Source organism: Bufo bufo, chromosome 4, assembly GCF_905171765.1.
Source record: "Bufo bufo chromosome 4, aBufBuf1.1, whole genome shotgun sequence".
NCBI lineage: Eukaryota > Metazoa > Chordata > Amphibia > Anura > Bufonidae > Bufo > Bufo bufo.
The window spans coordinates 467,498,084-467,570,172 of NC_053392.1; positions in this window are offsets into that span (position 1 = coordinate 467,498,084).

Below are 72,089 nucleotides of genomic sequence, written 5' to 3' on the forward strand. Positions count from 1 at the left end.
GCCTTTCATCAGCCTCCTAGCCTCTTATCAGTCCCCTAACCTCTTATCTGCCCCATAGCCTCTTATCTGCCTCATAGCCTTTTATCAGCCCCCTAGTCTCTTCTAAGCCCCCTAGCCTCTTGACTGCCCTCATGCCTGGTAACACAGGAGCAGGCAGTGTGAAGACTTAGAGGGGGAGCAGGCATGTGTGGCAGGAAAGCCTGCTCAGCCCCTCATTTGCCTGCCTACCATTCTCACTGCAACTCTGCCGGCCGTTCCCTGTCAACCAGAACCAGACAGGGCCGGCCGGTCTCTTACCCTACACCAGCTACAGTAGACCTGACACGCCGTGGCCGGTCCCCATCAGGAAGCGTACGCTGCGGCCGCCATGCTTTCCCTCTTCCGGTAACTAAGTATAAAGACAAACAAAACCGACCAAGTAAATGCACACCAAGGTAGTGCGGCTATATAAACAGACTCCCCAATATACATGTAACTGGAAGAGCTCATTAAACAAGGAAAAAACTGAGAGAACTGAAGCTCATAGACATCCAATTATGAAAAAAATTATATATACTTTATTGTTACATAATAGTTAATATATTACCGTTAAAAAGGAAGATAAGGAGCAAAAAACACCATCCCGGCAACACAGATCATTGACTCCAAGTACATAGGTATAAGATCAAGACTACATTAAAAGCATACATAATAATCATTTATAAAAGGCGAGTCCTAGTAAATAGCATAAAGAAGAAAAACACCAGATGGTAATACTGCCCATGATGCAAACAGTGCTCAATTGGAGCACTGTATAGTATAACGCATCTTAAAGCTACAGTATATAACTTCTGGATCATGCAAATATACAATAACCTAGTGTCCTGACTATATGTGAAAGACACTGTGCACTGTAAGTGCCAAAGACTCACCGATGAATGTTGGAGACCTGAGTGCCTGGGATGGCGTTACCCCGACGCGCGTTTCGGCATGCCTTCGTCCGGGGGTAACGCCATCACTGTGGGAACTACTATTTAACCTGCTTCTAGCCAATGGGAGCTCTAATAATTTGTGATTTACCTCACCAGGACATGTTTGGCCGCACCGAGTGCGGCGGCTGAAGCTCCGTAGTCCCGCACCAAGGCGTTATGCCATCACACGGTGAATCACATGACAATGGTCACGTGACACATCCGGTTGGCATGGAGACGTCTGGAGGAGGGACACAGAGCACGGCCCCGGATCAGCATTTTGATTCACATTAAATTTTTGGGTGTTTTTTCAATAACAGTCCCACATTTTGTCCCATATATTTTTATATAATATTTTTTATTGATGTTATAAATATTTGGGATATTTATGAATTGTTATTCATTATATATATATATATATATATATATATATGTTTATGGAATTTTGCACATTAATTGGCCCATCAATTCACTTACACTTATGAATATAATTATCATTCATCTGCATTCTTATTATTTTTATTATTTTTTATTTTTCAATTTATTGTATTCATGTGTTATATCTAAATATGTGACAGTGTTATATCTCATGATATTGAAAATGCATTGTATTTGATTTATGTATAATACGTCATTACGATTATTTATGTATCTGTTTTGTCATGCATCGCATTATGGCATATGATATACCCGTTCACAACCAGGTTATGAACTCTCGGTCTAGATTTCCTTGCCTGACATGGCACGCGCGGTGTCGCGGGGCCGTGCTCTGTGTCCCTCCTCCAGACGTCTCCATACCAATCGGATGCGTCACGTGACCATTGTCATGTGATTCACCGGGTCATGGCATGACGCCTTGGGGCGGGGCTACGGAGATTCGGCCGCCGCGCTCGGCGTGACCAAACATGTCCAGGTGAGGTAAATCACAAATTATTAGAGCTCCCATTGGCTAGAGGCAGGTTAAATAGTAGTTCCCACCGGTAGTTACCCCCGGACGAAGGCACGCCGAAACGCCATCCCAGGCACTCAGGTCTCCAACATTCATCGGTGAGTCTTTGGCACTTACATAGTGCACAGTGTCTTTCACATATAGTCAGGACACTAGGTTATTGTATATTTGCATGATCCAGAAGTTATATACTGTAGCTTTAAGATGCGTTATACTATACAGTGCTCCAATTGAGCACTGTTTGCATCATGGGCAGTATTACCATCTGGTGTTTTTCTTCTTTATGCTATTTACTAGGACTCGCCTTTTTTAAATGATTATTATGTATGCTATTGATGTAGTCTTGATCTTATACCTATGTACTTGGAGTCAATAATCTGTGTTGCCGGGATGGTGTTTTTTGCTCCTTATCTTCCTTTTTAACGGTAATATATTAACTATTTTTTATGCAACAATAAAGTATATATAAATTTTTTCAGAATCGGTAACTAAGTATGTGCGTCGCATTGCTTATGCTCAGACATCGCAGACTGCGCTGCATAGGAACAGCAGCCTGCGATGTACCGAGCATAAGCAATGCGCCGCACATTTTATATTTCTTTGCCCTGTATTCACCCTATAAGACGCACTAGCGTTTTCCCCCATTTTATGGGGGAAAAGTGCGTCTTATGGGGCGAAGAATACGGTACATATGCACTGTACTGTAGCAACATGGACTATTTTATCAGGTCCATTACACATTGTAATGGAACAAAACAGGAAGAATGTAACAGCGGCTGCCGCTATTCCCCTGCTTACCACCGCAGTCCCAGGTGCCGTGCTCAGGGGTGATCTGTGGCCAGAGCTTCCCATTCACTGCTGCAGCTCTAGCCTCTGTCTGTGTAGGTGCTGTGGTTCTGAGGATCCGCTCTACAGTTTCATCTCAGCCCTGGCCACAGCATGCTTGCTGCTGGTTTTTTGCAGCACTTTCTTAAGGGCCTGCGCGCGTCACTTCCTGGGTTTTATGACCAATGTCAGCCCTCATGCACATATATAAGTGGCTCAGCCTCCTTCCCAGATGCCTCAGTGTCAAGGTCCTTGTGCTCTGCTTAGGTTCCTGATAACCACTTGTGTTCCTGTGTTCCTGACTCGTACCTGTGTTCCTGGATTCTTTTACTCGTCTGATCCCTGCTAGCTTGCCTTGACTCTCCTGTTGCCGATCCAGATTGCCTGAACTGTACCTGTGCCGCCTGACCTGACTTTTTTCCTGTCTGACTACGCCTCTGCCTCATCCTTTTGGTCCTGCACTGTTGCCTGCCTGACTCTGCCTGTACTTCTGGTACCTTTCTGAGGTACCTCCTGGTCTGCCTGGACCAGCTGCCTCGTGTACCTATCATCCTCAAGAGGTAGCGACCTGGCGTTCCCCTCGTGAAAGTCTATCCCCACCATCAGGGGTATTGTGCAGAATCGAGGGGTTCACTTAGACAACACCCTTAGAGGAGGTAGGACACGTGACTCAGTGGAGTCACACCCACTGGTTTGTGACAAAGAACACCAATGGGGATGAATACTTTCACAAGTCACTATCAATCCTGGCACATGCTCCTCTCCCAGGAATTGCTTTTATTTAGTGCATCAACATATAGTAATAAGACTTACTTCAGCCCATCCTAACTGAAAAACGTCCTATTCCTGTATATTGATAGGCTAACCAATTAATTGCAAAGGAGAATATGGTGGGATTTTTCAGCCCATCTGTGCCCCTTTTTGGGGCAGAGTACACAAGTTTGTGCATCATTAACTAGGACACATTTGAGAGGCAGTACATAACAGCTTAAAAGATACTGGTTATCATCCTCAGATAAGTTTACTCCATGTTTTATGCATATGAATAGAAATGCTAACTTTTTTTTATTCATATACCACATTAGTGTAATGTTTACCGCCTTACCAAAGTAAGGGGGGGCAACTCATCCAGACATTCATGAACATTCAATCTATTTTAGGGGTAAACAGGAAATCTAAAATAAATCATAAAGATAATAAGTAACATATGTCTATAGATTCAAACAAACTGTAGAAAGATGACTTTCCTGTAGTGTTGAGTGAACTTGTGCTTTAAGTTCGGCGTCTAAAGTTCGAGTTCAGGTTATCGAAGTATCCCGTTATGGTCCATGGTAGCGGAATCCATAACGGGATACTTTGATAACCCGAACCCAAGCTTTAGACGCCGAACTTAAAACACAAGTTCGCTCAACTCTACTTCCCTGTACATGCATCAACACACATGCTAGAGAAAATACTCCTACTTGTAAGGACAGTCTGTGAATTTATAGACCTTGCCTCTCATATGTACAAGAAAAGGACATTGCTAATTTCTTTACATTACTGGGGATAAGCGGAGCCAAGAGGTAGCGCTCCTCACATTCATCTTAGTTCAGTTTCTGATAGATTGTGTTGCCTAGGTCTCAATCACAATGGTTATATGTGTCAAAGCGGTAAGGTTTGTAATTCATTTTATAGATTCCTGGCAACATGGGAGTCATATTTTTCTTTACACTGCTTCTTTTTCAGAGGAAGAGAGACATCAGTGAAATGATCTTGGCATGCATTGTGATTTGGGATGTTCTTCCATGGAGGCCATGTTTGATCAAGTTCCTTGAGATAGCTGAAGTTATATTCCAGATGACACAGATCCCAATTCACATTAGTGCTCCAGATAATTATTACTGATTCCAGTGACAGATTCGCTGATGTAGATGTGGGCTTATTTGGACACTGATTCCCAAATCTTCCCAACCAACCCGAGTCATGTATAGATATCTATATTGCAGATGATTTGCAATTCCACATCCGTGTTTACTTTACACAGATGACAATTTGCCCTTTTTCTTAGTGACGTTAGATACCATTGAGAAAACTTGCTGCAGCCTTAGCCAATACAAGACTTCGAGCCAGAAACTGCTGTTTCGTTTGATGAAAGTTTTTTTTGATGTTTGTATCTTCAATTAAAATATGTTAAATTTGGTTCTTGCATTTATTCTTGACTAGCTGAAGGACCCGGCTTTGCTCGGGTATATTTAATCTATTTCATTTAATGTTTGTATGTGTCGTTAAAAGATATCAACACTATCCACTATAACATTGACATCTACAGCACCCTGCTCCCAAAACAGTGACCCCCCCCACAGTGCCCATCCTTTAAAATTGGACCTCCACAGCAGCCCACCCCCCTAACTTTGACATTTACAGCAGCCTTCCCCTTTAACAGTGACTTTCACAGCATACCACCCCCTTGACAGTGACCTCCACAGGGGCCCGCCCCCTTAACAGTGGCCTTTACTGGATTGGGAGTGTGTCCTTTTGAACAGCTCACTCAAATACAGCAGCACTGTATTGTCTGAGTGTGAGCTGCACGGAGAAAGTCACCCCCCCTCCCACCCCTGCAGCTGACAGAAGTTGATTTTTGCCTTCATTTTTTCAATCCAGTCAGCTGAGGAGTGGCAGGGGCGTGGCCTAGACTGATCAGGGGCGGGGCTTAGCGGGACCTAGAAGTTGATTTTTAACTTCATTTTTTCGATCTCAGTCGGCTGAGTGGGAGGGGGCATTGCCTAACCAGTTCGGGGGCGTGTCCTTTTGAACAGCTCACTCTAAGACAGCAGCACTGTGCTGTCTGAGTGTGAGCTACAGGGAGAAAGTCACCCTCCCTCCCACCCCTGCAGCTGACAGAAGTTGATTTTTACCTTCATTTTTTCAATCCCCGTAGGGTTAGGAGTGAGAGGGGGCATGGCCTAACCAGATCTGGTGTGGCTTAGTGGGACCTAGAAGTTGATTTTTAACTTCATTTTTTCGATCTAAGTCGGCTGAGTGGGAGGGGGCATTGCCTAACCAGTTCAGGGGCGTGTCCTTTTGAACAGCTCACTCTAAGACAGCAGCACTGTGCTGTCTGAGTGTGAGCTACAGGGAGAAAGTCACCCTCCCTCCCACCCCTGCAGCTGACAGAAGGTGATTTCTTACCTTCATTTTTTCAATCCCTGTTGGCTCAGGAGTGGGAGGGCCTAACCAGATCAGGGGAGTGGCTTAGCGCGACCTGGGTCGGGGTTTTAAGTCTTTTGAGGGTGGACACATTGTGGCAGGGGGCAAGTCTGGGCTCCATCCTGAAAGAGTGACGCCCCACTGGGCACCTTACTGACTCATTTGCATACCAAATAAACTGGATTTTCAGAGGATAAAAACATCTATTGCTGGAACCAAGGCATATCTTGAAATAAGGTTCTAAGTGCTATTAGGCTATAGCTTTACTGCAATAGTGATTATCCTGGTGACAGATTTCCTTAAAGCTCTCCTACAGCAGTGAAGATAAATGGCTGGGTTGTTATGGAAACCTGGAGTAAAACTGTGTATGTGGAGACTGGAGGACCTGCAAGCTTCTATTGGCTGATAAGGGTCATGTGACCAAGCTTCTATTGGCAAATTTTTTGGGACTATCTCAGGAACGGTATGTCCTAGAGAGCTGAGACTGTTCTAAAACCTTCCCGGACACCTGATGTACCTGTGTGCCAAATTTCATGATTGTAAATGCGATGGTGCGGATTCCATTAGCGGACATACACACACATACACTCAGCTTTATATATTAGATTTCTTTTACTAAACCTTACATTTCGAAACATACCTACCACACCTCATTGCACCCCTTAGTGAAGAAACGTTGTAATTATAAGAGACCATTATAGTATAGCTTGCATAAACCCCAATTTTGATCCTTTGCAGCTATAACAAAATGGATACGCTTTAAAACACAAATTGTTATTATTATTTTATTTTACTTTACTATTTTATCATTTTGTATGGAAAGCACAACACTTTTATCACTATAAGTGTGAACAAGTATTATGTATTGCATGGTTCAAGCAAGTATTGCCAGTGTATTTTTTTTTTTACATGGCATACAGGTGGTTGCTGCAATGGCAGAAATTTGCCAGAGCTTGTTGGTGGGTGATAAGTAGAGTTTGGGTTCTGGGGGAACCTAAACAGCTGAGAAACACAATGTATTCTGATTTCCCATGAGGTTGTATTGTGGCAATAGAAGGATGGGCCTTAAGAAAAAAGCAACAAGGTAATTTACTTCCTTATAATAACACATCACTTTATTGAAATGGGCATGGTACAAACAAATTCACAGTGCCTTGTCCAATTTTACATTTCTCTCAAGAGGTAATAGTATACTGGGCATGTCTGGGTTAACTTTATGAGGACCAGACTCAGTCCACCTCATACATATTGCGCTTGATGTGTAGGAGAAAGAGAAAATCAGTGCATAGTTCACAGTGCAAGTATTCATATCCTAACAAGCCATAGAACATTACTTCCATTTTTTCCTCTGTTGCCATTTGTGCAAAATGGCTTATTTATTGCCTATAATAAAACTTAACATTCCGCTTTACTCCAGTCTGCCCCTTCATAATACAATCTCAGAAAAAATAATAATATATATTCCATGGTGTCTGAATGTAGGTAGTGATTGGTCTAATTATGTATGAGCTGTAAAAAGACAAAAGACACTGGCTTGCACTGTTAGTGGGGCACAGAAACAGGGGCACTGTGACCGCCACTCTTACAAAGGCACATTAAATGGTGATGCATTGTTATTTATGCACTTAATGGCACTAGTAAGTCACTTTGAGCCATTCTTTTTAGAGGGCACTATGACAATATTTAGGACCACTGTGGGTAGCAGAGTTAAGAATTCTTTTTTTTTTAAGTGAATTTTTCATTAGGGCCTTTATCAAGAATTTCTGGGAACTACTGTATGCAGCTATGGAGGGCCAGGGTAGAGACAGGAGGCAAGGAGAAAAACTAGGTAGCATGGTTCTGGAAAGGAGAGAGGGCTCAGGAGAAAAAAACAAAAACAAAGGAAAACATCGGGGTATACAACTCTCAGGAGCTCTATAAATAGGTTGAGGGGAGTAAAACATGTTTGTGGCCTCTGTGATGATGTAGGGGCAGCATTAAATAGTCATTGCACTAACGTTGCTTCCTGCACAGAGCAAAATCATAAACCAGGATGTACCAGCAGACTGTAGGAGCTCCCACAGGCACTGAACATCTAGCTGAAGTTTCCTCTTCCTCCTCTTACACACCACTTATGTCACCTGTGTAGTTCTTGATTCAATATCAAGTCCGACTACAATCCAGACCCCTAAATTAATCCAGACCCAACCAGACCCCTAAATAAATATAAACCTCAACCAGATTAAAAAATTACTTTAGACACCTAAACAGACCTCCCCAAATATTCAGACACATGACGAAACACGGCACACCAGAATGTACTTGAAAATTCTTCTTTGTCTCATGAGTGTAAATGTACAAAAAGCTTCAAACTCCAGGTCACTTAGCTCTCTAACTAAGCTGGGTGGTACAACTCAAAAAGCCACTCCAACGGTGTAGATTTGATTGCAAACTGGCCACAAGCAGCTTTATTATCTCTTGTCACAGCCAGGCAGTGAACTTTCCACAGCAATTAGTGTACATTTCTAACACAGGATAAAAAACAAATCCTAGGCCGTCTGGCCACTAACTACACATCATTTTGTCCTTCACTAAAAGGAACAGGGTCTACCACCCACTTTCCCTGAACTCAAGTCACAGTTCATACCATATGTGTGGTGCTGAGGCTTTCGCAGGCCTTTGCACTGCATGTCTCTTCTCCAGACTGGGAGCCCTGTTAGAAGATTTCAGCCCATATTTACTTGAGCTCTTTAGCTCTTTAAGCCTCATTAACAGACCAGCTGTCTGATCAACAGAGGGAAAACCCCAATTTTCTCATACTTCCTCATCCATTTCCCCCTAGGTGAGACTCACCATCCTAATGGCCCCAGTATGCCTCTCTGGTAGCTACATTGCCATTGGATAGAATAAAAAGGTAAAAATGTCATACACACAGATAAAGATACCACAAGATCTGTCAGATGTAGTATTACATAGCACTATATAGCAGATGTACATCAAGGAAATATCTTCTCCAAATACCGTACAGTACATGCACTTAATGTTAGATAACTCTAAAAGGAATATAAATCTCCTACACTTGTTTTACCCTTGCTTCTTCTGGAGCACACATTCTCTACTCCACCATTGGTATTTAAACTCAATATTCAATGGGCAAGAGCCTACCAAGCATGGAGTCCAAAAAGCAAACACTCTGGACTGTGCTACCAGGAATGCTCAGGTAAAAGTAGTGTAGAGGGTTATCGTGTGACCACCACATGAATGGAAAAGAGGTTGAAACCAGAAATAACATATCCTAAAAGAAGTCTCTTCGATATGTTAAAATACACTTTCAACTTGGAAGTTCCTCACTGGAGGTGTTGAGATAATAATTAGTCCTGACCGAAGTGAAGCATTTAAAGCAGAATTTGGTCTAAAATTTATGAAAACATCGATTTAGGACGAATCAGATTTTCCTTGCGCTTTGTGGTAACAAATCAGTTTTCCTAAAATGGCTTCATGTGGAACATTAAATCCCCCATAATGCCATGCAGCCAGCCAGTCCACAGGTATCCACCTCCCTGTGATGTCACAGCTAGGCAGAGTCCTATAAAACCCTGACCTCTCGCGGTCACTGCCATTTTCCTGTGAGCTGAACATACGGAGAGACGTGACAAGACGCTCACGCACTAGGGACAGTGTTGCTGCAAACTGTTAACAGAGAGTGTAGGACAATATTGGAGAGGGAGAGTGCGGGAGAGTGTATTCAGAGTGGAGGGAGAACGTAGGAGACTGCTGAACTACAGACTCTACAATTTATCCACAATATGCTACAATTTATCATTGTGTACATAACGTTGCAGTGCACAAAGAGTGATAGTTAATCCATTCTGTTAGCTGTAGAGTTACTGTGCTGTCAATGTTACAGGCTGGTCTAATTTATCGCTGTGTACATAAGTGTGCAGTGCGCCAATATTCACAGTGCACCAAGAGTGATAGCTAATCCGTTTAGTTAGCTGTAGAGTTACTGCCCGTCAGTATTACAGGCCACTGTTATTTTTAGGCAGTTTGGCCTTGGTATACCTAATTTATAGAAATTTGTGATGAATTAATTCGTAACAAATCAAATTTCTTGTTGAACTTTGGCGAAGCTGCCAAATCGAATTTTTCAAAACTTCACTCATCTCTATTAGAGATGAGCAAATTTCCGCTTATGAAATTCGTTCACACTTCGTTTGTCGGTAAAAGGTGAATTGCATTATGGATTAAGTTACCACGGACCATAACGCAATTCTATGACGGAATGCCTTTAGAAGTCTATGGGCTGCAAAACGGATCCGTCCCGTTTTCGTTATGCAGGGAAGTCCTTTACTGCATAACGGAAACGGGGCGGATCTGTTTTGCAGCCCATAGACTTCTATTATGACGGAATGCCTCTAAAGGCATTTCGTTATGTATTCCGTCATAGAATTGGTCCGAAGTAACGAAATCCATAACGCAATTCATCTTTTTCCAACAAAACGAAGTGTGAACGAATTTCAAAATATGAAATTCGTTCATCTCTAATCTCTATAATACATAAATCATTTCATGTCCAGATTTAGCTATGCAGCAGCAAATTTCTATTTCGAATACACAGTGTTCAGGCAGAGAACTTGGCACAGGGCTGCTATGGTTACACTTACACTAAATCCAGTTCAGCAGCGTACTGATCATCTCTAATAGATTGAAACTTAGAGCATTGAGAAGCTACCACAAAGCAGGATGCCACCCATGAACTATCTCTCTGTATGACTGTGCACATCTCACAGGGCTTAATCAGTGGTTCAAGGTTCAATGCACATATATGAAAACTAATGCCTGGTCATGTAGTCACCTGCTGCGTTAATGAATTGTAAAATTTCCTGTCTTCATATTTTTTTGTAAGCAAATCATTTCCATGAAATTAAGTCAGAAAAATAAAATGTCTGCAAAAAGAGCTGAAGATCCTTATCTTTATACTAGTGTCCTGATTTAATTTGATTTCTTTGTATGCAAATGTCTTCCTTTCCCTTTAGCTTTGCATGAATTTGCTTGTATAAAACGCAAAGAATCGTAAATGAATACATTCTGCATGTCAACAGTCCATTACCCGTTATCTATAATCTGAATTAGGTTAAAAAAAAAAAAGAATATTGTTTCCATCTGAATACAACCTTTATAAATTAAATACAAATTGAAATGTCAGCAAGCTTAGTGATTCAATTTTAGCAAATCATATTAGTAAAATGTGCTTCAATACAGACTGAAAGGTGGATAGCAAATAGTCTCTACAGGGAGTGCAGAATTATTAGGCAAGTTGTATTTTTGAGGATTAATTTTATTATTGAACAACAACCATGTTCTAAATGAACCCAAAAAACTCATTAATATCAAAGCTGAATATTTTTGGAAGTAGTTTTTAGTTTGTTTTTAGTTTTAGCTATTTTAGGGGGATATCTGTGTGTGCAGGTGACTATTACTGTGCATAATTATTAGGCAACTTAACAAAAAACAAATATATACCCATTTCAATTATTTATTTTTACCAGTGAAACCAATATAACATCTCAACATTCACAAATATACATTTCTGACATTCAAAAACAAAACAAAAACAAATCAGTGACCAATATAGCCACCTTTCTTTGCAAGGACACTCAAAAGCCTGCCATCCATGGATTCTGTCAGTGTTTTGATCTGTTCACCATCAACATTGCGTGCAGCAGCAACCACAGCCTCCCAGACACTGTTCAGAGAGGTGTACTGTTTTCCCTCCTTGTAAATCTCACATTTGATGATGGACCACAGGTTCTCAATGGGGTTCAGATCAGGTGAACAAGGAGGCCATGTCATTAGATTTTCTTCTTTTATACCCTTTCTTGCCAGCCACGCTGTGGAGTACTTGGACGCGTGTGATGGAGCATTGTCCTGCATGAAAATCATGTTTTTCTTGAAGGATGCAGACTTCTTCCTGTACCACTGCTTGAAGAAGGTGTCTTCCAGAAACTGGCAGTAGGACTGGGAGTTGAGCTTGACTCCATCCTCAACCCGAAAAGGCCCCACAAGCTCATCTTTGATGATACCAGCCCAAACCAGTACTCCACCTCCACCTTGCTGGCGTCTGAGTCAGACTGGAGCTCTCTGCCCTTTACCAATCCAGCCACGGGCCCATCCATCTGGCCCATCAAGACTCACTCTCATTTCATCAGTCCATAAAACCTTAGAAAAATCAGTCTTGAGATATTTCTTGGCCCAGTCTTGACGTTTCAGCTTGTGTGTCTTGTTCAGTGGTGGTCGTCTTTCAGCCTTTCTTACCTTGGCCATGTCTCTGAGTATTGCACACCTTGTGCTTTTGGGCACTCCAGTGATGTTGCAGCTCTGAAATATGGCCAAACTGGTGGCAAGTGGCATCTTGGCAGCTGCACGCTTGACTTTTCTCAGTTCATGGGCAGTTATTTTGCGCCTTGGTTTTTCCACATGCTTCTTGCGACCCTGTTGACTATTTTGAATGAAACGCTTGATTGTTCGATGATCACGCTTCAGAAGCTTTGCAATTTTAAGAGTGCTGCATCCCTCTGCAAGATATCTCACTATTTTTGACTTTTCTGAGCCTGTCAAGTCCTTCTTTTGACCCATTTTGCCAAAGGAAAGGAAGTTGCCTAATAATTATGCACACCTGATATAGGGTGTTGATGTCATTAGACCACACCCCTTCTCATTACAGAGATGCACATCACCTAATATGCTTAATTGGTAGTAGGCTTTCGAGCCTATACAGCTTGGAGTAAGACAACATGCATAAAGAGGATGATGTGGTCAAAATACTCATTTGCCTAATAATTCTGTACACAGTGTATATCAGGGATACCCAACCTTCGGCCCTCCAGCAGTTGGAAAACTACCACTCCCAGCATGCCTGGAGAGCCTGCAGCTATTAGGGAATGCTGTGAGTTGTAGTTCTGCAACAGCTGGAGGGTCACAGGTTGAGCATCCCTGCTCAATATCTACTCTAGCCAAAATATCGAAATGTCTGTAAGTGCTCATGCACGCAACCGCATGTATTTAATGGTGTGAATTCCGTATTTTACGGAACAGCTGGCCCCTAATAGAACAGTCCTATCCTTGTCCGTAATGCGGACAATAATAGGACATGTTCTATTTTTTTGCGAAATGGACATATGGAATGCACACTGAGTCATTTTTGTTTTTTGGCAGCTCCATTGAAGGCAATGGTTCTGCATATGGGCCGCAAAAAAAACCAAAAAACAATATGGACACGGAAACAAAATATGGTCGTGTGAACGAGTCCTAACTGTATATTCATTCAAAATTCAGACCAAGCATATAAAGTGCTCACTATTTGTGAATATCAGATTAGCAGTGAAGATTTATCTGTTTTTGACAATCAACAAATTTCAGTTACCCTATAATGAAGCTCAAAGCACAAATATACAATGAAACACACACATTTAATTGTATTAATTGGAAAATTATTCCATACTTTACCATAATGACGATTTGAAACTGTTGCACCCATTTTTTTGCCATTTCAAAATGTGTTTCAGGTAAATGCATAGCAATTCTCAAATATGGTAGCCTTTGAGTTCCTTCCTTCACAAGAAGCTGTGATGCTATCAATAGTTTATTACCTGTAATTGCTCTGACAGATTTTATGGTTCACATGCTCTTAGCATGCATGGCACGTTAAAAGGCACGTTAAATGGCACGTTTCACTGTCATACAATACATCACTAGTGCAAAACATCTGCATTTCAGATAGTAGAGCTTGTGTAGCTGCCACCTAGGGTATTCAGCTTTCTGTTGGTGCCAGGTTTCTGTTTGCAGTGGTAAATAGTCATGAGCGATCCCGGACCGCCACATTCAGGACCCTACCAGACAATTTGCTGTCCGTGTACCAAACCCAGAATTTTGCGCCAAAGTCTGTGTCCGGGTTGTTGTTCATACTTTAAATAAAGCTTGTTGAAAGGCTGCAGCGCAGCAAATCAACCAGTGTTTAAAGGGTTTCTGTCACCTGAAAAATGGGTATTAACCCCTTAGGGACCCATGACGTACCAGTACGGCATGGTTCCCGAGTCCTTAAGGACCCCTGACGTACCGGTACGTCATGTGTTGTTCCGATCACCGCTGCCCGGCGGGCGGCGATTGGAACAAGGTGCCTGCTCAAATCATTGAGCAGGCACCTCAGCTAAATGCGCGGGAAGGGTCCTGCGGGGGGGTCCTGCGGTTTGCGGCTTTTACCTGGTGTGGCGGCGGTGGTGCCATCGAGTCCCCATGGGGCTGTGGGGGGGACCCGATGGCATGGAAGGCAGCGCGATGTGCAGTATATGAAAAAAATAAAATAATTTAACAACAGAAACCTAATAGCCGTATTTGTGGCCTAAAAGTGACAGTCACCTATGCACGTGTAAGCACAGATGTGCAGTATATTAGAGGGTTTTTTCACCCTAACCAAAAAGCTGTATTTCTGTCCTAAATGTAACAGTCACTTATGCACGTGTAATCCCAGATGTGCAGTATATGAGAGGCTTTTTTCACCCCAGTATGCCGAAGCCGTATTTATGGCCTAAATGTGACAGTCACTTATGCATGTGTAATCCCAGATGTGCAGTATATTAGAGGTTTTTTTTACCCTAACCAAAAAGCTGTATTTCTGTCCTAAATGTGACAGTCACTTATGCACGTGTAATCCCAGATGTGCAGTTTATTAGAGGCTTTTTTCACCCCAGTATGCCAAAGCCGTATTTATGGCCTAAATGTGACAGTCACTTATGCACGTGTAATCCCAGATGTGCAGTATATGAGAGGCTTTTTTCACCCCAGTATGCCAAAGCCGTATTTATGGCCTAAATGTGACACTCACTTATGCATGTGTAATCCCTGATGTGCAATATATTAGAGGCTTTTTTCACCCCAGTACGCCAAAGCCGTATTTATGGCCTAAATGTGACACTCACTTATGCATGTGTAATCCCTGATGTGCAATATATTAGAGGCTTTTTTCACCCTAACCAAAAAGCTGTATTTCTGTCCTAAATGTGACAGTAACTTATGCTTGTCTATTCCCAGATGTGCAGTATATTAGAGGGTTTTTTCACCCTAACCAAAAAGCTGTATTTCTGTCCTAAATGTGACAGTCACTTATGGTTGTCTAATCCCAGATGTGCAGTATATTAGAGGGTTTTTTCACCCTTACCAAAAAGCTGTATTTCTGTCCTAAATGTGACAGTCACTTATGCACGTGTAAACCCAGATGTGCAGTATATTAAAGGCTTTTTTCACCCCAGTATGCCAAAGCCGTATTTATGGCCTAAATGTGACAGTCACTTATGCACGTGTAATCCCAGATGTGCAGTATATGAGAGACTTTTTTCACCCCAGTAACCAAAAAGCCGTATTTATGACCAAAATGTGATAGTCACTTATGCTTGTCTAATCCCAGATGTGCATTATATTAGAGGTTTTTTTCACCCTAACTAAAAAGATGTATTTCTGTCCTAAATGTGACAGTCACTTATGCTTGTCTAATCCCAGATGTGCAGTATATTAGAGGGTTTTTTCACCCTAACCAAAAAGCTGTATTTCTGTCCTAAATGTGACAGTCACATATGCACGTGTAATCCCAGATATGCAGTATATTAGAGGCTTTTTTCCCCCCAGTATGCCAAAGCCATATTTATGGCCTAAATGTGACAGTCACTTATGCTTGTCTAATCCCAGATGTGCAGTATATTAGAGGGTTTTTTCACCCTAACTAAAAATATGTATTTCTGTCCTAAATGTGACAGTGATTTATGCACGTGTAATCCCAGATGTGCAGTATATCAGAGGGATTTTTCACCACAGTATCCTAAAAGCCTTATTTGTGGCCTAAATGTGACAGTCACCTATGCACGTGTAATCACAGATGTGCAGTATATGAAAAAAAGGTTTTTTTAACAACAGTAACCTAATAGCCGTATTTGTGGCCTAAATGTGACAGTCACCTATGCAAGTGTAATCCCAGATGTGCAGTATATCAGAGGGATTTTCACCACAGTATCCTAAAAGCCTTATTTGTGGCCTAAATGTGACAGTCACCTATGCATTTGTAATCACAGATGTGCAGTATATGAAAAAAAATAAAAAAATGAACAACAGAAACCTAATAGCCGTATTTGTGGCCTAAATGTTACAGTCACCTATGCACGTGTAAGCACAGATGTGCAGTATATTAGAGGGTTTTTTCACCCTACTCAAAAAGCTGTATTTCTGTCCTAAATGTGACAGTCACTTATGCATGTGTAATCCCAGATGTGCAGTATATGAGAGGCTTTTTTCACCCCAGTATGCCGAAGCCGAATTTATGGCCTAAATGTCACAGTCACTTATGCATGTGTAATCCCAGATGTGCAATATATTAAAGGTTTTTTTCACCCTAACCAAAAAGCTGTATTTCTGTCCTAAATGTGACAGTCACATATGCACGTGTAATCCCAGATGTGCAGTTTATTAGAGGCTTTTTTCACCCCAGTATGCCAAAGCCGTATTTATGGCCTAAATGTGACAGTCACTTATGCACGTGTAATCCCAGATGTGCAGTATATGAGAGGCTTTTTTCACCCCAGTATGCCAAAGCCGTATTTATGGCCTAAATGTGACACTCACTTATGCACGTGTAATCCCATATGTGCAATATATTAGAGGCTTTTTTCACCCCAGTACGCCAAAGCCGTATTTATGGCCTAAATGTGACACTCACTTATGCATGTGTAATCCCTGATGTGCAATATATTAGAGGCTTTTTTCACCCTAACCAAAAAGTTGTATTTCTGTCCTAAATGTGACAGTCACTTATGCTTGTCTATTCCCAGATGTGCAGTATATTAGAGGGTTTTTTCACCCTAATCAAAAAGCTGTATTTGTGTCCTAAATGTGACAGTCACTTATGTTTGTCTAATCCCAGATGTGCAGTATATTAGAGGTTTTTTTTCACCTTAACCAAAAAGCTGTATTTCTGTCCTAAATGTGACAGTCACTTATGCTTGTCTAATCCCAGATGTGCAGTATATTAGAGGGTTTTTTCACCCTTACCAAAAAGCTGTATTTCTGTCCTAAATGTGACAGTCACTTATGCACGTGTAAACCCAGATGTGCAGTATATTAAAGGCTTTTTTCACCCCAGTATGCCAAAGCCGTATTTATGGCCTAAATGTAAGTCACTTATGCACGTGTAATCCCAGATGTGCAGTATATGAGAGGCTTTTTTCACCCCAGTATGCCAAAGCCGTATTTATGGCCTAAATGTGACAGTCACTTATGCATGTGTAATCCCAGATGTGCAATATAATAGAGGCTTTTTTCACCCCAGTAACCAAAAAGCCGTATTTATGACCTAAATGTGATAGTCACTTATGCTTGTCTAATCCCAGATATGCATTATATAAGAGGGTTTTTTCACCCTAACTAAAAAGATGTATTTCTGTCCTAAATGTGACAGTCACTTATGCACGTGTAATCCCAGATGTGCAGTATATTAGAGGGTTTTGTTCACCCTAACGAAAAAGCTGTATTTCTGTCCTAAATGTGGCAGTCACATATGCACGTGTAATCCCAGATATGCAGTATATTAGAGGCTTTTTTCACCCCAGTATGCCAAAGCCGTATTTATGGCCTAAATGTGACAGTCGCTTATGCTTGTCTAATCCCAGATGTGCAGTATATTAGAGGGTTTTTTCACCCTAACTAAAAATATGTATTTCTGTCCTAAATGTGACAGTGACTTATGCACGTGTAATCCCAGATGTGCAGTATATGAGAGGCTTTTTTCACCCCAGTATGCCAAAGCCGTATTTATGGCCTAAATGTGACACTCACTTATGCATGTGTAATCCCAGATGTGCAATATATTAGAGGCTTTTTTTACCCCAGTAGCAAAAAGCCGTATTTATGGCCTAAATGTGACAGTCACTTATGCTTGTCTAATCTCAGATGTGCAGTATATTAGAGGTTTTTTTCACCCTAACTAAAAAGATGTATTTCTTTCCTAAATGTGACAGTCACTTATGCTTGTCTATTCCCAGATGTGCAGTATATTAGAGGGTTTTTTCACCCTAACCAAAAAGCTGTATTTCTGTCCTAAATGTGACAGTCACTTATGCCCGTGTAATCCCAGATGTGTAGTATATGAGAGGCTTTTTTCACCCCAGTATTTCAAAGCCATATTTCTGTCCTAAATGTGACAGTCACTTATGCATGTGTAATCCCAGATGTGCAGTATATGAGAGGCTTTTTTCACCCCAGTATGCCAAAGCCGTATTTATGGCCTAAATGTGACAATCACTTATGCACGTGTAATCACAGATATGCAGTATATTAGAGTTTTTTTTTACCCTAACCAAATAGCTGTATTTCTGTCCTAAATGTGACAGTCACTTATGCTTGTCTAATCCCAGATGTGCAGTATATCAGAGGCTTTTTTCACCCCAGTATGCCAAAGCTGTATTTCTGGACTTGCAGATAGCCTGAGCTGGTGCACTATCGTTGCATAAAATGGCTGCCGATCATGTATTGATATTGACTAACTGAAGAAAAAATAGTTCGTTTTCAGCAGTAGTTGGCTCATGGCAGGCTTAAAAAAATTGTGCACTGCACCCACAAACACTTTTGCTTTAGATCGCTGAGTACAAAAAACTGTTCTTGATAAGTTTTCTCCCTGATCTCTCCCTCATGTGAACGTATTATTAGGTATTTAGAATTAATGTTGAAATTGTTATGTGGTACAACAGTGCCACCTAGAGGTAGATGGATAATAGTATGTCATTTTCACCAGTATTTTAGGGGGTTAAAATGACATCATTATTATCTGCATACGAATACACCCACCTTGTCTGATTGGAGATCCCTAATCTAGAAGGGGAAGAAAAAAAGAAATCCGCAGCACATCCAAGGGGTCAGAAAGTAAAAAGAAGCTTTATTCACCAAGCATGCAACGTTTCAATCCTCTCAATGGGATTTTTCTCAAGCAGTGACATAGTGGGCAGTGCAAAGTACATATTTAAACATATTGACACAATTAAACAATCACTGAGTAAATTACAGACATTTAAAGAAATATCATAAAAAGTATAGCAAATAGCAAAGTTGTCCTTGAAAAAAAGACATTTCATAACATTACAAGCAGTGTTACAATACAACCAATATCTGTATCAGATCCAGTATACAGTGCATAGACAAAACATTATAATAACAATCATTACTAATTCAGGTGCAAATCATAATAATAATCAAACTGTGCAGGTGTACCTCAGTGAAATGATGAATTTAGATCACGGGGGTGTGCGATGTAGACAGAACACATGGGTCGCGGCGTCTCAAGTATGTCAATGCGCATGTCTCGAGGACCTTCCTGGGACTTCCGATCACATGATCACCCATTCTGGTCATTCGTTGTAATGCGCATGTCACAGGACCTGTGAGCATGTGACCACAGCATGTGATCATTCCTCCGGTCATGTGTATAAGTAAATCGTCCGGTCATGTGCTTCAGTGTGTCACATGATCGGAATGGACGAGCACCAGAGATACAAACGTTCAATGGTGGTCAAACCACATAAGAAAGTATGATTTAGCAATTCTATTTCCAACAATCGTTATGGGGGACATATATATATCACCAAAAATAAGTAACATATATGCAAAATATGACGCAATGCATCTTCCTAAAAACATAAGATTATGTAAATAGGCATATGGAATAGTGGAACATATATGGCTGTGAGGGTGCCAAATAGCGGATCAAAGCTGCCTCAGGCGCATCGAATCTCAAGGGCAGTACCATCCATGAGATCCCAGTCAATGAGGGAGAGAAATATATATAACCGTATTCAACCGGAGGTACCGTTGTTGTATACAGGAAAGCTATAAGTAGTAGGCGGGTATACCGCCGCCTTCCTAGTTGTGTAAGAACTTAATTTATACGTTGTTGACTCACTCCCTAGTCCAAACGAGGAGATCAGTATGTGCGACTTATGTGGTTATCACAAAGTCCCAACCTGACTTGTCCCCCCTGTCTGTTGGATACCATCCCTGGAAATCCAACACGGCAGACCCGGGACCAACCTCTGGATTCCGGGGGTACATAGAGCAATATCTATAAAATGTTTAAATCCTATCCCCAAGGCTGATGGCTCAAAAGGTCTGTCCAAATGTGAATACGAGCGCCTGAGTGCAGCAGCCGAGTCACGCCAGGCAATCCAGCATCACCCACTCATAGTCAACCATCTGTATGCGAATTGAAAAAAAAGAGAAAGTATACAGGAAATCAATATATCAGCGCACACGGGCAAAAAAATCAGATGTAATGCAAAGCATAAGACCCGACCGCATAGCCCACTGTGCGCAGAGACATGATCCCGCACAACTTGTTGTAAAAATTATTTCATACTGATGAAAAAACAATTGAAAAATGTATCTAAAGAAATAAGTGGTGTATATATATATAGGTCCCAATATGATCCAATGAATACGTCTTCTAGCGTTCACCCTTTATTGTGGGTACACACAATATTCACCAATATCCTGAGGATAATAAAAACAAAATATAAGAACACCTTGTTATATAAACAAGGGGCACAACCACTTAGAACTCAACATAAGAGGAGGAGAGCAGAATTATGGGCGCAATCACCTAGGACAATAACCAGGGCCTATAATCGACATTTAATCCCTCTGGTTTTAAGGAGTTAAGTTTAGCAATCCATCTCATCTCACATTTTTTGAGAAGGGCAAGCCTATTCCCACCCCTCCGTGGTATAGGGATATGATCTATCAACATACATTTGAGGTCCCGTTCCTTGTGGTCCATGTCAGTAAAATGTTTCGGGACTGGAAGATCCATCCGTTTTTTACGGATGGTGTATCGATGTTGATTGATTCTACTTTTAAAGTCCAGTGAAGTTTCCCCAATATATAATAGCTGACATGGACACCAAAGGATATATATAACAAAAGAGGATTCACATGTTAAAAAGTGCTTAATGTGGTACTTCTTCTGCGTACGTGGATGCAGAAAGAAGCTACCTTTTTGCATGTATCGACAGTTAATGCAATTTAAGCATGGAAAGCTACCCAATTTAGGGCTACGCAAGAAAGTTTGGCCTACCTCCTTTTGTGTACCTATATCAGTAAGGATCAATTTAAGAGTGTCAGATAAATCGTTCTCATTACTGACTATCCGTTTGGCGCGGTAAAACTGACTCAAGGGAAGGGATTTGACCATTGCCCTAGGGTGTGCACTGTTGTACCTCAATAATGGGTTGCGATCGGTGGGCTTAGAATACAAGCCCGTCGATAGCACACAATCATGTAAGGTCACCACAGTGTCCAAAAAGTGTAATTTCTCACATGAATGTTCCAGCGTAAATTTAATATCAGAATCGATAGTATTCAGAAATTGAAAAAACTCCATGAGAGTCTCCTCTGTCCCTGTCCAAATCAAAAAAATGTCATCTATGTATCGCCACCACTTCAGAACATGTCGGAAGTGGGGCGATACATAGATGTGTGTCTCCTCGAGGAAGGAGACCGCCATGTTGGCATAAGTCGGGGCCACATTGGACCCCATGGCGGTCCCCTTCCTCTGGAGATAAAAATGGTCCCCAAACAAAAAATAATTGCAAGTCAGCACCAAATATAGAAGTTGTATTAGAAAATCTTGACATTCAGTTGAGAAGGTAGACTGGGATAATGCCTTAGTAACTACCTCAATCCCAAAGGTGTGTCTGATTGAGGTGTACAGGCTAGTGATATCTAGCGATGCATTGTCAGCCCAGTCTTATATTCAAGACACTTCGGATTTTTTGAATAAATTGGCTGAGGTTACTAAGGCATTATCCCAGTCTACCTTCTCAACTGAATGTCAAGATTTTCTAATACAACTTCTATATTTGGTGCTGACTTGCAATTATTTTTTGTTTGGGGACCATTTTTATCTCCAGAGGAAGGGGACCGCCATGGGGTCCAATGTGGCCCCGACTTATGCCAACATGGCGGTCTCCTTCCTCGAGGAGACACACATCTATGTATCGCCCCACTTCCGACATGTTCTGAAGTGGTGGCGATACATAGATGACATTTTTTTGATTTGGACAGGGACAGAGGAGACTCTCATGGAGTTTTTTCAATTTCTGAATACTATCGATTCTGATATTAAATTTACGCTGGAACATTCATGTGAGAAATTACACTTTTTGGACACTGTGGTGACCTTACATGATTGTGTGCTATCGACGGGCTTGTATTCTAAGCCCACCGATCGCAACCCATTATTGAGGTACAACAGTGCACACCCTAGGGCAATGGTCAAATCCCTTCCCTTGAGTCAGTTTTACCGCGCCAAACGGATAGTCAGTAATGAGAACGATTTATCTGACACTCTTAAATTGATCCTTACTGATATAGGTACACAAAAGGAGGTAGGCCAAACTTTCTTGCGTAGCCCTAAATTGGGTAGCTTTCCATGCTTAAATTGCATTAACTGTCGATACATGCAAAAAGGTAGCTTCTTTCTGCATCCACGTACGCAGAAGAAGTACCACATTAAGCACTTTTTAACATGTGAATCCTCTTTTGTTATATATATCCTTTGGTGTCCATGTCAGCTATTATATATTGGGGAAACTTCACTGGACTTTAAAAGTAGAATCAATCAACATCGATACACCATCCGTAAAAAACGGATGGATCTTCCAGTCCCGAAACATTTTACTGACATGGACCACAAGGAACGGGACCTTAAATGTATGTTGATAGATCATATCCCTATACCACGGAGGGGTGGGAATAGGCTTGCCCTTCTCAAAAAATGTGAGATGAGATGGATTGCTAAACTTAACTCCTTAAAACCAGAGGGATTAAATGTCGATTATAGGCCCTGGTTATTGTCCTAGGTGATTGCGCCCATAATTCTGCTCTCCTCCTCTTATGTTGAGTTCTAAGTGGTTGTGCCCCTTGTTTATATAACAAGGTGTTCTTATATTTTGTTTTTATTATCCTCAGGATATTGGTGAATATTGTGTGTACCCACAATAAAGGGTGAACGCTGGAAGACGTATTCATTGGATCATATTGGGACCTATATATATATACACCACTTATTTCTTTAGATACATTTTTCAATTGTTTTTTCATCAGTATGAAATAATTTTTACAACAAGTTGTGCGGGATCATGTCTCTGCGCACAGTGGGCTATGCGGTCGGGTCTTATGCTTTGCATTACATCTGATTTTTTTGCCCGTGTGCGCTGATATATTGATTTCCTGTATACTTTCTCTTTTTTTTCAATTCGCATACAGATGGTTGACTATGAGTGGGTGATGCTGGATTGCCTGGCGTGACTCGGCTGCTGCACTCAGGCGCTCGTATTCACATTTGGACAGACCTTTTGAGCCATCAGCCTTGGGGATAGGATTTAAACATTTTATAGATATTGCTCTATGTACCCCCGGAATCCAGAGGTTGGTCCCGGGTCTGCCATGTTGGATTTCCAGGGATGGTATCCAACAGACAGGGGGGACAAGTCAGGTTGGGACTTTGTGATAACCACATAAGTCACACATACTGATCTCCTCGTTTGGACTAGGGAGTGAGTCAACAACGTATAAATTAAGTTCTTACACAACTAGGAAGGCGGCGGTATACCCGCCTACTACTTATAGCTTTCCTGTATACAACAACGGTACCTCCGGTTGAATACGGTTATATATATTTCTCTCCCTCATTGACTGGGATCTCATGGATGGTACTGCCCTTGAGATTCGATGCGCCTGAGGCAGCTTTGATCCGCTATTTGGCACCCTCACAGCCATATATGTTCCACTATTCCATATGCCTATTTACATAATCTTATGTTTTTAGGAAGATGCATTGCGTCATATTTTGCATATATGTTACTTATTTTTGGTGATATATATATGTCCCCCATAACGATTGTTGGAAAAAGAATTGCTAAATCATATTTTCTTATGTGGTTTGACCACCATTGAACGTTTGTATCTCTGGTGCTCGTCCATTCCGATCATGTGACACACTGAAGCACATGACCGGATGATTTACTTATACACATGACCGGAGGAATGATCACATGCTGTGGTCACATGCTCACAGGTCCTGTGACATGCGCATTACAACGAATGACCAGAATGGGTGATCATGTGATCGGAAGTCCCAGGAAGGTCCTCGAGACATGCGCATTGACATACTTGAGACGCCACGACCCATGTGTTCTGTCTACATCGCACACCCCCGTGATCTAAATTCATCATTTCACTGAGGTACACCTGCACAGTTTGATTATTATTATGATTTGCACCTGAATTAGTCATGATTGTTATTATAATGTTTTGTCTATGCACTGTATACTGGATCTGATACAGATATTGGTTGTATTGTAACACTGCTTGTAATGTTATGAAATGTCTTTTTTTCAAGGACAACCTTGCTATTTGCTATACTTTTTATGATATTTCTTTAAATGTCTGTAATTTACTCAGTGATTGTTTAATTGTGTCAATATGTTTAAATATGTACTTTGCACTGCCCACTATGTCACTGCTTGAGAAAAATCCCATTGAGAGGATTGAAACGTCGCATGCTTGGTGAATAAAGCTTCTTTTTACTTTCTGACCCCTTGGATGTGCTGCGGATTTCATTTTTTCTATATCATTTGGAGGTGGATCGCCTACTCAGCCGCTGGCACTCCGTTTGTACTATTCTGACAGTGGTGCTGCCCACATTTCTTCTATTTTATTAATCTAGAAGGGGATGAGTTCTTAGATAACATGGGGAATAAAGTATGCATGTAAAAAGTTAGACAGGAGCTCTACTCTTCAACTGAAACAACTGCAACTAACAACTTACTTCAACTACAAAAAGAAACTTGGATCAATTTTTGCCTACTGGAAGAGTTTTGAGAACTGATCACACCCAAAACCCTGCTCATCCTTGACCCGGTAATGTATATTTGTATTTACTGATTTTGGTATTAATAAGATATTCCTCTCGGCATATAGTCAAGAGTCCCCATACTGAGGGAACATTTAGTATTAAACACCTCCCTAATGCTAGTTGTCCTCTTAGCAAAGATGCATATTGATAATGGGAGATTGGACATTATCTGAGTAGAGGAAAAACCTGTGGGAAATTATATTTCCATGGTATGATTGCCGAGTGGGATATAATATCATATTAATATCATATATATATTTTTGATTGGTCATAAGGAGACAGTGGATCAGTTATGCTTCCAGTATTAATCCGTGTTTATCCTTTTTATATTCAATTGTGTATGATATATATTTCATTAGTCTTCGGATAATTTGATGCTGGTGAGAAAGCAATAGTGGGTTACACCACCATCTAGTGGTGGTTTGTTAGTACTGCATCAATTTGTCTATCCATTGATCTTATGTCTGTTTTATATTGGATTTTTACTCATTTATAAATAAATTATTACATATATTTTTGCATAATTGATTGCCCCTTTGTTTTCATTAATTGCATAAATGAAATTTAGAGTCTCAAGATAAAAGAAAAGGTGTTTTTATGTCCGCCTAGTGGATTTCCTGACTGATTTCCATATTTTATTAACATTTTATCTCTTTATCTATTTATATTTTATATAAAAGACATAGTTTGACAATGTGAGCATGCATACAGTAAATGCTGAATCACATGGTGCGCCGCCATTCTGCTCTAACTAGTGTAGGGACAGGACGCTGCTGCAGGCAGGGAGAGTGTTAGGCTTTTATTAGTTTTAAAAAGTGTGCTGGTTACCAGTGATACAGAAATGCACCAGTGATACAGAAATACCATACTTAATCGTGATGTTCAGTCTGAGGGTGCTTTTTTTTTTTCGGTGTGGCCTACCTTTTTTTTGTTTAAAAAACACTGTCTTGCTACCGACACAGGGATATGTAATAGTTATTCAGCCGGTTCATTGGGTCGGTCTTCCACCCCCTTGAACATCAGCCATGCAGTCTTAGCCCCAAGTCATGCAGCAGTCACTTATGCTTTTTGATGACTTTGGGGAATGAGTTGGCGAAACATGTCGGGGGGCAGCTTGTGAAATGTTTTTAATCAGCGAGCGCACCTCTGATCTAGCTGCACTGTATTAATAGCATAGTCCAGAAGGGTTCTGGTTAAAAGAGATATGGACATATACTACGCTTCAGCATCATTGCTATTGAATGCACTGTGAACAAACAGTGTTAGCATTGGTTATAGGGCAAACAGCAGTCAGTTCGGCGGTACCGCTGAGAGTTTTAAACCACACTTAAGTTAGAGTAAAGGATTTTATTATAGGAAATAAATGTTACGTTTTAGGAAGTAATACTGGTAGCACATGTAACTAAGAGACAATTTTTGGTCCCAAGGACCATTTGTAAATAACAATTGTCAAAGTGTCTCAACATGTGTGAATGGGTCAGTTTGATAAAGTATATTATGCGCCAAGAGGTATCTAATTTTTGTACTGTTTCTGGTACCTATCCCCCCACTGAATCTCACATCACTTCTCTGGAGAAACGGCCACTCCACTTGCGAGGATTGAGAGGTACCGGCAGCACCGACCCACCGCTCTCACCAGTGTTGTGCCTTTTGATGCATAACATTAAAAGGTGAGCACAATCATTGGCACCTTTTCTTTCTAAATACCATCTTATTTTCATACTACCCTATGGGTGCCTCTCCCTTTCTTGCCACACGTACCAATCAAGAGAAGAAGGCGTGAAATAAGGTGGGAAAACAGAGCGTCTAGGAGCAGGTGCAACGCCCCCCTGCTCCTAGAGGATAATTAGCATATTATAAAAGTTTGTTTTTCTCAATAAAGGCTTCAGGCAGTGAGATGGAACTAATATAGTTATGTTTAGCTGACATTAGCACATCGCTAATGTCAGCCAGCTTAATACCCATTTTTTAGGTGACAGAAACCATTTAGTCTGTGGGCACTTGGAAGCTATCACATGCCTAATGGTGCGCCGCCATTCTGCTCTAACTAGTGTGGGGACAGGACGCTGCTGCAGGCAGGGAGAGTGTTAGGCTTTTATTAGTTTTAAAAAGTGTGCTGGTTACCTGTAGGCATTATTGATGGGTGCAATAGAGCTCCTTTGCACCAGTAAAACAGAAATACTATATTTAATCGTGCTGTTCAGTCTGAGGGTGACCTGTTGGAATTTTTTTAATGCAATCCTACTCCTTTGCACCAGTGACAAGGAAATATAATAGTTAATTGTGTTGGAGACATACCTATTTTTTTGGGTACAAAAACCTTTGCTTGCCAACATCACAGGAATATATAATAGTTATTCAGACGGTTAATTGGGTCAGTGTGGCCTACCTTTTTTTTTTTTGTTTAAAAAACACTGTACTTGCTACCGACACAGGGATATGTAATAGTTATTCAGCCGCTTCATTGGGTCGGTATGACCAACCTATTTTAATGATTGAAAGAACACTTTACTTGGCACGGTCAAAGGAATATATCATAGTTATCCAGCCGGATAATTGGGTTGGTCAGACCTACCTATTTTTTTTGTGCTAAACACCTGTTTTACAATTGTTCGTCTGTCAGGAAATTTTGTGGGTGACTGTAACAAAATGAGGAGAGCATCAACTAGGGGACTTGGCCGTGGTCGTAGTGTTGCTGGTGTTGGCGTTGGTGTAGGTCCTACTGCAGGGAGAGGACATTATTAATCTGTGCCAGCTACGTGCCCAATTGAAGCACCTTCCTCTGGTGCACACAGGCGACAGGATGTTCTGCAACATTTTGAAGGCCCAAATACTGCTCTAGAATGGTGAGGCCAAAACAAGTAGAGCAGGGCAGGCCAACCTGCGGCTCTCCAGCTGTTGCAAAACTACAACTCCCAGCATGCCCAGACAGCCTACAACTATCAGCCTACAGCAGGGCACGGTGGGAATTGTAGTTTTACAACAGCTGGAGAGCCACAGGTTGGCCAGCCCTGAAGTAGAGGATGTAGTAGATTAGATGGCTGAGAGTGCCTCCAGTTCCTTCACATTGTCTCCCACCCAGTCCATTGCTGAAAGTGCAGAGTTGGCACCGGCAGCCCATGTGTATCCGTCTTCCACCTCAACCCCTTGCACATCAGCCATACAGTCTGAGCCCCAAGTCATGCCCCAGAAGTGACAGAGATTGAGTGCACTGATGCCCAACCACTTATGTTTGAAAATGAGGACGTGGGAGAAGCACCGCAGCACGTCTCTGATGACAATGACGAAACACAGGTGGCAACTGCTGGGGCTTTCTGCAGTGTGCAGACCAGCCAGGAGGACAGGGTTGAGGAGTAGGTGGAAGATGATCAGGGAGGATGTTGAGGTCCTAGACCTCACATGGCATCCAGGTCATGCCAGTGATGTGTGCAGTTTGGAGGAAGAGGACGGGGCCACGCAGAGCCAGCTACACAGCAAAAGATGGAGCAGGGTGCAAAAGCAGAGCGACCGTCCCCCAGCCAGTACGCCTGCTACAGCCCAATGCAACAAAAGACATAGCACACCAAAGCCGGCACAAAAGAGTTCCCTGGCGTGGCATTTCTTCAGGCAGTGTGCTGACGACAGGACACGAGGGGTTTGCAGCTGTGCAGTAGAGCCTGAAGCGAGGCATAAATGTTCTCAACCTGAGCACCATCTGCATGATCCGGCACTTAACCACAAAGCACGAGCTGCAGTGGAGTCGACACCTCAAGAATCACAAAAGATCATAGGCTCCTCCTGCTCCCTCTTTTGCTGTGGTCTCGGCCTCTTCCCCTGGCAAACAGAGGATGTAGAAGCCACACCACCGTCACCGTCATAGTAACATAGTTTATAAGGCCAAAAAAAGACATCTGTCCATCCAGTTCGGCCTGTTATCCTGCAAGTTGATCCAGAGGAAGGCAAAAAAACTCCTGTGAGGTAGAAGACAATTTTCCCCAATTAAGGGGAAAAAATTCCTTCCCGACTCCAATCAGGCAATCATAATAACTCCCTGTATCATTGACCCATCTCTAGTAGCTATAGCCATCACCCAACATCTCCACATTGTCCCATGGAAGTATTCAGCTGTAGAGATGTCCCGAACTATATGCGATGTTCGGTCCGCCCCCTATACGTCATCATTGAGCAAACTTTGACCCTGTAGCTCACAGTCAGCAGACACATTCCAGCCAATCAGCAGCATACCCTCCCTCCCAGACCCTCCCACCTCCTATCAAAAAGCAAGGACAGCATCCATCTTAGATTCATTCTGAAGCTGCAGTGTTAGTGAGAGCAGGGAGAGCAGGGAGAGTGCTGCTGCTGCGGAATTAATAGGGAGATCGATAGCTAGGCCACTCCAGTCCTCAAAGACTCATCTGATCTGCTGTAAGGACAGCGTCCTGACAGCACCCCAAAAAGCCCTTTTTAGGGCTAGTACATCAGTCTGTTTTTTTATATTTTTATATATATATATATACATATATATTGCAGTTGCCTGCCAGTGTGTGTCAGGCCCACAGAGTGTACTGTGCCCACTGTCAGTGCCCACCACTCATATCTGGTGGCACAGTAGCTTGCAGATAAAAAAGTTATACAATTTTTTCTCTGTAATATAATTGCAGTTGCCTGCCAGTGTGTGTCAGGCCCACATACTGTACTGTGCCCACTGCCAGTGCCCACCACTCATATCTGGTGGCACAGTAGCTTGCAGATAAAAAAAGTAATACAATTTTTTCTCTGTAATATAATTGCAGTTGCCTGCCAGTGTGTGTCAGGCCCACAGACTATACTGTGCCCACTGCCCACCACTCCTATCGGGTGGCACAGTACCTTGCACGCATAGTACCACTAATCGAAAAAAAAATGACAGGCAGAGGCAGGCCACCCCACAGGGGCCGTCGTGGTCGTGGTGCTGTGATTTCCTTTGGCCCTAGAATAATGCCCAGTGTTCAGAGGCCACGTACCCTGAACTCGAAAAGTTCTGAGGACATAGTTGACTGGCTAACACAGGACACCCAATCTTCTACAGCTTCCGCTCGGAACCTTGACGCACCATCCTCCTCCAGCTCAGCTTCAGGCACCTCTCAAGTTACCACTCGCCCGCCTGCCGCCACCACCAACACTAGCACCACAGCCGCTTCACTTGATCTGTCAGAGGAGTTATTTACACATCAGTTGGAAGAAATGAGTGATGCGCAACCATTATTGCCAGAGGCTGTAGATAACAGGGATATATCTCAGTCAGGCAGCATTACACACATGGACGTACGGTGTGATGATGATGATGTTGTACCCGCTGCTGCCTTTGTTGAGTTGTCAGATACAAGTGAAGCGGTTGATGATGACGATGTGCCCGTGGATGTCACGTGGGTGCCCGCTCGAAGAGAAGAAGAACGGGGGGAAAGTTCAGATGGGGAGACAGAGAGGAGGAGAAGACGAGTTGGAAGCAGGGGGAGGTCGTCGCAAGGAGCTAGTGGCATAGTCAGACAGCATGTATCGGCACCTGGGGTCAGCCAGACAGCACGCCAATCAACGCATGCTGTTGCCACCACCAGAATGCCGTCATTGCAAAGCTCAGCAGTGTGGCATTTTTTGTGTGTGTCTGCCTCTGATTACAGCGATGCCATTTGCAATCTGTGCCAAAAGAAACTGAGTCGTGGGAAGTCCAACACCCACCTATGCATTTAAAAAAAATTAAAAAAAAATTCACTGTAATATAATTGCAGTTGCCTGCAAGCGTGTGTGTCAGGCCCACAGCGTGTACTGTGCCCACTACTGCCAGTGCCCAGTTGCACCACTTATATCTGGTGTCACGGTAGCTTGCATTTAAAAAAAAAATAAAATAAAATCACTGCAATATAATTGCAGTTGCCTGCAAGCGTGTGTGTCAGGCCCACAGCGTGTACTGTGGCCACTACTGCCAGTGCCCAGTTGCACCACTCATATCTGGTGTCACAGTAGCTTGCATTTAAAAAAAATAATAATATTATTTCACTGTAATATAATTGCAGTTGCCTGCAAGCGTGTGTGTCAGGCCCACAGCGTGTACTGTGGCCACTACTGCCAGTGCCCAGTTGCACCACTCATATCTGGTGTCACAGTAGCTTGCATTTAAAAAAAATATATATATTATTTCACTGTAATATAATTGCAGTTGCCTGCAAGCGTGTGTGTCAGGCCCACAGCATGTACTTTGCCCACTTCTGCCAGTGCCCAGTTGCACCACTCATATCTGGTGTCACAGTAGCTTGCATTTAAAAAAAAACAACAATTTTTTCACTGTAATATAATTGCAGTTGCCTGCAAGCGTTTGTGTCAGGCCCACAGCGTGTACTGTGCACACTACTGCCAGTGCCCAGTTGCACCACTCATATCTGGTGTCACAGTAGCTTGCACGCATAGTACAACTTATTGAAAAAAAAATGACAGGCAGAGGCAGGCCACCCTGCAGGGGACGTCGTGGTCGTGGTGCTGTGATTTCCTGCCGCTACCACCAACACTAGCACCATAGCTGCTTCACTTGATCTGTCAGAGGAGTTATTTACACAGCAGTTGGAAGAAATGAGTGATGCGCAACCATTATTGCCAGAGGATGTAGATAACAGGGATATGTCTCAGTCAGGCAGCATTACACACATGGACGTACGGTGTGATGATGATGATGTTGTACCCGCTGCTGCTTCCTTTGCTGAGTTGTCAGATACAAGTGAAGCGGTTGATGATGACGATGTGTCCGTGGATGTCACGTGGGTGCACGCTCGAAGAGAAGAAGAACAGGGGGAAAGTTCAGATGGGGAGACAGAGAGGAGGAGAAGACGAGTTGGAAGCAGGGGGAGGTCGTCGCAAGGAGCTAGTGGCACAGTCAGACAGCATGTATCGGCACCCGGGGTCAGCCAGACAGCACGCCAATCAGCGCACGTCTGACAGCTGGCTTGTCGGAACTCTTAGCCCGCCAGCTTTTACCATACAAGCTGGTGGAGTATGAGGCCTTCAAAAAATTTGTAGCTATTGGGACACCGCAGTGGAAGGTACCCGGCCGAATTTTATTTTCACAAAAGGCAATCCCCAACCTGTACTCTATTGTGGAAAAGGAAGTCATGGCATGTCTGGCATACAGTGTTGGGGCAAGGGTCCATCTGACCACTGATACCTGGTCTGCAAAGCACGGTCAGGGCAGGTATATCACGTACACTACGCATTGGGTAAACCTGCTGACGGCTGACAAGCATGGAATGCGTGGCTCTGCAGAGGAGTTGGTGACACTGCCACGACTTGAAGGCAGGCCTGCTGCCACCTCCTCTACTCCTCCTACTCCATCCTCTTCGCTAACCTCCTCGGCTGAGTCCTCTTCTGCTGCTGCGTCTTGCTCCACATCAACTGCACCCCCCCCAGCTCCCCAGGGGCTATTCCACATCCCGGATACGACAGTGTCACGCCCTCTTGGGGTTGACTTGCCTGAAAGCAGAGAGTCACACCGGACCAGCACTCCTGTCCGCCCTGAACGCACAGGTGGATCAGTGGCTGACTCCGCACCAACTGGAGATCGGCAAAGTGGTGTGTGAGAACGGAAGCAATTTGTTGGCGGCATTGAATTTGGGCAAGTTGACACGTGTCGTGCATGGCACATGTGTTGAATCTGATCGTACAACGCTTTGTGCATAAGTACCCAGGCTTACAGGATGTCCTCAAGCAGGCCAGGAAGGTGTGTGGCCATTTCAGGCATTCCTACATGGCCATGGCGCACTTTTACGATATTCATCGGCGAAACAACATGCCAGTGAGGTGCTTGATTTGCGACAGCCCGACACATTGGAATTCAACACTCCTAATGTTCGACCGCCTGCTCCAACAAGATAAAGCCGTCAACGAGTATTTGTATGACCGGGGTGCTAGGACAGCCTCTGCGGAGCTGGGTATTTTTTGCCACGTTACTGGACGCTCATGCACAATGCCTGTAGGCTGATGCGTCCATTTGAGGAGGTGACAAACCTAGTCAGTCGCACCGAAGGCACCATCAGCGACATCATCCCATTTGTTTTCTTCCTGGAGCGTGCCCTGCGAAGAGGGCTGGATCAGGCCGTAGATGAGCGTGAAGAGGAAGAGTTGTGGTCACCATCACCACCAGAAACAGCCTTATCAGCATCGCTTGCTGGACCTGCGGCAACGCTGGAAGAGGAATCTGAGGAAGAGGAGTCAGAGGATGAATGTGGCTTTGAGGAGGAGGAAGACCAACCACAGCAGGCATCCCATGGTGCTTGTTGTCACCTATCTGGTACCCGTGGTGTTGTACATGGCTGGGGGGAAGAACAGACCTTCAATGAGATCAGTGAGGACGAGGAACGGGACATGAGTAGCTCGGCATCCAACCTTGTGCAAATGGGGTCTTTCATACTGTCATGCTTGTTGAGGGACCCTCGTATAAAAAGGCTGAAGGATAACGACCTGTACTGGGTGGCCACGCTACTAGACCCCCGGTATAAGCAGAAAGTGCCTGAAATGTTACTGAATTACCGGAACTCGGAAAGGATGCAGCAGTTCCAAAACAAGTTAAAAAGCATGCTTTACACAGCGTATAAGGGTGATGTCACAGCACAACGGGAATCTAACAGGGGAAGAGGTGAAAGTAATCGTCCTCCTACCACGACCACGCCAGCAAGGACAGGACGCTTTACAGACGCCACAGCCCTTCGGGGTCCACCCTCAGAGAACGACTCGACCGACAGGTAGCAGACTATCTCGCCTTAACTGCAGATATCGACACTCTGAGGAGCGATAAACCCCTTGACTACTGGCTGTGCAGGCTTGACCTGTGGCCTGAGCTATCCCAATTTGCGATAGAACTTCTGGCCTGCCCCGGTTTAAGTGTCCTGTCAGAAAGGACCTTCAGCGCAGCAGAAGGTATTGTCACTGAGAAGAGAAGTCGCCTAGGTCAAAAAAGTCTAGATTACCTCATCTTTATTAAGATGAATGAGGCATGGATCCCGAAGGGACTGACAGTGGGGGATGCATTTGACTAAAAAAGGCCTGATAAAAATGGTCCACACGCTGCTGTATTTAATCTCTGCATGCCGGATGACTTACGTGACTTCTCCGCCACCAACTAGGGTTCAAGCCGCAATGTTTTAGTGCACTTTCTGCCTGGAAAACATAAATTTTTCTGGCCGCTGCTACAGCATTGGCAGCGACAATACCTAATTTTTCAGGCATGTGTACATGCCTAATTTTTCTGGCCTCTGGTGCTGCACTGTGGCTGCAAAAAACAAAACAAAAAAAAGGCACATACATGTGTCAATTCCCCTTCGTGATCGTTACCTTGTTGTGGTGAAGGGGCTTGCGTATTACAATGAAGCGATCACCTCTGAGTGTGTTGGCAATGGGAATGTTGGCACACCCCAGATGATAAGGTCGTTGCTTCATTGTGAACAGACCAAAAGCGATCGGCTGGATAATTTTGCATAGAAAAAACATTAATTTTCTTTGTGATCATCTAAGGTGATCATTAAAGCTTACTAGGACAACAATGGGCCCACACTGCAGAATCATTGTTTTCTGGGTCACTTAACTGTCACTGAACTACCTCAGCACGACCATAGGCTTTGAAAAACCGGCATCGCCTGCAATCTCCCAAACGTGCGCACGAGCATAGTCATCACTACACCAAGATTGACGCATAGAGGAATAAAATTTATGTCATGAGTGTGTCAACTTTTGAGAACTCTTTGCGGTTGTCTAAAATCTATTAGATACACGTCTCCTGATAGGGGACGTAACAGGGATTAAACTGATAAGAATAGTACTACTTAACACACCACTCATATAGGGTGGCAAAGTACATTGCACGGCGCACGCGCAGTACCCCAAATTGGAAGTAAGAGGACCGACCAAGCATCTTTTTCCATCTCCCGGTTCCTAAAATCTATTCCATACACCGGCCCCTGATAGGGGACATAACAGGGATTAAACTGATAGGAATAGTACTACTTAACACACCACTCATATAGGGTGGCACAGTACATTGCACGGCGCACGCGCAGTGCCCCAAATTGGAAGTAAGAGGACCGACCAACCATCTTTTTCCATCTCCTGGTTCCTAAAATCTATTCCATACACCGGTCCTTGATAGAGGACAAAACAGAGATTAAACTGGTAAGAACAGATTTTTTTAATTTAAAAAAAAAAGAGGACAGCCTCTGCGGGTATTTTTTGGCCGCGTTACTGAACGCTCATGTACAATGGCTGTAGGCTCATGCGTCCTTTTGCGGAGGTGACAAACCTGGTCAGTCAAACCCAAGGCAACATCATTGACCTCATCCCATATGCGTTTTTTCTGGAGCGTGCCCTGCGAAGAGTGCTGGATCAGGCCGTAGATGAGCATGAAGAGGAAGAGTTGTGGTCACCGTCACCACCAGAAGCAGCCTTGTCGTCGTCGATTGCTGGACCTGTGGCAACGCAGAGAAAGGAGTCTGAAGAAGAGGAGTCAGAGGAGGAAGGTGGCTTTGAGGAGGTGGAAGACCAACCACAGCAGGCGTCCCAGGGGGCTTGTTGTCACCTTTCGGGGACCCTTGGTGTTGTACGTGGCTGGGTGGAGGAAGAGACCTTCAATGACGTCAGTGAGGACAATGAACGGGACATGGCTAGCTTGGTATCCAACCTTGTGCAAATGGGGAGTTTGCGGTTGTGTAAATGGACTGTTTGCGGTTGTTTGCGGTGCGTTAAACGGGGAGTTTGGTCTGTCAGAGTTTGGTCTGTCACTGTGAAGCGGGCGTAACCCTTACACTACCTGATCTATACAACATCATACCTGATGTTTTAAAGCACGTTATTCCAAACAATTTAGGAATGTTACGTGATTTATGCCCTTTATGGATTAAAACCCGACTCTGCGTCAACTACGTAATTTTCCATGGGAGTTTTGCCATGGATCCCCCTCCGGCATGCCACAGTCCAGGTGGTAGTCCCCTTGAAACAACTTTTCCATCACTATTGTGGCCAGAAAGAGTCCATGTGGGTTTTAAAATTCGCCTGCCTATTGAAGTCTATGGCGGTTTGCTCGTTTCGCGAACATTTGTGAAAATTCGTGCTCGCCGTCCGCGAACGGAAAATTTTATGTTCGCGACATCTCTATTCAGCTGTCTATCCCACAAACACTGGAGAGAAAGAGGAAGTACCCCCCTACCCACCCGCGAGCCCTTGCCCTAAATGCCAGCATTTCAAAATTGCTGGCCTCTGAAATGCTGCCATTCCGTCTGGTGGAGACTGGCTGTTTTAAAAATTTAATGATGGCATCTGTCCCACGGTAAATGGTTCCCAGCCACCACTACTTTTCCAGGTGTGCTATCCCTGCCCTGCTTGAACAAATGGAGGAAAAAATCTGTTGTGCGCTGCACAATGCCATCAGTATCAAGGTCCACATAATCACCGACACATGGACCAGTAAGTACGGGCAGTGGTTAGTGGTGGCTGGGCCTGAGGTGGACAGCGGTTTGGAACATGTCCATTCTTGGCGCCTCCTGTTGCCTCCTCCTCCACTACCTTCTCTGGTTCCTCCTCTACCACCTCCTTATCACGTCAGCACAACACCTGAAGCACCAACTTCAGCACAGCCAGGGGGAAATGACAGCAAGCTGTTCTGAAACTCATATGTTTGTGGGAAAGACCCCACACTGCACAGGAGCTGTGGGCAGGCATGGAAGAATAGACGAATGAGTGGTTGGTGCCGCTGAGCCCGGCCTGGTGGTGTGCGTCAACGGGCAAAATCTCGTAGATTTTCAGGGGCTAGCTGGTTTGACACACATTCCTTGCTTGGCGCATGTGCTGAACTTGGTGGTACAGAGGTTTCTGGAGAATTATCCCGATATGTAAGAGCTGCTGCAGAAAGTTAGGCCGTCTGTGCGCGCTTTTAGCATTCTCACCCTGCTGCTACTCGCCCGTCTGTGCTGCAGAGTAACTTTGGCCTTCCCGCTCACAGCCTCTTATGCGACTTACCCACTACATGCTGCAGTGCCTGCACGATGACCGCCGAGTTGCCCACATTCTGAACGGTACTACTTACTGGGTGGCCATCCTGCTGGATCCCCGCTACAAGGACAACGTGCTGTCCTTACTTCCTTCACTGGAGCGTGAACGGAAGATGCGTGAGTACAAGCGAACACTGGTAGATGCGCTACTGATGGAGTTCCCACCTGACAGCGGGGGCTCAGTGGAAGCATGAGGCGGAGACAGAGGAGGAAGTCGTCAATGCAACAGGGGCAAAGTCAGCAACTTAGAAGGGTGGGTTAGCATTGCCAAAATGGGGAAAAGCTTTGTCTGCATGCCACAATATACAGCACCACCATCTGATATGGACTGTCTTAGCAGGAGGCAGCGTTTCAGCAACATGGTGGAACAGTACGTGTCCACACGTCTGCACTTACTGACTGATGGGTCTGCCCCATTTAACTTCTGGGTATCCAAATTGGACACATGGCCTGAGCTTGCCCTTTACGCCTTGGAGGTGGTGGCCTGCCCTGTGGCAAATGTATTGTCCGAATGTGTGTTTAGCACGGCAGGGGGTTGATCACGGACAGGCGCATCCACCGTGGACAAGCTCACATTCATTAAAATGAACCAGGCACGGGGGCGTTGCCAGCCACGGATCAGGGAGGACGTCTTTTACCACAGGTCCATCCAGCGAAGTGAATCCAAGCCCATCTGGCCCGTTATGATCCCAGCCTAACTCTCTGCACTTGAAATTTGGCTCTACACCCTGCCAGCATCAAAAAGACCCCACTTTGGAGTTCCTGGACGGCCGGAGGCCTGAGATTAATCTGCGGCCTAGCCAGCCGGGTGAATCCATTTCCGGCCGGGACGCAGCACTCGCGTAGGAGCAGGTCTCTCACTATCAACGGAGGCCTTCCACCCTCACACTGGATATCGGCCCGACATTTAGAAGCTCCGGAAGCTGCCAGGGGACCTGAGGGAGACAAGAGACAAGCCCAGAGGATTAACTAGACTTACCACCACCTTGGAGTCCCACCCCCAGCGCTGGAGAGAAGCGCCATCTTAAGCGCCAAGCTCAGAGGGAGGAAGGCACAGGAATACTGAGGCGCAACCAGAACAATAAACTCTGATACCAGAACAGGTCGGGGTACAACACCATCATACCTCTACTTAATTATAAATCCACCTAACCTCCCTACCACTTATAATTATCGACATAAAGCCAAATTGGCAGAAAGGTCCCCAAATCCCTACTCCACTAGACGGCTTCTTTAAACTCCTTTCAGCACCAAATAGAGGCCTGGGGCATAGCCGTTTTATAGCCGATCCCTTCTGAGCCGATTAAAGCACAAGGGAAAGCGAGTGACCCACAAAAATGGCAAAAGGCTAGAGGAGCCTGCTGGAAAGGGAAAAAATACATTTCAGAAGGTAGCAGCGCAAGGCTCTAGCAAAATAAGGAGCCAGATCAATAGACAAGACCATAGATACGATTAACACAGCTTGAATTTAAAGGTCTTCAAGACCATAACACAGAAATATCATCACAACCTCACTTATGTGTTAATTAAGAGTATGTGAGAGAGAGCTTTTCAGCTTAATAGGGTTCAAGGTCAAGCACCTATGGTGAAGATTGGCAAATACAAAGGATCAGAGCCTGATCCCCTCAAACAGCATCACTCATCTTCTATGTCACAAATGGACTTAGACAAATACATAATGAAAAACCACAAGCTGCAGCCAATTCACCAGCACTGTTTGCTAAAGTAACATCCAACCCCTAAATGTCAAATCAAACAGACAGAGAAAGTGACATTGATGAGGCTATGGATACTTCTAATGATCTTTCCATATCAAGATCTTTCATATCTTACGCACTATCAAAGGCATTAAATCCAGTATTGGAGGAGCTTGCTGAGATAAAAAAAGAAGTAAGGCAAATAGGTCAAAGAGTGGATAATCTGGAATCAACCCATTCAGTTATTGTAGATTACACTAAAAAGAATACAGACACTCTCTCAGCCTACCAACAACACCTCAATTACCTGTACGAACATCTTGAAGATCAAGACAATATGGGAAGAAGAAACAACATACACTTCAGAGGGATACCGGAATCAGTAGCCCCAGATGCAATCCATAAAGCAGTAACAGAAATTTGTGAATCATTACCAGGTGAAGATAATACAGAACCTATAATAATTGAACAGGCACATAGAGCTCTACGCCCTAAGCCAAAGCCAACAGACCCACCAAGAGACACCATATGCAAGTTCCTTAAATACACTCAAAAGAAATTAATAATGAAGAAAGCTAGAGAAAGCACTAACATTGAGTACGAAGGATCAAAAATTTTGCTATTCCAAGACCTGGCCCCAGCAACTTTAAACAAGAGACGTATCCTAAAACCACTCACAGATCACTTAAGATATAAACACATTGCCTTTAGATGTCTCTTTCCCTTTGGGTTAATGATTTCTTGGAAGGACAAAAAGCTAGTCATCAGAACCCACAAAGATCTCCAAGAGGCAATAGCTGTCTTGGAAATAGAAGATCTGGCTATACCAGAATGGTCCTCAACTAATGACATCTGCATACCTCCAGAAATAACACCTCCTACCCCTTGGGAGGTGGTCAACTACGGGAAAGCACAGAGGCAAAAGAAGAAACAAGGGAAGCTGACACCCCGTCGTATCATAACAGAAGGAGAATGAAGGACGCTTAATAATGGGGTTAATGTATTTTTCTTCTAGAGCAGCCGAGAATTTAGATACTGTGATCTCATTCATCCAATGTTTTTTTCCCGCCCTCACGACCACCCCAGCCCTCTATTGAAGAATTTGCCGCTATGTAGAGACAAAGGCCACACATAATTCACTAGACTGGAGGTGGGGGGGGGGGGGTCGCGTGGTTGGGAAATCTGGAGAAATAACTTTTGTTTGGAGTACTTCACCCTTTAGGTGGCGAATTAGATTTCATAGAAACATAGATATAGTCTGCCCAATATACTGAATACTATGGATAGCCCCTGGCCCTATCTTATATGAAGGATGGCCTTATGCCTATCCCATGCATGCTTAAACTCCTTCACTGTATTTGCAGCTACCACTTCTGCAGGAAGGCTATTCCATGCATCCACTACTCTCTCAGCAAAGTAATACTTCCTGATATTACTTTTAAACCTTTGCCCCTCTAATTTAAAACTATGTCCTCTTGTAGCAGTTTTTCTTCTTTTAAATATTCTCTCCTCTTTTACCTTGTTGATTCTCTTTATGTATTTAAAAGTTTCTATCATATCCCCTCTGTCTCGTCTTTCTTCAAAGCTATACATGTACGTTCACATCACCGTTCAGCCTTTCCGTTCTCCTGCTCCGTCTGACGCCAAACTGAGTCAAACGGAGCCCTTAGGACCCCATAGATTATTATGGGGTCCGTTATGTTTCCGCTCAGAAGATGATTTATAAGCGTTGATAAAAGTCCTGCATGCCCCCTGGATCTCACAGGCCCCGGAAGCTGTATGAGTAATAGACACAGTATTACTCATACAGCCAATGCATTCCAATACACAAGTTTCGAAATGCATTGTAAAGGAATATACCCCCAAAAGATCAAAATGGGACAAAAAATAAAGTGAAAAAAAAAGTTGAAAAAATAAAGTTTTCCCAAAAAATAATTAAAAGTTTCAAGTAAAAATAAACAAAAACTTTATTTTCCCCAAATAAAGTTAAAAGAAATTGGTAAAAAATTGGGGAAAAAAAAAAGTAGATGTCTCTATAAACATATCACATGACCTAACCCCTCAGATGAACACTAAATAAACAATTTTTTTTGTCACCTTACATCACAAAAAGTACAACAGCAAGCGATCAAAAAGGCGTTTGCCCACCAAAATAGTACCAATCTAACCGTCACCTCATCCCGCAAAAAATGAGCCCCTACCTGAGACAATCAACTAAAAAAATAAAAAAAAAACTATGGCTCAGAATATGGAGAAACTAAAACATCATTTTTTTTGTTTGAAAAAAGCTGTTATTGTGTAAAACTTACATAAATATAAAAAAAGTATACATATTTGGTATCGCCGCGTTCGTATCGACCGACTCTATAAAAATATCACATGACCTAACCTCTCAGATGAACACCGTAAAAAATTTTAAATAAAAACTGTGCTAAATAAACCATTTTTTGTCACCTTACATCACAAAAAGTGTAATAGCAAGCGATCAAAAAGTAATATGTACCCCAAAATAGTGCCAATCAAACTGTCATCTCATCCCGCAAAAAATGAGACCCTACCTAATCTCCCAAAAACTGAAAAAACTATGGCTCTCAGAATATGGAGACACTAAAACATGATATTTTTTTGTTTAAAAAATTATATTATTGTGTAAAACTTAAATAAATAAAAAAAGTATACATAATAGGTATCGCCGTGTCCGTATCGACAGGCTCTATAAAAATATCACATGACCTAACCCCTCAGATGAACACCGTAAAAAAATTTAAATAAAAACTGCTAAATAAACAATTTTTTGTCACCTTACATCACAAAAAGTGCAATAGCAAGCGATCAAAAAGTCACACGCACCCCAAAATAGTGCCAATAAAACCGTCATCTAATCCCGCAAAAATCATACCCTACCCAAGGTAATCGCCCAAAAACTGAAAAAATTATGGCTCACAGACTATGGAAACACTAAAACATGATTGTTTTTGCTTCAAAAATGAAATCATTGTGTAAAACTTACATAAATAAAAAAAAAGTATACATATTAGGTATCGCCGCATCCGTGACAACCTGGTCTATAAAAATATCACATGATCTAACCTGTCAGATGAATGTTGTAAATAACAAAAAATAAAAATGGTGCCAAAACAGCTATTTCTTGTTATCTTGCCTCACAAAAAGTGTAATATAGAGCAACAAAAAATCATATTTACCCTAAACTAGTACCAACAATACTGCCACCCTATCCCGTATTTTCCAAAATGGGGCCACTTTTTTGGAGTTTATACTCTAGGGGTGCATCAGGGGGGCTTCAAATGGGACATGGTGTCAAAAAAAACAGTCCAGCAAAACCTGCCTTCCAAAAACCGTATGGCATTCCTTTCCTTCTGCGCCCTGCCGTGTGCCCGTACAGCAGTTCACAACCACATATGGGGTGTTTCTGTAAAGTACAGAATCAGGGCCATAAATATTGAGTTTGGTTTGGCTGTTAAACCTTGCTTTGTAACTGGAAAAAAATTATTAAAATGGTAAATTTGGCAAAAAAGTTAAATTTTGAAATTGTATCTCTATTTTCCATTAATTTCCAGTTACAAAGCAAGGGTTAACAACCAATCCAAACTCAATATTTATGGCCCTGATTCTGTAGTTTACAGAAACACCCCATATGTGGTCGTAAACTGCTGTACAGGCACACAGCAGGGCGCAGAAGGAAAGGAATGCCATACGGTTTTTGGAAGGCAGGTTTTGCTGGACTGGTTTTTTTGACACCATGTCCCATTTGAAGCCCCCCTGATGCACCCCTAGAATAGAAACTCCATAAAAGTGACCCCATCTAAGAATTTGTTTGGTTTGGCTGTTAACCCTTGCTTTGTAACCAGAAGAAAATTATTAAAATGGAAAATCTGCCAAAAAAGTGAAATTTTGAAATTGTATCTCTATTTTCCATTAATTCTTGTGGAACACCTAAAGGGTTAGCGGCTTCAAATGGGACATGGTGTAAAAAAAAAAAAGTCAAACAACAGTCTTACGCTCAAACAAGGAAATGTTTGAGCGTAAGAAGCCAATGTCACAGAGTCACCCCCTTGCCCGGCATCTGACAGCTGGCTTGACGGAACTCTTAGCCCACCAGCTTTTACCATACCAGCTGGTGGAGTCTGAGGCCTTCAAAAAATTTGTCGCTATTGGGACACCACAGTGGAAGGTACCCGGACGGAATTTCTTTAAAAAAAAGGCAATCCCAAACCTCTACTCAGTGATTGAAAAGGAAGTCATGGCATCTCTGGCATACAGTGTTGGGGCAAGGGTCCATCTGACCACTGATACCTGGTCTGCAAAGCACGGCCAGGGCAGGTATATCACGTTCACTGCGCATTGGGTCAACCTGCTGACGGCTGACAAGCATGGAATGCGTGGCTCTGCAGCGGAGTTGGTGACACCGCCACGACTTGCAGGCAGGCCTACTGCCATCTCCTCTACTCCTCCTACTCTATCCTCTTCGCTAACCTCCTCGGCTGAGTCCTCTTCTGCTGCGGCGTTTTGCTGCACATCAACGGCACTCCCCCAGCCCCCCAGGGGCTATTCCACATCCCGGATACGACAGTGTCACGCTGTCTTGGGGTTGACTTGCCTTAAAGCAGAGAGCCACACTGGACCAGCACTCCTGTCCGCCCTGAACGAACAGGTGGATCAGTGGCTGACCCCGCACCAACTGGAGATCGGCAAAGTGGTGTGTGACAATGGAAGCAATTTGTTGGTGGCATTGAATTTGGGCAAGTTGTCACATGTGCCGTGCATGGCACATGTGTTGAATCTCATCTACAATGCTTTGTGTCTAAGTACCCAGGCTTACAGGATGTCCTCAAGCAGGCCAGGAAGGTGTGTGGCCATTTCAGGCGTTCCTACACGGCCATGGAGCACTTTTCAGACATTCAGCGCCGAAACAACATGCCAGTGAGGCGCTTGATTTGCGACAGCCCGACACGTTGGAATTCAACACTCCTAATGTTCGACCGCCTGCTCCAACAAGAAAAAGCCATCAACGAGTATTTGTATGACCGGGCAGGGCCGGCGCTTCCATAGAGGCAAGGGGGGAAATTGCCCCTGGGCCCCCGAGTCCTTAGGGGCCCCCCCGCGCCGGCCCGCAACTAACTTTAGGACAGTCAGTATCACACAGAGATGAGCGCTTCCATTGTGGAAGCACTCATCTCCAGTCATCTGTATCGCCGTCCTCAGGACAGCGATACAGATGGCTGTGCGGCAGGGGAGGGAGAGGTGTGTCCCTTTCCCTTCCTCTGATAGGCTGCAGGCACTAGGCCGGCAGCCTATCAGAGGCCGGCGCAGGCGGCGCAATGACATTATCGCGCCGCCTGAGCCCTGAGCCGTACACATCGCGGGACACAGGCCGGAAGAGGCCTGCATCACATCGCTGCCAAGGAGGTAAGTATAAGTGTTTTTTTCATATTTTTTTTTTCTGTACAATACTGGTGGCTACTGGCAAATGATAGGGGGGGGCCCTATGGCTAGTGGCACATGATAGGGGGGCCCTATGGCTAGTGGCAAATGATAGGGGGGCCCTATGGCTAGTGGCACATGATAGGGGGGGCCCTATGGCTATTGGCACATGATAGGGGGGCCCTATGGCTAGTGGCACATGATAGGGGGGCCCTATGGCTACTGGCACATGATGGGGGGGCCCTATGGCTACTGGCACATGATAGGGGGGCCCTATGGCTACTGGCACATGATAGGGGGGCCCTATGGCTACTGGAACATGATAGGGGGGCCCTATGGCTACTGGCACATGTTGATGGGGGGGGCTCAGGCTACTGGAACATGATAGGGGGGCCCTATGGCTAGTGGCACATGATAGGGGGGGCCCTATGGCTACTGGCACATGATAGGGGGGGCCGCCTATGGCTACTGGCACATGTTGATGGGGGGCTCAGGCTACTGGCACATGATTGGGGGGCATCTATGAGGGCACATTTTACTGGCACATTATTGGGGGACATCTATGGGGGCCCTTCTTACTGGCACATTATTGGTGGCACTATAGGGGCATCTACTGAGGCCACAAAGAACGGTTATTTTATATGGGGGCTCTGTATAGGGACACATTGTGGTGGGTACTATGGGGAAGGGGGGAGAGGACTACTATGGGGTCGGCTACGGGGGCACTGAGAAGGGGTATTTTATGCTTACAAATTATGGGGGACACTGAGGGCATCTACTGGCGCACTATATATCGGGCATTTTATACAGGTACATTATGGGGGCACTAGGGGGAGAGGAGCACTATGGGGGCATTTACTGGGGTCACTATATAGGGGTATTTTATACTGGCACATTATGGAGGCACTATGGTGACATTAGCTCAGCTGGGGGCATTACAAGGGGGTATTTTTTGCACTGTCACATTATAAGGAGAATTATTTCTACTGGGGGGGCATTATGGTGGGCGTTATTACTCCCCCATGGTATGACCCCCTAGTAGCAGCACCAGCCTCTCCCTGCTCTGCTATTCCTCTGCCCCTTCTCCAAATTCTTATTATGAAATCTTTCTCATTAGGATAAAGCACAACATCAGCTCCGCCGAGCCCCCCAGCCAAGTGTTCAAGTGGTGTCCGAGATCCCCAAGGGCCAAGCCAAGTAACTGTAAGTTTTCATATGAAATATGTTTATGTTATACACATATAGCATACACTGTGCCACACAATATACAGTATACCTCTACACTGTGCCCCAAAATATACAGTTTCTTCTGTAAAAGTCATCAAGTGTCATGGGGGGGGGGGGCCCTTATTGTTTTTCGCCCCAGGGCCCCATTTCACCTAGAACCGGCCCTGTGACCGGGGTGCTATGACAGCCTCTGCGGAGCTGGGAATTTTTTTGCCACGTTACTGGACGCTCATGCACAATGCCTGTAGGCTCATGCGTCCTTTTGAGGAGGTGACAAACCTAGTCAGTCGCACTGAAGGCACCATCAGCGACCTCATCCCATTTGTTTTCTTCCTGGAGCGTGCCCTGCGAAGAGTGCTGGATCAGGCTGTAGATGAGCGTGAAGAGGAAGAGGAAGAGTTGTGGTCACCATCACCACCAGAAACAGCCTTGTCATCATCGCTTGCCGGACCCGAGGCAACGCTGCAAGAGGATTGCAAGGAAGAGGAGTCAGAGGAGGAATGTGGCTTTGAGGAGGAGGAAGACCAACTACAGCAGGCATCCCAGGGTGCTCGTTGTTGTCACCTATCTGGTACCCGTGGTGTTGCACGTGGCTGGGGGGAAGAACAGACAGTCAATGAAATCAGTGAGGAAGAGGAACGGGAAATGAGTAGCTCGGCATCCAACCTTGTGCAAATGGGGTCTTTCATGCTGTCATGTCTGTTGAGGGACCCTCGTATAAAAAGGATTAAGGAGAACGACGTGTACTGGGTGGCCACGCTACTAGACCCCCGGTATAAGCAGAAAGTGGTGGAAATGTTACCAAATTACCGAAAGTCAGAAAGGATGCAACAGTTCAAAACCAAACAAAAAAATATGCTTTACACAGCTTATAAGGGTGATGTCACAGCACAACGGGAATCTAACTGGGGAAGAGGTGAAAGTAATCCTCCTCCTACCACGACCACGGCGGCAAGGACAGGACGCTTTACAGATGTGTTGTTGATGGAGGACATGCAGAGCTTTTTCAGTCCTACACATCACCACAGCCCTTCGGGATCCAGCCTTAGAGAACGACTCGACCGACAGGTAGCAGACTACCTCGCCTTAACTGCAGATATCGACACTCTGAGGAGCGATGAACCCCTTGACTACTGGGTCTGCAGGCTTGACCTGTGGCCTGAGCTATCCCAGTTTGCGATAGAACTTCTGGCCTGCCCCGCTTCAAGTGTCCTGTCAGAAAGGACCTTCAGTGCAGCAGGAGGCATTGTCACTGAAAAAAGAAGTCGCCTCGGTCAAAAAAGTGTTGATTACCTCACCTTCATTAAGATGAATGAGGCATGGATCCCGAAGGGACTGACAGTGGGGGATACGTTTGACTAACAAAAGACTTGATGACATGCCTTGGCCTCAAAATGGTCCCCACGCTGCTGTATTTAATGTCTGCATACCGGATGACTTTCGTGAACAATGTTTTAGTCACCTTTCTGCCTTGAAAACATAAATTTTTCCGGCTGCTGCTACAACAGAGACTGCAACAATGCCATTATTTTTCAGGCATGTGTACATGCCTAATTTTTCTGGCCTCTGGTGCTGCACTGTGGCTGAAAAATAAAAATAAAATAAAAAAGGCACATACAAGTGTCAATTCCCCTTCGTGATCGTTACCTTGTTGTGGTGAAGGGGCTTGCGTATCACAATGAAGCGATCATCACCTCTATGAGTGTGTTGGCAATGTTGCCACATCCCAGATGATAAGGCCGTTGCTTCATTATGATTAGACCAAAAGCGATCGGCTGGATAATTTTTCATAGAACAAACATGAATTTTTTTATATATTTTTTTAAGTTGTATGCGTTTTTAATACATAAAATAAAAAAAATCATAATAAAGTCTCTTAATAGTTTATTAGAAATAATGCAGACAATTTAAAAAATCCCCATCAATTCCAATACAAACAAGTACAAATCTCAGAACTAAATTATTGCTGGATGTCGTAATGGTTCGTTAATTCGACAATGGTTAATCAACTCGACACACATCCCCGGATAGGGGACGTAACAGGGATTAAACTGATAGGAATAGTACTAGTTAAGACACCACTCATATAGGGTGTCACAGCACATTGCTCCGTGCACGCGCAGTGCCCCAACTTTGGAGTAAGAGGACCGACCAAGCTGCTTTTTCCATCTCCCGGTTCCTAAAATCAATTCAGTTTGGTGTATCAGAGTTTGGTCTGTCACTGTGAAGGCAGTCGAAGGTATCCGGCCTAAATTTTTTTTCACAAAAGGCAATCCCTGATATGGGATGTAACAGGGATTAAACTGATGAGAAGAGAGAACTACAGAAAATAGCACTCATATCGGGTGTGAGAGCATATTGCACGGCGCAGACGCAGTGACCGTGGCGTGGATTCAAACAAAGGGGAGGGAGCCAGCGTTTTTTTTAACCATCTCCCCGTTCGAAAAATCAATTTAATAAATGGACCCCAAATTGGGGACGTAACTGTCACGACCGCTATCCCAGCAGCAGTCGTGTCGCACCAGACAGAGGGGAAGGGGGACCCTTATCTACGGATGGGAATAGTATGGCCACCCCTGACTAACCCTAAGCTGGCACCTGTCTGCCCTGATACCCTAGACGGGGTGTGAACCCGTGCGGCGAGCAGGATGCCTAAACCCTCAGTCACCCTAACAAGCCTAGAGTGGGGAAAGGCCGATGGGAGCACTAGTCACCATCACTCATGTCTAGGAGAACAGCAGGGGAAGACAGCAACAAACAAACTATAGCAGAGATAGACTTATCCAGTCACGAGCAGAGAAGGCGATCCCAATCACGACAGTCCACGCCGGACAAGAGCTCCACAGCAACACCATCAAACGATCTCCTTCAAAGGTCAGAATAGAACTGGAAGTAAGGACTATATCTGGCAATGACTGCAAGTGAAACTGAAACTAATATAGTAGCTGGGAGTGGCAGACAGGACTCACCTGAGAAGGATGCCTACAAACTCCCAGTCAGAACAAAAAGGTTCACAAGGCAAAACCCGGATGACATACCCTGAACCATGGAGCAAACTCACAAGCTATCGCGAGTAGCAAGTCGCTGCGACCTTCTCCTCCCAGACCTGTCTGGATCAGTCACAGTCGTGACAGTAACAGGGATTAAACTGATGAGAAGAGAGAACTACAGAAAATACCACTCATATCGGGTGTGAGAGTAAATTGCACGGCGCAGACGCAGTGACCGTGGCGTGGATTCAAACAAAGGGGAGGGAGCCAGCGTTATTTAACCATCTCCCTGTTCGAAAAATCTATTTAATAATTGGACCCCAGATTGGGGACGTAACAGGGATTAAACTGATGAGAAGAGAGAACTACAGAAAATACCACTCATATCGGGTGTGACAGTAAATTGCACGGCACAGATGCAGTGACCGTGGATTCAAACAAAGGGGAGGGAGCCAGCGTTTTTTAAACCATCTCCCCGTTCGAAAAATCAATTCAATTCACCTTTCGGGGACCCTTGGTGTTGTACGTGGCTGGGTGGAAGAATGGAGGAAGAAACCTTCCATGACATCAACGGGACATGGCTAGCTTGGTATCCAACCTTGTGCAAATGGGGAGTTTGCGATTGGTCAAATGGACTGTTTGTGGTGCATTAAAAGGAAAGTTTGGTCTGTCAATGTCTGTGAAGCGGGCGTAACCCTTACACTACCTGATCGATACAACATCATACCTGATCGTATACACACACTGGATGTTTTAAACCACGTTGTTCAAAAAAATTTAGAATTGTTAGGTGATTTATGCCCTTTATGGATTAAAACCCGACTCTGCGTCAACTACGTAATTTTCCATGGGAGTTTTGCCATGGATCCCCCTCCAGCATGCCACAGTCCAGGTGTTAGTCCCCTTGAAACAACTTTTCCATCACTATTGTGGCCAGAAAGAGTCCCTGTGGGTTTTAAAATTCGCCTGCCTATTGAAGTCTATGGCGGTTTGCCCGGTTCGCCCGTTCGCGAACATTTGTGGAAATTCGCGTTCGCCGCTCGCGAACGGAAAATTTTATGTTCGCGACATATCTACCAATAAAATCCATGGCCAAAGGAAAAGCTCCAGGTCCGGACGGCCTTCCATTATTTTTCTATAAAACCTTTATTGAAATATTATCCCCATATATACTTAAAGCATACAACTCCTCACTAAATTGAGCCCCTTTCCTACCCCAGACCTTTAGTGTGCATATAATGCTGATACATAAACCACAAAAAGACCCCACGTTATGTTCTAATTATCGCCCCATCTCCCTGCTAAACTTAGACATCAAGATCTTTGCAAAAATTCTAGCCTCTAAACCACTCCTTCAAGACATTGTACACTCAGACCAGTGTGGATTCGTCCCAGGTCGATAAGGTAAGGACAACACATATGAAATAATAAAACACAATTACCCACACAAAACGAAACAATAGACCATTGGCACTGTTGAGTACAGACGCCAAAAAGGCCTTCAACCGAGTAGCCTGGCCCTTCATGCGATTGGTCCTATCAAGATTTGGATTCCCTCAACCATTCATTAATTCAATCTTCTCTAAGTATGCATCTCCCAGAGCTGATATAAAAATAAATAATATCATATCATCTGCAGTCAACATTAATAATTGGACTAGGCAGGGATGCCCCCTTCACCTATACTGTTCATATTAACTATTGAACCCCTGCTTCAACAGATCAGACAATCTCCAGAGATATGAGGCCTGATTTGTAAAGATCTAGAAATAAAGCAAGCAGTGTATGCTGATGATCTGTTTCTATTAGTCACCAACCCCAAACAAGCCTTTCCTAAACTAACACAGTTAATTCAAGCCTTTGGTTATATATCAAATTACAAAATAAACAAGCCGAATCGCAAGCGATAGGGATTAACATACCCAGTCTTGTGTTCATGGACTCAAAAACAAACTTCCCCTATAAGTGGGACTCAGATTCAATTAAATTCTTGGTTATAAATATCACCCCCAGTTTAGACCGCTTATACGAGTTAAACTACCAACCACTATTGAAAGAAATACCAGGATTACTTAGCTCATGGTTGCCGACCTTTATCTCATGGATGGGTCGCAAGAACATATTTAACTCCATAGTCATGCCAAAAATCACTTACCTCTTTCAAGTGTTACCGATTAAGTTACCAAACAAGTTCTTCACGCATCCCCGGAAGATATGTTCCAAGTATATTTGGGGTGATATAAAACCCAGGATCTCATACAAAATTTTACAACTGCCCTTTGCCCGTGGAGGAATGGCATTACCTTCCATACCAAGATTCTATAAAATGGTACAATTAGCTAGAGTAGTAGACTGGATTAGGAAGCCACAGCACAAACAATTGAAATAAATAGAAGAAGAAATAACAAAATTGCCCCTGAGACATCTGGTTTTCTCTGATCCGGAGAAAGTTACTCCGTTAACCACTGACCAATCATTAGTAGCAACTACTCTAGGGATATGGAAAATTTGAGACTTTAGAAATAATTGCTCCAAATTCCCATCCCCACTGTTACAGATAAAGGACTGTTTCCGTCCTTCAGACATAGGTTATCAATCCCTGCCATCTCAACTAAAAAAGAGCAATGCAGGTCTAGATGATATTCTAGATCAAAATGGTTCTTTCCACAACCTTGTGCTCATACAGTCCAAACTAAATGTATTACAATACGAATACATTAAAGATATAGTTAAGAAAAGCATAATAAAAAGAGAAAAAGCAGACAATCTTACCTGGTTTGAGAAATCACTGTCTCGAAACAAATACCCCACCAAAATCCTATAAAAGATCAACCATATTCTATTAGAACTAGAAATACGATTCGCCTTATACTATATTAGGGAATGGGAAAGAGATTTGAACACCACCTTTACAGACAATGACATCAAAACCGTACTAAATCCCCCAAAAATCACCTCAAGGTGTATAACAATTCAAGAAAATGCGTACAAGGTTCTTACCAGATGGTACCTTACTCCCGATAAATAAATAAAAATGAATGGGACAACCTCTGACAAATGCTGGAGATGTCAAACCCAAGTAGGCAACTTCATCCATATATAGTGGTCTTCTCCTAAACTCACAGAATTCTGGAATGACATATTCAAACAGACCAAGACTTTATTCAAGCTAACAGACAAACAACTCCAACGGCAACCAAAGTTAGCACTACTTTCTCTACTACCAGAGGAATTATCAACAAACACTAAAGCTCTGATTAGAATCTTGTTCGCTTCAGCGAGATTAATTATAGCAACTAACTGGAAGTCAGAAGTGGCACCTACATACGTGCATTGGTTGATTAAAGTTAATGACCTGGCAAGGCTTGAAGAGCTTTCCCATTGGGAACTCAGAAAACACCATAAATATACTACAATTTGGGCACCTTGGTTACACAGGAAACAGCCCGGGAATAGTCAACAAACAACCCAACTCTAGCAAATCCTAAACCAGGCATACAATCACACTTCCAGATCTAAGGGTTTAAATCTCACTCCCAGAGCAGTTTTCTCAAATACAATTTGGACTGGCATGGATGACAGCTCTTACCCTCAATTTCTGGCTATATATATTCCGGATATACCTAATGACACGTCCCACATCCTGTCATCAAGACCCTCTTTCCACATCCCCCCTCCCCCCTTCCCCCCTCTTCTCCCTCCCCCCCTGACTTAAATAGTTTATAATTGTTTTAAGGTGTCATATACTGTATATGCATACAAAAACATGTTTACCCATCAACATGTTTACCCAAGAAAATAAACCAGGCATGGATCCCATAGGACTTGTCCGTACCTTGGCCAGAGTAGAGAGGTATACCAGCCGAACCCAGCATTTGTTATACTCTACAACAGTTTGTGCATTCTCTTTGCTTTTTCTCAATCTTTTGGAGCCTCCACAAACCAAAAAAAATAAAATAAAATTTAAAACAAAATTAAATAAAAAGGTTGTGTCCTCTTTTGCCTTCTCCACCTCTTCCACCTGCACAGCTATGTACGCCTCTTCCGCCTGCACCACCTTGTCTGTTTCCTCCTCCACTGGGACCTCCACCTCCAGGATCAAGATTATTATGTCTTATATTGGCAGAGTAGAGAGGTATACTAGGCGCACCTAGCCATTGTTGTACTCCAGAGCAGTTTGTGTGTTCTCTTTGCTATTTACCAATGTTCTGCTGCCTCAAAAAAAGAAAAAAGAAAGAAAAAAAAAGAGGTGTCCTCTCCTTCTCTGCCTCTTCCGCCTGCACTGCCACGTCCGCCTTCTCCATCTGCACCGCCACTTCCACCTCCTACTCCACTTGGGACATCCACCTCCAGGCTCAAGATTATTATGTCTTATATTGGCAGAGTAGAGAAATATATTGGCGCAGATAGCCATTGTTGTACTCCAGCACAGTGTGTTTTCTTTGTCAATGTTTGGTGGTCAACAGTTACCAACCCCACTTCCCCCCCCCAACAAAAAAAAGACAACCCATTTTGAATCGATCCAACAAATGTGGGAGAGGAAATTCTTTTGTGGAGTGTGTCTGTGTGTCACGGAACCATGAACCAGACGTACAACAAGAGATAAGAGAAAATGAGAAGGCTTTATTGAAAATAAAGCTGTAAAGCAAAAGTCCAAACGGATGGTGAAACCGAGCAGAGTCTTAGCGAAGCCAGAGGTCAGGAACCAGAAGGGTAGTCAGACGAAGCCAGGATCAGGAACCAGCAGGGTAGTCAGACGAAGCCAGGATCAGGAACCAGCAGGGTAGTCAGACGAAGCCAGGATCAGGAACCAGAAGCAGCAGCAGTCTTAGAAGCATGTGAACACAAGAGGACCAAGCAAGGAACTGAAGCCACAGACCTCCTATATATATGAGCTAGGCATCCAGCTCCTCCCAGTGGGAAGGAGGAGCCGCAGGGTGGAAGGCTACAAGAAACCCAGAAACCAAGATGGCCGCCAGCACATGTCAAACGAAGGAGAACAGCAAGAAGGTAAGACCATGACAGTACCTCCCCCTCAAGGGCCCCTCCTCCGCGGAGCACAAAACGGTTTCTGAGGGAAGCGTGCGTGGAAGGCTCGGAGCAAGGCAGGAGCATGGACATCTGCGGAGGGAACCCAGGAACGCTCCTCTGGACCATAACCACGCCAATGGACCAAAAACTGCAACCGACCGCGGACCAGGCGTGAGTCCAGGATATTGCTCACTTCATATTCCTCACGATTGCCCACTTGGACCGGACGAGGCCGAGGAACCGAGGAAGTGAAACGATTACACACCAGTGGCTTCAACAGGGAGACATGAAACACGTTGGAGATCCGCATGCCAGGAGGAAGCGCAAGGGCATAGGCTACCGGGTTTACCCTGCGAAGCACTCGGAAGGGACCAACAAAGCGAGGCGCCAGCTTGGGAGTGGGCACTCGAAGGTTGAGGTTGCGGGTGGACAACCATACACGGTCTCCGACCTGGTAGGAAGGAGCAGGCGCTCGTCTGCGATCAGCCTGGAGTCTCTGGCGCTGCGCAGAGACCTCAAGGGACTTCTGGATCTGTACCCAAGAAGCACGTAGGACGGAAAGGTGATCCTCCACAGCCGGAATATCCTGGGGAGAGAATACCTCCGGTAACACGGCAGGTTGGAACCCATAATTGGCCATGAAGGGAGACGTCCCAGAGGAAGAGTTCACCGCCGTGTTCCTGGCAAACTCAGCCCAAGGCAGGAGGTTAACCCAATTGTCTTGGTGATCGGAGACATAGCAACGAAGGAATTGCTCCAAGGCCTGATTGGATCGTTCTGCGGCCCCATTGGACTGAGGGTGGTAGGCCGAGGAGAAGGAGAGATGAATCCCCAACTGGGAGCAAAAGGCGCGACAGAACCTGGACACAAACTGACTCCCCCGATCCGACACAATCTCCTTGGGCAAACCGTGCAACCGGAAGACCTCCCTGGCAAAAATCGTGGCCAACTCTTGTGCAGAGGGTAACTTCTTGAGAGGAACACAGTGGCACATTTTGGAAAACCGATCCACAATCATGAGAATGACCGTATGGCCTCGGGATGCAGGGAGGTCCACAATGAAATCCATCCCCAGGTGTGACCATGGGCGCTCCCCGGTGGCTATGGGTTGCAGAAGGCCCAACGGAAGGTGCCGAGGGGACTTACTCTGGGCACAAACGGAGCATGCCGCTACATATGCGGCGATGTCAGAACGTAGGGAAGGCCACCAGAACAGACGTGAAACAGCCCAGGACAGCTGATTCTTTCCAGGATGCCCCGCGGTCTTGGAGTTATGGTAGGTTCGCAACAACCGAGTGCGCAACTCCTCAGGCACAAAACATCTGCCGTTGGGTCTCCCAGAGGGAGCACCAGATTGAGCCGCCAAAATCTGCTCACCCAGGGGAGAGGTCAGGCTGGTGCGAATGGCGGCCAGGATCTGATTCGGAGGTATGACCGAAGTCGGAATCGACTCCTCCCTGGACAGCTCGGAGTACTGCCGTGATAAGGCATCCGCCCTGATGTTCTTGGAACCGGGTAGGTAGGAGACCACGTAATTAAAACGTGACAAGAACAGAGCCCATCTGGCCTGACGTGGTGTCAATCTCTTGGCCTCAGAAAGGTAGGTCAGATTCTTGTGGTCCGTCAGGATGAGAACCGGAACCACCAAACCCTCGAGCAAGTGCCTCCATTCTTTAAGGGCCTGCACGATGGCCAATAACTCCCTGTCACCAATCTGATAGTTGCACTCCGCGGAAGACAGTTTCCGGGAGTAAAACCCACAAGGAAGCAGAGGACCCTCTGGTGTTCTACGCTGAGACAGAAGGGCGCCTACTCCCGTCTCAGACGCGTCCACCTCGAGGACAAAGGGCAACCCAGGGTTGGGATGCGACAGAATCGGAGCCGACACAAAGGCGGACTTTAGGGCCTCAAAAGCTCGGATGGCCTCGAGCGGCCAGACCTGGGAATTACTGCCCTTCCTGGTCAGATCCGTGAGAGGCTTGGCCAGCATGGAAAAGTCCCTGATGAACTTCCGATAATAATTGGCGAAGCCCAAAAAGCGCTGCAGGGAACGAAGACCACTGGGCTGGGGCCACTGTAAGACAGCCGAAACCTTCTCAGGATCCATGGAGAACCCCTCAGCGGAAATGATGTAACCTAAGAAGGTTACCTGGGATTGGTGAAGTTCGCATTTCTCAAGCTTACCGAACAGCTTGTTCTCTCGTAACCGTTGCAACACTCGTCTGACATCCAGAATGTGGGCCTCCATGGATTCAGAATATACCAAGATGTCATCCAAATAGACCACCACACACTGCTGCAACAGGTCACGGAAAACATCGTTGATGAATTCCTGAAAGACTGCGGGCGCATTGCACAACCCAAAGGGCATAACCAAGGATTCATAATGACCGGTCCTGGTGTTAAACGCGGTCTTCCACTCATCGCCCGCCTTGATCCTTACCAGGTTATATGCCGCCCTCAGGTCGAGTTTGGTAAAGACCGTGGCCCCTTTAAGGCGATCGAACAGCTCGGAAATCAAGGGTATCGGGTAAGCGTTCTTGATCGTGATGCGATTGAGACCCCTGTAATCGATGCAAGGCCTCAACTCACCGCCCTTCTTTTTCACAAAGAAAAATCCAGCCCCTGCCGGGGACGAAGATTTGCGAATGTGTCCGCGTGAAAGCGCCTCCCTCACGTACTCCTCCATGGCCTCATTCTCCGCTACCGACAGTGGATAGACTTTGCCACGAAGAGGAACGGCACCAGATTGTAACTCTATGGCACAATCGTATGGGCGGTGCGGAGGTAGGGCAACCGCGCGCACCTTATCGAATACGTCCCGGTACTCCTCGTATTCAGGAGGCAACAGAGAGTCCGAGGAAGTACACAGCAACTTGACAGACCCATGGATGCAACTAGCCCCACACTGCGGTGACCACGAGAGGATCTCGACCGATCTCCAATCGAAAGTCGGATTATGCTTCTGGAGCCAGGGGTACCCCAAGCCCACCGAGTAGTGTGGAGACGAAATAACCTGGAGGCAGACCGACTCTCTGTGAACGGCCCCAATGGCTATCCCCACTGGAAGGGTCTCATGAGTCACGTGTGGCGGCAGAAGGGGTCTGCCGTCTATCGCCTCAAGAGCCAGTGGGGAACCTCGAGCCTGCAGAGGAATGGAATTGGCGGCAGCGAACACACTATCAATGAACAAACCACCAGCACCAGAGTCCACCAACGCCTGGGTCGTCACCGAGCCCCCGACCCAGGAGAGGACAACAGTGATCAGTGGTTTGTCAACACGGGAAACCGGGGACGAGGAGACTCCACCCAAGATCTGCCCCCGACAGGATCTCAGGTACGAGCGTTTTCCCGGACGGTTCGGACATGCCAACCGAAAATGCCCACCGAGACCACAGTACATGCATCGGCCCTCGCGTCTCCGGAGTGCCCTCTCCCCCTCGGACAGGCGAGCAAACCCCAGCTGCATGGGTTCACCCCCAGACAAGTCATCCCCAGGAGGCGTGGGAGGAGAGGGAGGCACGGGTGGGACAGCAAACGTAGGCACCAATCTGTTAGAAGACCTCCGCAGGTTCTCCTTAAAGGAAGGTCTCTCCCTGAGTCTGGTGTCAATCAAAATCAGGAAAGAAATAAGAGACTCGAGCTCAACTGGTAGGTCCTTAGCTGCAACCTCATCCTTCAAGGCATCCGAGAGACCATGAGAGAAAGCAGCGACCAGAGCCTCATTATTCCAGCCCACCTCTGCTGCCAGGGTACGAAACTCAATGGCGTATTCAGCTACGGATCGTGAACCCTGTCTGATGGACATAAGGAGCTTCGCAGCAGAGGCAGCACGAGCCGGCACATCGAATACCTTCCGAAGAGAAGCAACAAAACCGGAAAACTCGGCAACCACCGGATTGTTGTTCTCCCATAAAGGGCTGGCCCAGGCCAAGGCCTTGTCCGAGAGCAGCGAGATCAAGAAGCCCACCTTTGATCTCTCAGTGGGAAAGGCATGTGGCAGCAACTCGAAATAAATGCCCACCTGGTTAAGGAAACCTCGGCACTGAGTTGGCTCTCCCCCAAAGCGCTGTGGAAGAGGGGCAGAACCGGTCATACCCCGAAACACCGCAGGCGCAACAACCGGTGTCGGGGTAGACTCTGGCGCAACAACCGGAGCGGTAGTAGGAGCGAGCCCAGGAGCGACAACCGACCCATCAGCAACGGGAGCGAAATGAGCCGTGCGTTCAAGCAGGGTTTGCAACGCCACAGCGAACCGACCCAACAGGTGATCCTGCTGATCAAGTCTGGCAACCAGCGTGGGTAGCGAGGATGGCCCTGTACCGTCAGAATTCATGGCTTGGTCCTAATGTCACGGAACCATGAACCAGACGTACAACAAGAGATAAGAGAAAATAAGAAGGCTTTATTGAAAATAAAGCTGTAAAGCAAAAGTCCAAACGGATGGTGAAACCGAGCAGAGTCTTAGCGAAGCCAGAGGTCAGGAACCAGAAGGGTAGTCAGACGAAGCCAGGATCAGGAACCAGCAGGGTAGTCAGACGAAGCCAGGATCAGGAACCAGCAGGGTAGTCAGACGAAGCCAGGATCAGGAACCAGAAGCAGCAGCAGTCTTAGAAGCATGTGAACACAAGAGGACCAAGCAAGGAACTGAAGCCACAGACCTCCTATATATATGAGCTAGGCATCCAGCTCCTCCCAGTGGGAAGGAGGAGCCGCAGGGTGGAAGGCTACAAGAAACCCAGAAACCAAGATGGCCGCCAGCACATGTCAAACGAAGGAGAACAGCAAGAAGGTAAGACCATGACACTGTGAAAGACATGAATTATTTTAAAAAATTCGTCATCCGTCTAACTATTATGGGAGAGGAAATTCTTCTGTGGAGTGTGTCTGTGCAAATTTTTAACATTTAAAACACCCCTTTGGCATCCGTCTTACAGTAGTAGGAGAAAAATTCTTTTAATATATAGTCCCCAGATAGGGAACATATGTGATCTATAAAAGATAAGGCAAATTTTTTTACCAAGTTTTAACCCAGGACATTCAAGCAACAAACTGTCACGCCGTGGCCCTTAGCAACCTGAAACAAAATGGACTGACACATGGGAAAAAAACACACAGAAACAGTGTTGGCATCCTCCTCTGCCTCTTCCACTTACACCTCCACGTCCGCCTCCTCCTCCACTCGGACCTCCACCTCCTGGCTAAAGATTATTATGTCTTATATTGGCAAAGTAGAGAAGTATATCACCTAAACCTCCAAAAATGACTAAGGCCTCTTGCCCACGAACGTAAGGGCTCCGTGCCCATGCTCCGGACCGCAAATTGTGGTCCGCAATGCACGGGCACCGACCAAGGGGCAACCACATGTGGATCGCGGACCCATTCACTTGAATAGGGTCCGCGATCAGTCCATTCCGCAAAAAGATAGAACAAGTTCTATTTTTTTTGTGCAGCGGAAGTACGGAACGGAACACCACCGAAGCACTCCATAGTGCTACCGTAGGGTTCCGTTCCGCGTTTCCGTTCTGCACCGCATCTCCGGATTTGCGGACCGATTCAAGTGAATGGGTCTGCATCTGTGATGTGGAATGCACATGGCCGGTGCCCCGTGCCCCGCAATACAGCCACAGGAGTACTACAGCCACTTGCAAGAGGCCTAAAGGTCACACACAGAAATGACAGATACATAAAAAAGAAAAAGAAAGAAAGAGTGTTGTCTTCTTCCTCCACCTCCTCCACCTACACCGCCACGTCTACAGCCTCCTCAACTTCCTACTCCACTTGGATCTCTGCCTTCTGGTTCAAGATTGTTATTTTTATTTTTGTGTATTTTATATTATTTTAAGTCATTTCCCTGTTCACATTTGTTTGCAGGGCAATTGCACTGCTCTTACGCCTACTTTGCAGCCCTCTAGCCCTTTGTATGACTTTTTAGAGCCATTTTAGTGCCCCAAAATTTGGGTCTCCATTAACTTCAATGGGGTTTGTTTTGTTCGGGGTCAAGTATGGGTCAAGTTCAGAACCCGAATCGAACTTTGAAATGAAGTTCAGCCGAACCCCTCGAACCCGGACATCCAGTAGTCTGCTCATCCCTATTTATCAGCCCACTTGACTGATATTGTATCATATTTAGATAAGAGTGAATCTCTCAACAATTCGGAAAAATTTGGTTCGATCCGAATTTATTTGTGGCGAATCGTGTTAAAAAACGGCTATTTCCTGGCTGCAAAGAGCCTTTACAGTGGTGTAGAACACTGTGCCTTGCAGTAACATGCATAGGGAGTCTGCTGTGGTAGTGAAACAGTACTGTGAGTCAGTATGACATGCAGATGACAGGCGTCACTCTTAGAATCACTGCACACTTCACTTATTTGGGCAGTTACGGGGCCAAAACTGACCAAATAACTCAAGTGTGAACTCAGCCTTACAGGTTAATGTTAGCGTCAAGAATAAGAACACTCCTTTTACACCGTCGGCAGCTGATTCCACATAGATGTCTGCAGAACCTGTTCTATTAAACGCTTATACAAGTAGAGCCCCCCGACAGAGTGGAGAGGTTGTCAGCAGTGTTGACGTCACTGATTATTTTGCCCTTCCTCTGATCTGTCAGAACAATAACCCACAAAAAACAGATCCTGTCTGTGGAGCATCCGCCTTCACTCGGTCAGCATTTGGTCAGCAATCTATCAGCATTGCTGAAGCAAAAAAAAACAGGAGTGGATCCAAAACAGAGATGACACGTGAATTGAATATTTGCATGTTTTTTGTGTTTTGTACCCACTACTGCTTTTGGCTACCAAATCATAAGCCAATTCTGATGCAAAATAGGGTCCATGTCATCCAGGCCTTACAGCTGTTACATTTTTCCTTCCTTCTAACAGATCAGAAGAAGGGTCAAATAAATGATGATGTTAGCCAGGCCGAAAGGCAAAATAGTGGCCCAGTCATGAAGTGAGGAGGGTGGGAACAGCATGAAAAGTCCACAGAGTGGCCCTATGACATAGTGGTGAGGTGGAAGCAGCATGAGGAGACCACAGAGTGGCCCAATAACAGAGTCTGGAGGTGGCAGCAGCATCAGGAGGAGGACACAGAGTGGCAGAATGACAGTGTGGAGGTGGCAGCAGCATCAGGAGGCCACAGAGTGGCACAATGACAGAGTGTGGAGGTGGCAGCAGCAGCATCAGGAGGAGGCCACAGAGTAGCACAATGACAAAGGGTAGTGGTGGCGGTAGCAGCAGCATCAGGAGGAGGCCATAGGGTGGCACAATGACAGTGTGGAGGTGGCAGCAGCAGCATGAAGAAATCACAGAGTGGCACAATAACAAAGTGTGGAAGTGGTAGCAGCAGCATCAAGAGGAGGTCACAGGGTGGCACAATGACAGTGTGGAGGTGGCAGCAGCATCATCAGTAGGTCACAGAATTGCACAATGACAGAATGTGGAGGTGGCAGCAGCAGCATAAGGAGGAGGCCACAGGGTGGCACAATGACAGTGTGGAGGTGGCAGCAGCATCATCAGTAGGCCACAGAATGCCACAATGACAGAATGTGGAGGTGGCAGCAGCAGCATAAGGAGGAGGTCACAGGGTGGCACAATGACAGTGTGGAGGTGGCATCAGCATCAGGAGGCCACAGAGTGGCACAATGACAGAGTGTGGAGGTGGTGGCATAAGAAGCATCAAGAGAAGGCCACAGGGTGGCACAATGACAGTGTGGAGGTGGCAGCAGCATGGAGAAACCACAGAGTGGCACAATGACAAAGTGTGGAGGTGGTAGCAGCATCAAGAGGATGTCACAGGGTGGCACAATGACAGTGTGGAGGTGGCAGCAGCATCATCAGTAGGCCACAGAATGGCACAATGGCAGAATGTGGAGGTGGCAGCAACAGCATAAGGAGGAGGCCACAGGGTGGCACAATTACAGTGTGGAGGTGGCAGCAGCAGCATCAGGAGGCCAGAGAGTGGCAAGGTGACATAGTGTTGAGGTATCAGCAGCATCAGGAGGCCAGAGAGTGGCAAGGTGACATAGTGTGGAGGTGACATCAGCATCAGGAGACCACAGAGTGGCAAGGTGACCTAGTGTGGAGGTAGCAGCAGCAGCATCAGGAGACCCCAGAGTGGCAAGGTTACATAGTGTGGAGGTGGCAGCAGCATCAGGAGACCACAGAGTGGCAAGGTGACATAGTGTGGAGGTAGAAGCAGCATCAGGAGACCACAGAGTGGCAAGGTGACATAGTGACGAGGTGGCAGCAGCATCAGACTACAGAGTGGCAAGGTGACATAGTGTGGAGGTGGCAGCAGTGTCAGGAGACCACAGAGTGGCAAGGTGACATAGTGTGGAGGTGGCAGCAGCATCAGACCACAGAGTGGCAAGGTGATATAGTTTGGAGGTAGCAGCAGCATCATGGGACCACAGAGTGACCCAGTGACAGAATGGGGAGGTAGGTGGCAATACCTGTACCAGCTAAAGATGGTGGGTTAAAGAAGGAGCACTTGGCATCAGATGTGTGGCATCAGGCGGGAGGCAGCATCAGAATAGTATCTGAGGCAGGTAGCTAGAAGAAACCGGTCTCTTTTGTCAAAAGGTGTGGCACCATGGATGATCTAGTCTGATGCATCAGGCATTGGTGGGTGAAAATCCTGGCTGATCCATGCCTGATTCATCTTGACAAAGGTCAGTCTCTCCAAATTTTGGGTGGACAGGTGAGTTCTTCTTAGGGTAACTATGGCCCCCGCAGAACTACACACCCGCTCTGATGCCACACTACTGGCTGGGCAGGACAGTTTTTCCAGGGCAAACTGCTAGTTGCAGCCACAAATCCAGTTTGGCTGCCCAGTAATCCAGCGGATATCCAATGTGGGGTGGCAGGGTGCTGTCCACCCCCTACTTGCGCAAGTCCTGCTCCAGGTCTTGCTACTGCTGCTGGTGAGTAGTTTCTTCACTAGGCGGGTTAAGAAAGCTGCTCATCAGCGACTCTAGACTTAAGTTGCTGCTGTTGGAGCTGAAACTGCTCCTACCCCCCCACTCTGCCACAGCAGCCATGGCAGAGGAACGTGTGTGCAGAGGGCCCCCCCAATCAGACCTGCGAGAGGATGGACGATGGCACAGATAGGCAGACTACATAGGATGTCTCTATCGTGATTCAGTTTGTCCCCCCTCTCTGCGGGTGTAAAAAAGGCCCCCATTTTGGAACGGTAGCAAGGGTCCAATAATAATGTAGAGAGCCAGAAGTCATCCCTCTGCCGAATGGTGACAATTCGGCTGTCACTACTCAAGCAAGTGAGCATGCATTGAGCTATTCGTGCAAGTGATTTGGAGGGACTCCCTGCCTCCATCTCCACTGCATACTGCCATGGTGTGTTTGGGTCCTCTGCCTCGTCTTCCTCATCGCTCTGTAGCTCCTCTGGCTGCTCTTCCTCTCCTGTCACCTGTGTAGGAAAACCACACATTTCGCTGCACATTGCTTGTGCTCCAATGTACTCCTTGTAGTCTTCCTCCAGTTCAGCCCCCACAGGGCTCATGTGGCCGTGAGATCTAGGCGCACACGTCTCCAGTCCGCTGACCAGCCGGATTTACCAGCATCTGTTCCAGGACATGAAGCAGTGGAATGAGTGGGATGCCATTCTGCCGCTGCAGCTCAAGGAGGGTGTGCTTTGCGGTGTACAAGTGGCTAAAGTGAATGCAAAGTTTCTTGGCCATTTTTAGGATGTCTTGCAGATCGGTGGAAGACTTCAGGAACCGCTTGACAACCAGATTGAACATGTGTGCCATGCAGGGAGCATGGCTTAGCCCTCATTGACACAGCACTGACACAATGTTCTTCCTGTTGTCGGTCACCATTTTTCCGATTTTGAGTTGTCGCAGTGAATGCCAGGATTCGATTTCTTGATGAAGGACACAGAGCAGTTCCTCCCCTGTGTGACTCCGTTCGCCCAGGTAAATGAGGTGCAGAAGAGAGTGACACCGTCGTGCCCTGCACATGTGTAATGCTGGAGAGGCACTGTGAATTGTCCCTGCAGTGGAGGTTTAGGACACTGTGGAGGATGAGAAGGCAGAGGCGGATATTGTCGCAGGACCAACGGTGCGAGAATGTGGAGGTGGAAGCGGTGTCACCTGGCCAAGTTGCTGGTGTGGCTGTGCAGGAACCACTTCACCCAGTGGGCCGTAAAGGACATGTATTGTCCCTGACCCTAGTTATAGCTCCACATTTCGGCGCTGCCGTGCACTTTGGCAGACACCAACAGGCTCAAGGACTGACCCACCTTCTATTCTACATACGTGTGCAGGGCTGGTACTGCCTTTTTGGCTAAGAAATGACTGCTTGAGACTCTCCTCTCGAGTTGGCAAAAGCCATCAGTTCTCTGAAAGGTGCAGAGTCCACCACGTGGATAGGGAGGGACTGCAGCACCAGCAACTTGGCCAGGAGCACATTCAGCTTCTGCACCGTTGGATGAGTGCACGCATGCTGTTGTCTCTTGGCAATTGCTTTGGTGATCGATTGTTGACGGAATGACTGACCAGGAGGAGCAGGAGCATCAGGACCAGCAGATGATGGGAATGACAGACAGCTCCCTTCAGCTGAGGTGGTGGAGCCTTGACTGCCTGAAATCGGGTGCGTGCCAATGGGTTATGCAGCTGTTGCTGCGGCAGGCTGGACCACCACATTGGGGCCACGGTTCTTCAAGGCCACTTTATGGTGATGTGATCGCACACTACATCCAGCACTCTGCCCTCCATGCTGGATGAGACATTGGTTTATATTTTGGCCAAAGTATAGTAAGCCACTCACCGCGTCAAGGTCGTCTCATGAGTGGTCCCTAACTCTTGTTCCTACCTGTTCATGGGCCATGACAGCCACATAAAATCCAGGGAATGCAGGTCAGCATGCAAGCCAAGTACACTTTGCTTGTAACCCCGTCCGGTGCCATTACAGCTTTCATCGGATCCAGGGATGCAAGTACCAACATGCATGCTGAACCCACCATATACTTCTCCTGGAGCCAGATGGCTAATGGTAGGTTCTATACAAGCAGACTCAGTTTTATACTGACTTTAAAACCAGCCTCAAGGACAGATTAACTGGTCAGGTGTGCAATGACTCCAAGGAGATCGCCACGCCTCCAATACCGGACGGGGTTACAAGCAAAGTGTACTTGGCTTGCATGCTGACCTGCATTCCCTGGATTTTATGTGGCTGTCATGGCCCATGAACAGGTAGGAACAAGAGTTAGGGACCACTCATGAGACGACCTTGACGCGGTGAGTGGCTTACTATACTTTGGCCAAAATATAAACCAATGTCTCATCCAGCATGGAGGGCAGAGTGCTGGATGTAGTGTGCGATCACATTTGCATTTTCCGTTTATATATGTATTTCGCCATAGTGATCTGCACCTACAGGCAGGTTGTGCTGACCCAACCCCTTATATTTTTTTCTTTGTAGTATATATTGGAGGCGTGGCGATCTCCTTGGAGTCATTGCACACCTGACCAGTTAATCTGTCCTTGAGGCTGGTTTTAAAGTCAGTATAAAACTGAGTCTGCTTGTATAGAACCTACCATTAGCCATCTGGCTCCAGGAGAAGTATATGGTGGGTTCAGCATGCATGTTGGTACTTGCATCCCTGGATCCGATGAAAGCTGTAATGGCACCGGACGGGGTTACAAGCAAAGTGTACTTGGCTTGCATGCTGACCTGCATTCCCTGGATTTTATGTGGCTGTCATGGCCCATGAACAGGTAGGAACAAGAGTTAGGGACCACTCATGAGACGACCTTGACGCGGTGAGTGGCTTACTATACTTTGGCCAAAATATAAACCAATGTCTCATCCAGCATGGAGGGCAGAGTGCTGGATGTAGTGTGCGATCACATTTGCATTTTCCGTTTATATATGTATTTCGCCATAGTGATCTGCACCTACAGGCAGGTTGTGCTGACCCAACCCCTTATATTTTTTTCTTTGTAGTATATATTGGAGGCGTGGCGATCTCCTTGGAGTCATTGCACACCTGACCAGTTAATCTGTCCTTGAGGCTGGTTTTAAAGTCAGTATAAAACTGAGTCTGCTTGTATAGAACCTACCATTAGCCATCTGGCTCCAGGAGAAGTATATGGTGGGTTCAGCATGCATGTTGGTACTTGCATCCCTGGATCCGATGAAAGCTGTAATGGCACCGGACGGGGTTACAAGCAAAGTGTACTTGGCTTGCATGCTGACCTGCATTCCCTGGATTTTATGTGGCTGTCATGGCCCATGAACAGGTAGGAACAAGAGTTAGGGACCACTCATGAGACGACCTTGACGCGGTGAGTGGCTTACTATACTTTGGCCAAAATATAAACCAATGTCTCATCCAGCATGGAGGGCAGAGTGCTGGATGTAGTGTGCGATCACATTTGCATTTTCCGTTTATATATGTATTTCGCCATAGTGATCTGCACCTACAGGCAGGTTGTGCTGACCCAACCCCTTATATTTTTTTCTTTGTAGTATATATTGGAGGCGTGGCGATCTCCTTGGAGTCATTGCACACCTGACCAGTTAATCTGTCCTTGAGGCTGGTTTTAAAGTCAGTATAAAACTGAGTCTGCTTGTATAGAACCTACCATTAGCCATCTGGCTCCAGGAGAAGTATATGGTGGGTTCAGCATGCATGTTGGTACTTGCATCCCTGGATCCGATGAAAGCTGTAATGGCACCGGACGGGGTTACAAGCAAAGTGTACTTGGCTTGCATGCTGACCTGCATTCCCTGGATTTTATGTGGCTGTCATGGCCCATGAACAGGTAGGAACAAGAGTTAGGGACCACTCATGAGACGACCTTGACGCGGTGAGTGGCTTACTATACTTTGGCCAAAATATAAACCAATGTCTCATCCAGCATGGAGGGCAGAGTGCTGGATGTAGTGTGCGATCACATTTGCATTTTCCGTTTATATATGTATTTCGCCATAGTGATCTGCACCTACAGGCAGGTTGTGCTGACCCAACCCCTTATATTTTTTTCTTTGTAGTATATATTGGAGGCGTGGCGATCTCCTTGGAGTCATTGCACACCTGACCAGTTAATCTGTCCTTGAGGCTGGTTTTAAAGTCAGTATAAAACTGAGTCTGCTTGTATAGAACCTACCATTAGCCATCTGGCTCCAGGAGAAGTATATGGTGGGTTCAGCATGCATGTTGGTACTTGCATCCCTGGATCCGATGAAAGCTGTAATGGCACCGGACGGGGTTACAAGCAAAGTGTACTTGGCTTGCATGCTGACCTGCATTCCCTGGATTTTATGTGGCTGTCATGGCCCATGAACAGGTAGGAACAAGAGTTAGGGACCACTCATGAGACGACCTTGACGCGGTGAGTGGCTTACTATACTTTGGCCAAAATATAAACCAATGTCTCATCCAGCATGGAGGGCAGAGTGCTGGATGTAGTGTGCGATCACATTTGCATTTTCCGTTTATATATGTATTTCGCCATAGTGATCTGCACCTACAGGCAGGTTGTGCTGACCCAACCCCTTACACTTTATGGTGATGCTGCATATGTTGACACAGGGCCGTGGTACCAACATTGGCTCCCTGGCCACGCTTCACCTTCTGCCCACAGATTCTACAAATGGCCATTTTCACCTCATCCGGGGGCTTAACAAAAAACTTCCACATCGCCGTATAGGTGATTTTACCCCCAACACTCTGCACTAACTGACTGCTACCACCGCTGCATCCGTGAACCCCTGCACTACTACTCTCCAGGCAGGTAGGCTCCTGCGAAGCACTGCTGCCATCCTGCTGAACTCCTGGCTAGTGACTTGCTGGCTCTGCTGCTGCCTTATGGGCAAACTGCTACCCTCTTCTCCCGATGATGATGAAGCCCCTAATTCACCCTGCTCCCAAGTGCAATCAGCTACATCATCATTATCGAATACTGTCTGCACGTAACTGATGTCCTCCTCAACTGTCTCCTCATCACTACTTGCCTGCCTAGCGGAGGAATCGGCGGATGTCTCCACCACATCTTGGCTGGCCAATAGCTGCTGACTGTCCTCTAGTAGCTCGTCTTCGCTGTATAGTGGAGCTGAGCCCACAGCATATAATACTTCTCTGGCTGAGGGAACAGAAATGGACTGAGGCAGGTTGAGGACAGGTGAGGGCACAGGGCCTGCTCCTGGGCCATGTCAACTAAGGGTTGTGTCTGACGAACCCACCGACTCTTGGCTGGGGGTGTCTGATGTCACTTGGGATGAAGTAGATGACCGAGCCAACCATTCAAGAACTGCTGGGTTGATGGTCAAGACACGACCACTAGAAGACACCGGGAGCTCAGGCCTCTCGCTGCGACTCCTGCTGCCACGTTCCCTTACTCTGCTGCGACCTGTGCCTGCACCAGAAACATTTAGGCCTCTGCCACTCCCCTGTGCAGTGCCTGGCACTTCTCTGTCTGATATACTGTTAGATCAAATAAATAAATAAAAAGGAAATTAAAACACCCCAAAAAAGTCTGTAATTTTCTCACTTCACCACACAACGGCTAATAAGCCCTTTTTTTCCACATTAATACATGCAATAAAAGGCTTTAGAACATATAACTACACCGCTAAACGGCAAATAATATATTTTTTTTTGCCACTAATACACACCCAAAAGGGCTTTAGAACATATAACTGCACTGCTGAACGGCAAATTATACACACACTGCTCAAAAACATAAAGGGAACACAAAAATAACACATCCTAGATCTGAGTTAATTAAAAATTCTTCTGAAATACTTTGTTCTTTACATAGTTGAATGTGCTGACAACAAAATCACACAAAAATTAAAAAATGGAAATCAAATTTTTAACCCATGGAGGTCTGGATTTGGAGTCACACTCAAAATTAAAGTGGAAAAACACACTACAGGCTGATCCAACTTTGATGTAATGTCCTTAAAACAAGTCAAAATGAGGCTCAGTAGTGTGTGTGGCCTCCACGTGCCTGTATGACTTCCCTTCAACGCCTGTGCATGCTCCTGATGAGGTGGCCGACGGTCGCCTGAGGGATCTCCTCCCAGACCTGGACTAAAGCATCTGCCAACTCCTGGACAGTCTGTGGTGCAACGTGACGTTGGTGGATAGAGCAAGACATGATGTCCCAGATGTGCTCAATTGGATTCAGGTCTGGGGAACAGGCGGGCCAGTCCATAGCATCAATGCCTTCGTCTTGCAGGAACTGCTGACACACTCCAGCCACATGAGGTCTAGCATTGTCTTGCATTAGGAGGAACCCAGGGCCAACCGCACCAGCATATGGTCTCACAAGGGGTCTGAGGATCTCATCTCGGTACCTAATGGCAGTCAGGCTACCTCTGGCGAGCACATGGAGGGCTGTGCGTCCCTCCAAAGAAATGCCACCCCACACCATTACTGACCCAATGCCAAACCGGTCATGCTGGAGGATGTTGCAGGAGCAGATTGTTCTCCACGGCATCTCCAGACTCTGTCACATCTGTCACATGTGCTCAGTGTGAACCTGCTTTCATCTGTGAAGAGCACAGGGCGCCAATGGCGAATTTGCCAATCTTGGTGTTCTCTGGCAAATGCCAAACGTCCTGCACGGTGTTGGGCTGTAAGCACAACCTCCACCTGTGGACGTCAGGCCTTCATATCACCATCATGGAGTCTGTTTCTGACCGTTTGAGCAGACACATGCACATTTGTGGCCTGCTGGAGGTCATTTTGCAGGGCTCTGGCAGTGCTCCTCCTGTTCCTCCTTGCACAAAGGCGGAGGTAGTGGTCCTGCTGCTGGGTTGTTGCCCTCCTACGGCCTCCTCCACGTCTCCTGATGTACTGGCCTGTCTTCTGGTAGCGCCTACATGCTCTGGACACTACGCTGACAGACACAGCAAACCTTCTTGCCACAGCTCGCATTGATGTGCCATCCTGGATAAGCTGCACTACCTGAGCCACTTGTGTGGGTTGTAGACTCTGTCTCATGCTACCACTAGAGTGAAAGCACCGCCAGCATTCAAAAGTGACCAAAACATCAGCCAGGAAGCATAGGAACTGAGAAGTGGTCTGTGGTTACCACTCCATAACCACTCCTTTATTGGGGGTGTCTTGCTAATTGCCTATAATTTCCACCTGTTGTCTATCCCATTTGCACAACAGCATGTGAAATTGATTGTCACTCAGTGTTGCTTCCTAAGTGGACAGTTTGATTTCACTGAAGTGTGATTGACTTGGAGTTACATTGTGTTGTTTAAGTGTTCCCTTTATTTTTTTGAGCAGTGTATATTTTTTGCCACTAATACAAGCCAAAAAGGGCTTTAATTTTCTTACTTCACCACACAATGACTAATAAGCCTTTTTTCCCACTAATACAAGCCAAAAAATGCTTTACAAAGTATAACTGCACCGCATAAGGGCAAATAAGATGTAGAAATATTTCCTTGTAATAAACCCTGTTCAAGCAGCACTTGCACCCCAATAACAAGAACAGTTAGCTGGAATTACAGAGCTGTATAATGGCAATTTGGATCCGCAGTCAGTGCAGCAAGGTGCAGTAGGCTGTAATCTCCCCTATTGAACCCTGTTCTGCTTCAATATTGTGGAATGATTCTTCCCTATCTATTCCCTGAACTTCTATACAGCAAAATAAATGTTTTAAAGTCTTTTCTACCACTGTCCCTAGCGCCTGCTGATATTTCTCCCTGCACTAAGTACACTCGAAAATGGCTGAATCCAAGATGGCTGAGGCTATTTATAGGGCTGTGACATCACAGGGCTTGCCGGCTGCTGATTGGCTGCATGCATGGCATTGTGGGTGATCCCTCGTTCTCAGAGTTCCTTGCTTCATGTCCTAACACGTGCACCAGCCATTTTAGGAAAAGTGAAGTGTGAGGAAATTCGGATTTGTCGCAAATTGAATTTTTCCTGAAATTCGAATCGAATTCTACTTCGTCAACTTCGATTCGCTCATCTTTAATCATATTGTTCTATATGTCTACATATGCCAGATTTGTGAAGGCTACAGGATCAGTTCTTTTAGATTGTCCTGTATTATTTTCATCTACTGTATAATTAATTTGTTTGGGGTTTTTGTACTTTTATATTATTTGGCTACACTTTTTAAATGCATAATATTAAAAGTTATATATTAGAGGGTTTTACTACCTCTAAACGAATTTCCTTGTGCTTCATGGTAGCGAACTAATTTTCTCTAAAATGGTGGTAAAAATATAAAACAATTATACTTACAGTACCTCATCCATTTGAGCATGAAGAGGCTGCTGCGGCCAACTTGCTTGAAGATCCCACAAGATTTTGTTCTAGATCTTCAAGCAAGATGGTTGCCGCAGCCATCTCGCAATTATTATTTTTTTGTTTTACTGTGTAATCCTTAAAATTATTTAATATTCATCTCAGATGCCACTATTAGCGATGAACACAGTATGTGAGGGGTTCAATGATGGGGGCCGTTCCCAGGCATTGTACCCGCTATTTACAAATCAAATGTGCTTTGTGATGAAGTAATTCGTCACAAAGCAATTTTTTTTTGTAAAATTCAGTGAAGCAGCCAAATGGAATTTTTGAGAACTCTTCTCCTCACTAGTTTTACATTTTAAAAAGGCATAACGAATGTGACAGCACAGTGTGTTTTTAAGCAGGCTGTTTAACACCATCAACAATGCATTTACTTATAGATATATATGTCAGTTCCGCTTAAAATGGTTCTCAAAGAAACAAACCCCCGTTCCCCTGAAAATACCAAAAGAAAATGTTATTATAAATAAACTCTTAAATGCTTTTAATGTTTTGTAATGGCTCATTTTATCTATGAGGCAATCAGTGGAGAAATTAAAATGGCTGCCATATTCCTGGACATAAAATCCGTCCTAATGACACAGCAGGATGATCTGTATGGAATACAGAGCACAGAGCAGGAGCCCTTTCTGTCTCCAAACGGAGCTGATCTCACCTCGTGTACACATAGACTGAAGTGTATGAATAAAGAGGTTTGTCATTAGAGAACATTGCTGTACATAATTTCATGCTCCACAGTGCTAATACAGGCAGAGAACCAGGATCCTGCGTTGTGCTCTGCATCCTCACAAAGGCCATCCTGCTGTGTCATTAGAAGGATGGAATCCATTCTCAGGAATCTGACAGCAGCCTTTTTTATTCCCCCACTAATAGACAAAATGAGCCATTATAAATGATTAAAGGCATTTAGGAGTCTATTTATAATAACATGCTTTTTCAGTATGATCTTTTTAAATTTTTGTTTCGCTTTAAAGTTGGGGGGATTACAAAAAAAAGAAAGAATGAGAAATGAGAAAAAAATAGGAGACCTTCAAAGTATCATACACCAATTTTAATAAAAATATTTATGACACTTCATTAAATTTGATGATTTTATTGTGAAGATTTAAACATCTAAACAACGTTCCAAATGTATATCGTATAATAAATTCTGGAAATTCCACAAAATATATTAAACAGAATGTTTTGGTCCTCTCGAACCTTCCTCTGCAAATAGTGCTGTGGCCAAAATGTGTTCCCATGCTCATCCATCACGGAATAAGCTTATCCCGTGCTGTGTCTTGGATAGTTCTAAGATCCAACGATCCAAGACACCGCACGAGGATACATCTTGGCCACTGCACTATCCGCAGAGAAAGGTCCAAGTGAAACAAAACCTCCGGTTTAATATACTTTGTGGCATTTCTGGAATTTTCTATATCATAAACATTTGGGTTGTTCCTTGGATTTTCGAACTTTCACAATAAAA